Source organism: Ranitomeya imitator, chromosome 10, assembly GCF_032444005.1.
Source record: "Ranitomeya imitator isolate aRanImi1 chromosome 10, aRanImi1.pri, whole genome shotgun sequence".
NCBI lineage: Eukaryota > Metazoa > Chordata > Amphibia > Anura > Dendrobatidae > Ranitomeya > Ranitomeya imitator.
In genome coordinates this window covers 141,596,593-141,657,540 of record NC_091291.1, presented here as the reverse complement: position 1 = coordinate 141,657,540, position 60,948 = coordinate 141,596,593, and the positions used below count along the sequence as shown (strand labels likewise).

The 60,948-nt window shown below is 50.5% G+C and overlaps 2 protein-coding genes across 3 annotated transcripts; both read left to right on the top strand.

Moving 5' to 3' along the window:
• The first annotated feature begins 661 nt into the window (after positions 1-661).
• On the top strand, positions 662-23,196 carry CHEK1 (checkpoint kinase 1). 2 transcript variants are annotated; one of them, XM_069741525.1, is made up of 13 exons: positions 662-896; positions 10,422-10,494; positions 12,767-12,990; positions 13,937-14,001; positions 14,352-14,421; positions 14,869-15,057; positions 19,411-19,515; positions 19,661-19,756; positions 19,871-19,970; positions 21,119-21,302; positions 21,390-21,521; positions 21,602-21,703; positions 22,488-23,196. In XM_069741525.1, the coding sequence occupies exons 2-13, from the start codon at positions 10,430-10,432 to the stop codon at positions 22,581-22,583; spliced, it is 1,428 nt and encodes a 475-aa protein (XP_069597626.1). In that variant the 5' UTR covers positions 662-896; positions 10,422-10,429; the 3' UTR covers positions 22,584-23,196. The 2 variants fall into 2 exon arrangements, with proteins under 2 accessions (XP_069597626.1, XP_069597627.1); XM_069741526.1 differs by having other exon boundaries at positions 820-896; positions 19,871-19,937; positions 22,488-22,729.
• Positions 23,197-26,445: 3,249 nt separating this feature from the next.
• On the top strand, positions 26,446-37,036 carry LOC138651379 (desmoplakin-A-like). Its single transcript, XM_069741528.1, has 8 exons — positions 26,446-26,920; positions 28,438-28,478; positions 31,093-31,219; positions 32,315-32,466; positions 34,967-35,129; positions 35,421-35,504; positions 35,653-35,760; positions 36,085-37,036. Exons 1-8 carry the CDS (start codon positions 26,609-26,611, stop codon positions 36,211-36,213), a joined length of 1,116 nt encoding a protein of 371 aa, XP_069597629.1. The 5' UTR covers positions 26,446-26,608; the 3' UTR covers positions 36,214-37,036.
• Positions 37,037-60,948: the final 23,912 nt, after the last annotated feature.

Genomic DNA, 60,948 nt, shown 5'->3' with positions numbered 1-60,948 from the left:
GAGGGGCTTCACTAGGTATGGCTGATAGCAGATCACAACAGCCAGAGGGGCTCCACTAGCTATGGCTGATGGCAGATCACAACAGCCAGAGGGGCTCTGCTAGGTATGGCTGACGGCGGATCACAACAGCCAGAGGGGCTCCGCTAGGTATGGCTGATGGCTGATCACAACAGCCAGAGGGGCTCCGCTAGGTATGGCTGACGGCGGATCACAACAGCCAGATGGGCTCCGCTAGGTATGGCTGACGGCTGATCACAACAGCCAGAGGGGCTCCGCTAGGTATGGCTGACGGCTGATCACAACAGCCAGAGGGGCTCCGCTAGGTATGGCTGACGGCAGATCACAACAGCCAGAGGGGCTCCGCTAGGTATGGCTGCTGTTTTTGGTTCACTGCAGAAAGTTGTCACATGTAACTAATGAGCCAATTTTACAGTGTGAAGGTGAATAACTGAGACTTTATCCGGAGATATGTTCTACAGTAATGACGTCAGTGCTCTTGGATATACAGTTTGTAGCTATGACGTCAGCAGCCCATCGTTACAGCTGCAGAGCACAGTAGTGACGTCACTGATATAACCGGGCTGCTGACACCTCACCTCATCCCTGCAGCTCCTCCGGTACCGGCAGTGCTGCTGCAGCTCCTCCACGTCATGTACCGCGCACACTCACTGAGACGGAATCACTGACTGAGCTCCTCTGAGTCCAGCGGCCACAGACACGCTGCTTATATAGGGCACGGAGTGTCACGTGGTCTTGCGTGGCGCCTGCGTTGTGACGTACCCTGTTGCCGGGTAGTTTGAAGCCTATTGGGCGGGAAAATTCTAGAGGCGAATGTGTCTGTGAGGTAAAAGTGAGGAGACGGCGGAGAAGCCGCGAGTTATTACCTGCGGGATCAGGTGAGCGGCGGGGACCGGGGGGTGTGACGCTGTGTCACCCGGGGGTGCGGGGACCGGGGAAGCCGCTGTGTCACCCGGGGGTGCGGGGACCGGGGAAGCCGCTGTGTCACCCGGGGGTGCGGGGACCGGGGAAGCCGCTGTGTCACCCGGGGGTGCGGGGACCGGGGAAGCTGCTGTGTCACCCGTGGGTGGGGGGACCGGGGAAGCCGCTGTGTCACCCGTGGGTGCGGGGACCGGGGAAGCCGCTGTGTCACCCGGGGGTGCGGGGACCGGGGAAGCCGCTGTGTCACCCGGGGGTGCGGGAACCGGGGAAGCCGCTGTGTCACCCGGGGGTGCGGGGACCGGGGAAGCCGCTGTGTCACCCGGGGGTGCGGGAACCGGGGAAGCCGCTGTGTCACCCGGGGGTGCGGGGACCGGGGAAGCCGCTGTGTCACCCGTGGGTGGGGGGACCGGGGAAGCCGCTGTGTCACCCGGGGGTGCGGGGACCGGGGAAGCCGCTGTGTCACCCGGGGGTGCGGGGACCGGGGAAGCCGCTGTGTCACCCGGGGGTGCGGGAACCGGGGAAGCCGCTGTGTCACCCGGGGGTGCGGGGACCGGGGAAGCCGCTGTGTCACCCGTGGGTGGGGGGACCGGGGAAGCCGCTGTGTCACCCGGGGGTGCGGGGACCGGGGAAGCCGCTGTGTCACCCGGGGGTGCGGGAACCGGGGAAGCCGCTGTGTCACCCGGGGGTGCTGGGACCGGGGAAGCCGCTGTGTCACCCGTGGGTGCGGGGACCGGGGAAGCCGCTGTGTCACCCGGGGGTGCGGGGACCGGGGAAGCGGCTGTGTCACCCGGGGGTGCTGGGACCGGGGAAGCCGCTGTGTCACCCGGGGGTGCGGGGATCGGGGAAGCCGCTGTGTCACCCGGGGGTGCGTGGACCGGGGAAGCCGCTGTGTCACCTGGGGGTGCTGGGACCGGGGAAGCCGCTGTGTCACCCGGGGGTGCTGGGACCGGGGAAGCCGCTGTGTCACCCGGGGGTGCTGGGACCGGGGAAGCCGCTGTGTCACCCGGGGGTGCGGGGACCGAGGGGTGTGACGCTGTGTCACCCGGGGGTGCGGGGCCCGGGGAAGCCGCTGTGTCACCCGGGGGTGCGGGGACCGGGGAAGCCGCTGTGTCACCCGGGGGTGCGGGGATCGGGGAAGCCGCTGTGTCACCCGGGGGTGCGTGGACCGGGGAAGCCGCTGTGTCACCCGGGGGTGCGGGGACCGGGGAAGCGGCTGTGTCACCCGGGGGTGCTGGGACCGGGGAAGCCGCTGTGTCACCCGGGGGTGCGGGGATCGGGGAAGCCGCTGTGTCACCCGGGGGTGCGTGGACCGGGGAAGCCGCTGTGTCACCCGTGGGTGCGGGGACCGGGGAAGCCGCTGTGTCACCCGGGGGTGGGGGGACCGGGGAAGCCGCTGTGTCACCTGGGGGTGCTGGGACCGGGGAAGCCGCTGTGTCACCCGGGGGTGCTGGGACCGGGGAAGCCGCTGTGTCACCCGGGGGTGCTGGGACCGGGGAAGCCGCTGTGTCACCCGGGGGTGCGGGGACCGGGGAAGCCGCTGTGTCACCCGGGGGTGCTGGGACCGGGGAAGCCGCTGTGTCACCCGGGGGTGCGTGGACCGGGGAAGCCGCTGTGTCACCCGGGGGTGCGGGGCCCGGGGAAGCCGCTGTGTCACCCGGGGGTGCGGGGACCGGGGAAGCCGCTGTGTCACCCGGGGGTGCGGGGATCGGGGAAGCCGCTGTGTCACCCGGGGGTGCGTGGACCGGGGAAGCCGCTGTGTCACCTGGGGGTGCTGGGACCGGGGAAGCCGCTGTGTCACCTGGGGGTGCTGGGACCGGGGAAGCCGCTGTGTCACCCGGGGGTGCTGGGACCGGGGAAGCCGCTGTGTCACCCGGGGGTGCTGGGACCGGGGAAGCCGCTGTGTCACCCGGGGGTGCGGGGACCGGGGAAGCCGCTGTGTCACCCGGGGGTGCGGGGACCGGGGAAGCCGCTGTGTCACCTGGGGGTGCTGGGACCGGGGAAGCCGCTGTGTCACCTGGGGGTGCTAGGACCGGGGAAGCCGCTGTCACCCGGGGGTGCGGGGACCGGGGAAGCCGCTGTGTCACCCGGGGGTGCGTGGACCGGGGAAGCCGCTGTGTCACCCGGGGGTGCGGGGACCGGGGAAGCGGCTGTGTCACCCGGGGGTGCGGGGCCCGGGGAAGCGGCTGTGTCACCCGGGGGTGCGGGGCCCGGGGAAGCCGCTGTGTCACCCGGGGGTGCGGGGCCCGGGGAAGCCGCTGTGTCACCCGGGGGTGCGGGGCCCGGGGAAGCCGCTGTGTCACCCGGGGGTGGGGGGACCGGGGAAGCCGCTGTGTCACCCGGGGGTGCGGGGACCGGGGAAGCCGCTGTGTCACCCAGGGGTGCGGGGAAGCGGCTGTGTCACCCGGGCTAGCTGGGACCGGGGAAGCGGCTGTGTCACCCGGGGGTGCTGGGACCGGGGAAGACGCCGTGTCACCCGGGGGTGCGGGGACCGGGGAAGCCGCCGTGTCACCCGGGGGAGCGGGGACCGGGGAAGCCGCCGTGTCACCCGGGGGAGCGGGGACCGGAGAAGCCGCCGTGTCACCCGGGGGAGCGGGGACCGGGGAAGCCGCCGTGTCACCCGGGGGACCGGGGAAGCCGCCGTGTCACCCGGGGGAGCGGGGACCGGGGAAGCCGCCGTGTCACGCGGGGACCGGGGAAGCCGCCGTGTCACGCGGGGACCGGGGAAGCCGCCGTGTCACCCGGGGGAGCGGGGACCGGGGAAGCCGCCGTGTCACCCGGGGGAGCGGGGACCGGGGAAGCCGCCGTGTCACCCGGGGGAGCGGGGACCGGGGAAGCCGCCGTGTCACCCGGGTTTGCGGGGCCCGGGGAAGCCGCTGTGTCACCCGGGTGTGCGTGGACCGGGGAAGCCGCTGTGTCACCCGGGGGTGCTGGGACCGGGGAAGCCGCTGTGTCACCCGGGGGTGCTGGGACCGGGGAAGCCGCTGTGTCACCCGGGGGTGCGGGGACCGGGGAAGCCGCTGTGTCACCCGGGGGTGCTGGGACCGGGGAAGCCGCTGTGTCACCCGGGGGTGCGGGGACCGGGGAAGCCGCTGTGTCACCCGGGGGTGCGTGGACCGGGGAAGCCGCTGTGTCACCCGGGGGTGCGGGGACCGGGGAAGCCGCTGTGTCACCCGGGGGTGCGGGGCCCGGGGAAGCGGCTGTGTCACCCGGGGGTGCGGGGCCCGGGGAAGCCGCTGTGTCACCCGGGGGTGCGGGGCCCGGGGAAGCCGCTGTGTCACCCGGGGGTGCGGGGCCCGGGGAAGCCGCTGTGTCACCCGGGGGTGGGGGGCCCGGGGAAGCGGCTGTGTCACCCGGGGGTGCGGGGCCCGGGGAAGCCGCTGTGTCACCCGGGGGTGCGGGGCCCGGGGAAGCCGCTGTGTCACCCGGGGGTGGGGGGACCGGGGAAGCCGCTGTGTCACCCGGGGGTGGGGGGACCGGGGAAGCCGCTGTGTCACCCAGGGGTGCGGGGAAGCGGCTGTGTCACCCAGGCTAGCTGGGACCGGGGAAGCGGCTGTGTCACCCGGGGGTGCTGGGACCGGGGAAGACGCTGTGTCACCCGGGGGTGCGGGGACTGGGGAAGCCGCCGTGTCACCCGGGGGAGCGGGGACCGGGGAAGCCGCCGTGTCACCCGGGGGAGCGGGGACCGGGGAAGCCGCCGTGTCACCCGGGGGAGCGGGGACCGGGGAAGCCGCCGTGTCACCCGGGGGAGCGGGGACCGGGGAAGCCGCCGTGTCACCCGGGGGAGCGGGGACCGGGGAAGCCGCCGTGTCACCCGGGGGAGCGGGGACCGGGGAAGCCGCCGTGTCACCCGGGGGAGCGGGGACCGGGGAAGCCGCCGTGTCACCCGGGGGTGCGGGGCCCGGGGAAGCCGCCGTGTCACCCGGGGGTGCGTGGACCGGGGAAGCCGCTGTGTCACCCGGGGGTGCTGGGACCGGGGAAGCCGCTGTGTCACCCGGGGGTGCTGGGACCGGGGAAGCCGCTGTGTCACCCGGGGGTGCGGGGACCGGGGAAGCCGCTGTGTCACCTGGGGGTGCTGGGACCGGGGAAGCCGCTGTGTCACCCGGGGGTGCGGGGACCGGGGAAGCCGCTGTGTCACCCGGGGGTGCGTGGACCGGGGAAGCCGCTGTGTCACCCGGGGGTGCGGGGACCGGGGAAGCGGCTGTGTCACCCGGGGGTGCGGGGCCCGGGGAAGCCGCTGTGTCACCCGGGGGTTCGGGGCCCGGGGAAGCCGCTGTGTCACCCGGGGGTGCGGGGCCCGGGGAAGCCGCTGTGTCACCCGGGGGTGCGGGGCCCGGGGAAGCCGCTGTGTCACCCTGGGGTGCGGGGCCCGGGGAAGCCGCTGTGTCACCCGGGGGTGCGGGGACCGGGGAAGCCGCTGTGTCACCCAGGGGTGCGGGGAAGCGGCTGTGTCACCCGGGCTAGCTGGGACCGGGGAAGCGGCTGTGTCACCCGGGGGTGCTGGGACCGGGGAAGACGCTGTGTCACCCGGGGGTGCGGGGACCGGGGAAGCCGCCGTGTCACCCGGGGAAGCCGCCGTGTCACCCGGGGGAGCGGGGACCGGGGAAGCCGCCGTGTCACCCGGGGGTGCGTGGACCGGGGAAGCCGCCGTGTCACCCGGGGGTGCGGGGACCGGGGAAGCGGCCGTGTCACCCGGGGGTGCTGGGACCGGGGAAGCCGCTGTGTCACCCGGGGGTGCGGGGACCGGGGAAGCCGCTGTGTCACCCGGGGGTGCGGGGACCGGGGAAGCCGCTGTGTCACCCGGGGGTGGGGGACCGGGGAAGCCGCTGTGTCACCCGGGGGTGCGGGGACCGGGGAAGCCGCTGTGTCACCCGGGGGTGCGGGGACCGGGGAAGCCGCTGTGTCACCCGGGGGTGGGGGACCGGGGAAGCCGCTGTGTCACCCGGGGGTGCGTGGACCGGGGAAGCCGCTGTGTCACCCGGGGGTGCGTGGACCGGGGAAGCCGCTGTGTCACCCGGGGGTGCGGGGACCGGGGGAAGCCGCTGTGTCACCCGGGGATGGGGGGACCGGGGAAGCCGCTGTGTCACCCGGGGATGGGGGGACCGGGGAAGCCGCTGTGTCACCCGGGGGTGCGGGGACCGGGGAAGCCGCTGTGTCACCCGGGGGTGCGGGGACCGGGGAAGCCGCTGTGTCACCCGGGGGTGGGGGGACCGGGGAAGCCGCTGTGTCACCTGGGGGTGCTGGGACCGGGGAAGCCGCTGTGTCACCCGGGGGTGCGGGGACCGGGGAAGCCGCTGTGTCACCCGGGGGTGGGGGGACCGGGGAAGCCGCTGTGTCACCTGGGGGTGCTGGGACCGGGGAAGCCGCTGTGTCACCCGGGGGTGCGGGGACCGGGGAAGCCGCTGTGTCACCCGGGGGTGCGGGGAAGCGGCTGTGTCACCCGGGGGTGCTGGGACCGGGGAAGCGGCTGTGTCACCCGGGGGTGCTGGGACCGGGGAAGACGCTGTGTCACCCGGGAATGCGGGGACTGGGGAAGCCGCTGTGTCACCCGGGGGTGCGGGGACCGGGGAAGCCGCTGTGTCACCCGGGGGTGCGGGGACCGGGGAAGCCGCTGTGTCACCCGGGGGAGCGGGGACCGGGGAAGCCGCCGTGTCACCCGGGGGAGCGGGGATCGGGGAAGCCGCCGTGTCACCCGGGGGAGCGGGGACCGGGGAAGCCGCCGTGTCACCCGGGGGATCGGGGAAGCCGCCGTGTCACCCGGGGGAGCGGGGATCGGGGAAGCCGCCGTGTCACCCGTGGGTGCGGGGACCGGGGAAGCGGCTGTGTCACCCGGGGGTGCGGGGACCGGGGAAGCGGCTGTGTCACCCGGGGTGCGGGGACCGGGGAAGCCGCCGTGTCACCCGGGGGAGCGGGGACCGGGGAAGCCGCTGTGTCACCCGGGGGACCGGGGAAGCCGCTGTGTCACCCGGGGGTGGGGGGACCGGGGAAGCCGCTGTGTCACCCGGGGGTGCGGGGCCCGGGGAAGCCGCTGTGTCACCCGTGGGTGCGGGGACCGGGGAAGCCGCTGTGTCACCCGTGGGTGCGGGGACCGGGGAAGCCGCTGTGTCACCCGGGGGTGCTGGGACCGGGGAAGCCGCTGTGTCACCCGGGGGTGCGGGGACCGGGGAAGCCGCTGTGTCACCCGGGGGTGGGGGGACCGGGGAAGCCGCTGTGTCACCCGGGGGTGCGGGGCCCGGGGAAGCCGCTGTGTCACCCGTGGGTGCGGGGACCGGGGAAGCCGCTGTGTCACCCGTGGGTGTGGGGACCGGGGAAGCGGCTGTGTCACCCGGGGGTGCGGGGACCGGGGAAGCGGCTGTGTCACCCGGGGGTGCGGGGACCGGGGAAGCGGCTGTGTCACCCGGGGGTGCGGGGACCGGGGAAGCCGCCGTGTCACCCGGGGGTGCGGGGACCGGGGAAGCTGCCGTGTCACCCGGGGGTGCGGGGACCGGGGAAGCCGCTGTGTCACCCGGGGGTGCGGGGCCCGGGGAAGCCGCTGTGTCACCCGGGGGTGGGGGGACCGGGGAAGCCGCTGTGTCACCCGGGGGTGCGGGGACCGGGGAAGCCGCTGTGTCACCCAGGGGTGCGGGGAAGCGGCTGTGTCACCCGGGCTAGCTGGGACCGGGGAAGCGGCTGTGTCACCCGGGGGTGCTGGGACCGGGGAAGACGCCGTGTCACCCGGGGGTGCGGGGACTGGGGAAGCCGCCGTGTCACCCGGGGGAGCGGGGACCGGGGAAGCCGCCGTGTCACCCGGGGGAGCGGGGACCGGGGAAGCCGCCGTGTCACCCGGGGCAGCGGGGACCGGGGAAGCCGCCGTGTCACCCGGGGGAGCGGGGACCGGGGAAGCCGCCGTGTCACCCGGGGGAGCGGGGAACGGGGAAGCCGCCGTGTCACCCGGGGGAGCGGGGACCGGGGAAGCCGCCGTGTCACCCGGGGGAGCGGGGACCGGGGAAGCCGCCGTGTCACCCGGGGGAGCGGGGACCGGGGAAGCCGCCGTGTCACCCGGGGGAGCGGGGACCGGGGAAGCCGCCGTGTCACCCGGGGGAGCGGGGACCGGGGAAGCCGCCGTGTCACCCGGGGGAGCGGGGATCGGGGAAGCCGCCGTGTCACCCGGGGGAGCGGGGACCGGGGAAGCCGCCGTGTCACCCGGGGGAGCGGGGACCGGGGAAGCCGTCGTGTCACCCGGGGGAGCGGGGACCGGGGAAGCCGCCGTGTCACCCGGGGAAGCCGCCGTGTCACCCGGGGGAGCGGGGACCGGGGAAGCCGCCGTGTCACCCGGGGGAGCGGGGACCGGGGAAGCCGCCGTGTCACCCGGGGGAGCGGGGACCGGGGAAGCCGCCGTGTCACCCGGGGGAGCGGGGACCGGGGAAGCCGCCGTGTCACCCGGGGGAGCGGGGACCGGGGAAGCCGCCGGGGGAGCGGGGACCGGGGAAGCCGCCGTGTCACTCGGGGGAGCGGGGACCGGGGAAGCCGCCGTGTCACCCGGGGGAGCGGGGACCGGGGAAGCCGCCGTGTCACTCGGGGGAGCGGGGACCGGGGAAGCCGCCGTGTCACCCGGGGGAGCGGGGACCGGGGAAGCCGCCGTGTCACCCGGGGAAGCCGCCGTGTCACCCGGGGGACCGGGGAAGCCGCCGTGTCACCCGGGGGTGCGTGGACCGGGGAAGCCGCCGTGTCACCCGGGGGTGCGGGGACCGGGGAAGCGGCCGTGTCACCCGGGGGTGCTGGGACCGGGGAAGCCGCTGTGTCACCCGGGGGTGCGGGGACCGGGGAAGCCGCTGTCACCCGGGGGTGCGGGGACCGGGGAAGCCGCTGTGTCACCCGGGGGTGGGGGACCGGGGAAGCCGCTGTGTCACCCGGGGGTGCGGGGACCGGGGAAGCCGCTGTGTCACCCGGGGGTGCGGGGACCGGGGAAGCCGCTGTGTCACCCGGGGGTGCGGGGACCGGGGAAGCCGCTGTGTCACCCGGGGGTGCGTGGACCGGGGAAGCCGCTGTGTCACCATGGGGTGCGTGGACCGGGGAAGCCGCTGTGTCACCCGGGGGTGCGGGGACCGGGGAAGCCGCTGTGTCACCCGGGGATGGGGGGACCGGGGAAGCCGCTGTGTCACCCGGGGATGGGGGGACCGGGGAAGCCGCTGTGTCACCCGGGGGTGCGGGGACCGGGGAAGCCGCTGTGTCACCCGGGGGTGCGGGGATCGGGGAAGCCGCTGTGTCACCCGGGGGTGCGGGGACCGGGGAAGCCGCTGTGTCACCTGGGGGTGCTGGGACCGGGGAAGCCGCTGTGTCACCCGGGGGTGCGGGGACCGGGGAAGCCGCTGTGTCACCCGGGGGTGCGGGGAAGCGGCTGTGTCACCCGGGGGTGCGGGGAAGCGGCTGTGTCACCCGGGGGTGCTGGGACCGGGGAAGCGGCTGTGTCACCCGGGGGTGCGGGGACTGGGGAAGCCGCTGTGTCACCCGGGGGTGCGGGGACTGGGGAAGCCGCTGTGTCACCCGGGGGTGCGGGGACCGGGGAAGCCGCCGTGTCACCCGGGGGAGCGGGGACCGGGGAAGCCGCCGTGTCACCCGGGGGAGCGGGGATCGGGGAAGCCGCCGTGTCACCCGGGGGAGCGGGGACCGGGGAAGCCGCCGTGTCACCCGGGGGAGCGGGGATCGGGGAAGCCGCCGTGTCACCCGTGGGTGCGGGGACCGGGGAAGCGGCTGTGTCACCCGGGGGTGCGGGGACCGGGGATGCGGCTGTGTCACCCGGGGTGCGGGGACCGGGGAAGCCGCTGTGTCACCCGGGGGTGCGGGGACCGGGGAAGCCGCTGTGTCACCCGGGGGTGGGGGGACCGGGGAAGCCGCTGTGTCACCCGGGGGTGCGGGGCCCGGGGAAGCCGCTGTGTCACCCGTGGGTGCGGGGACCGGGGAAGCCGCTGTGTCACCCGTGGGTGTGGGGACCGGGGAAGCGGCTGTGTCACCCGGGGGTGCGGGGACCGGGGAAGCGGCTGTGTCACCCGGGGGTGCGGGGACCGGGGAAGCGGCTGTGTCACCCGGGGGTGCGGGGACCGGGGAAGCCGCCGTGTCACCCGGGGGTGCGGGGACCGGGGAAGCCGCCGTGTCACCCGGGGGTGCGGGGACCGGGGAAGCCGCCGTGTCACCCGGGGGTGCGGGGACCGGGGAAGCCGCCGTGTCACCCGTGGGTGCGGGGACTGGGGAAGCTGCTGTGTCACCCGGGGGTGCGGGGACCGGGGAAGCCGCTGTGTCACCAGGGGGATCGGGGAAGCCAAGGAGCAGAGAGGGGCTGAGGTTGTCTGTGACCCAGAGGAGCCTCCTGTGTTGCCGGCAGTGTGATATATGGTCACTTTGATAATTTGACACCTTTCCAATGCGTTACTGCTGTTATTACAGGGGTGCGGTTGTCAGTAACTTTGTGGACTATTTCTTGTACTGATTTGCACGTTTCCTTCTGGCAGCGCTGATCATGGCCGTGCCGTTTGTTGAAGACTGGGACTTGGTGCAAACTCTGGGAGAGGGAGCGTACGGAGAGTAAGTGCGGCCGTCACTTGGCTGAAGTCGTTTCTGTTCTGCCTCCTACGCTGATCATATCATATCATCCGGACCCGTGATATAATGTGATCAATGGAGGAGACGCTGTGGAGCATCCACATATACACCGTAGTACTCTGTATGTACTGCACCAGCAGAATAGTGAGTGCAGCTCTGGAGTATAATACAGGATGTAACTCAGGATCAGTAATGTAATGTATGTACACCGTGACTGCACCAGCAGAATAGTGAGCGCAGCTCTGGAGTATAATACAGAATGTAACTCAGGATCAGTAATGTAATGTATGTACACAGTGACTGCAGCAGCAGAATAGTGAGTGCAGCTCTGGAGTATAATACAGGCTGTAACTCAGGATCAGTAATGTATGTACACAGTGACTGCACCAGCAGAATAGTGAGTCCAGTTCTGGAGGATAATACAGGATGTAACTCCGGATCAGTCATGTGTATGTACACAGTGACTGCACCAGCAGAATAGCGAGTGCAGCTCTGGAGTATAATGCAGAAAGTAACTCAGGATCAGTAATGTAATGTATGTACACAGTGACTGCACCAGCAGAATAGTGAGTGCAGCTCTGGGGTATAATACAGGATGTAACTCAGGATCAGTAATGTAATGTATATACACAGTGACTGCACCAGCAGAATAGTGAGTGCAGCTCTGGAGTATAATACAGGAGGTAACTCAGGATCAGTAATGTAATGAATAGGTGGTGAAAATATCGGCTCTTTTAATCTTGTTCTGAGTTAAATCCTGTATTATACCCCAGAGCTGCACTCACTATTCTGCTGGTGCAGTCACTGTGTACATACATTACATTACTGATCCTGAGTTACATCCTGTATTATACTCCAGAGCTGCACTCACTTTTCTGCTGGTGCAGTCACTGTGTACATACATTATATTACTGATTCTGAGTTAAATCCTGTATTATACCCCAGAGCTGCACTCACTATTCTGCTGGTGCAGTCACTGTGTACATACATTACATTACTGATCCTGAGTTACATCCTGTATTATACTCCAGAGCTGTGCTCACTATTCTGGTGGTGCAGTCACTGTGTACATACATTACATTACTGATCCTGAGTTACATCCTGTATTATACTCCAGAGCTGCACTCACTATTCTGCTGGTGCAGTCACTGTGTACATACATTACATTACTGATCCTGAGTTACATCCTGTATTATACTCCAGGGCTGTGCTCACTATTCTGCTGGTGCAGTCACTGTGTACATACATTACATTACTGATCCTGAGTTACATCCTGTATTATACTCCAGAGCTGTGCTCACTATTCTGCTGGTGCAGTCACTGTGTACATTCATTACTGATCCTGAGTTACATCCTGTATTATACTCCAGAGCTGCGCTCACTATTCTGCTGGTGCAGTCACTGTGTACATACATTACATTACTGATCCTGAGTTACATCCTGTATTATACTCCAGAGCTGCACTAACTATTCTGCTGGTGCAGTCACTGTGTACATACATTATATTACTGATCCTGAGTTACATCCTGTATTATACCCCAGAGCTGCACTCACTATTCTGCTGGTGCAGTCACTGTGTACATACATTACATTACTGATCTTGAGTTACATCCTGTATTATACTCCAGAGCTGCGCTCACTATTCTGCTGGTGCAGTCACTGTGTACATACAATTACATTAGTGATCCTGAGTTACATTCTGTATTATACTCCAGAGCTGCACTCACTATTCTGCTGGTGCAGTCACTGTGTACATACATTACATTACTGATCTTGAGTTACCTCCTGTATTATACTCCAGAGCTGCACTAACTATTCTGCTGGTGCAGTCACTATGTACATACATTACATTACTGATCTTGAGTTACATCCTGTATTATACTCCAGAGCTGCGCTCACTATTCTGCTGGTGCAGTCACTGTGTACATACATTACATTACTGATCCTGAGTTACATCCTGTATTATACTCCAGAGCTGCACTAACTATTCTGCTGGTGCAGTCACTATGTACATACATTACATTACTGATCTTGAGTTACATCCTGTATTATACTCCAGAGCTGCGCTCACTATTCTGCTGGTGCAGTCACTGTGTACATACAATTACATTAGTGATCCTGAGTTATGTCCTGTATACTCCAGAGCTGCACTCACTATTCTACTGGTGGAATTGCTATGAACCTGTACATTTCTGGCAGTCTTTTCTACTTTATAATTGTCCTCAACACATTGTTTCTTTTCGCTCCCTGTTAGGGTACAACTGGCTGTGAACCGTAAGACGGAGGAGGCGGTGGCAGTGAAGATTGTAGATATGAAACGCGCGTCCGACTGCCCAGAAAACATAAAGAAAGAAATCTGCATCAATAAGATGCTAAACCATCCAAATATCGTCAAATTCTATGGACAGCGCAAGGAAGGCAGCATTCATTATCTGTTCCTGGAGTATTGCCGGGGCGGTGAGCTCTTTGATAGGATTGGTGAGTGGCTGTATATCTCGTACCTCGTCGTGGTGGGTTTATGCTTTGTGATTGTTTTATTGTGGGGCTGTGGCCCTAAAGGGGTGTAAAACTGCCTCACCCTGTACTCTGCGGAACATACTCACTGGTGTGTAATAGATGTGGGTTACTATGCACAGGAAGTGTTTCTTCTGTGTTCTTACAATCACAGTATCTATATATATATAATTGTCTAAGGGTTTTTCCGTCTGTCTGTCTTTCTGTCCTGGAAATCCCGGCTCTCTAATTGGTCGAGGCCGCCAGGCCTCAACCAATCAGCAACGGGCACAACGACGATTATGTCATAATGGTTGCCATGGCGACGATGATGTCATAAAGGTCGCCTCGACCAATCAGCGACGGGCACAATCTGCCGCGAATTCTGGAATCATCATTGTCCATATACTACTGGGACATGCATATTCTAGAATACCCGATGCGTTAGAATCGGGCCACAATCTAGTGTGTGTGTGTATATATATATATATATATATATAATCTATATCTCTATATATATATATATATATATATATATATATATATATATATATATATATATATATATATAATCTATATCTCTATCTATATATATATATATATATATATATATATATATATATATATATATATATATATATATATATATATATATATATATATATCTCTATCTATCTCTGGAGTTGGTCTGAGTGGTGGGAGTTTGACGCAGTACAAACGTATGACATGGGATAGCCGCACTGGATACTAAAACTATTTGTATTTGGGGCTCAGATCCGCATTTAACCCATCACTTATGATAAGAAAGGCATTGTGTGTGTGTGTATGTATGTATGTATATATAATATAATTTATATTTTCCCCCCCAAGCTTTGGCTCTAGTGATGTACACAATACCGATGCTTAATCATAGTCATCATGTCTCTCCTAGAGCCAGACGTGGGGATGCCCGAGCAGGAGGCACAGAAGTTCTTCCAGCAGCTCATCGCGGGCGTGGTGAGGAATATACAGTACTTCTTCCTGTTTAACTTTTTTGATTCCCTTTATTATTGAGTAATCATATTAGGGGGGCGCTGCAAGTAGATATGTGACCTTTTTATATGATAATTTACTGAATCAGTGGAAAGCATAGGCTTCGTAAGCTCCGGAGCCTGAACCCCCACCATTCTGCAGAAGTGCCTGCTAAATATGAAAAAAAAAATTGTGTAAGTCTTGTTACTCTTTTGACTAGAAACCCAATTTAACAATACATATAGGTTTGGCATTCAAGTTTATAAGACTATACATTTTAAGCCTCTTTCTCTGTGCAGCAATTTGTCACTGGATATTTTTTATTTTATTGTAAGGAATATCTGCACGGTCTGGGGATTACTCACCGAGATATAAAACCAGAGAACTTGCTCCTCGATGACAGAGGTAAGAAGCTTTTGTCTTGTGGAACTATTGTGTACAATGGTAAGTTGGAATTATCTGACTATAAATTTGATTTTATGGCTCATTATATAAACATATGAGCACTAAAATATTACTGCTTCCTTCACAAGCAAATATTAGGCTATGTGCACTTTAACTTATTTTAGACGTGCACGATTCTGCCAAGATTTACAGGGGAAGAGAGGAAAAAGCTCCAATGCAATATATCCTAAATTTCCTTCAGTATGTAGACACTTTAGACTAATGTATATGGGGAGCCTTAAGTGGCCTAAACCCACTGATATCATTCAATCATTCATTCTTATTAGTGGGGGAGATCTGTTGGACAACCTTCCACTTGGGTGACAGGTGCCTATTGTGTATTGGGGGCTTTGGAGTGTTGATGAGCCGAAAATGATTATATATATATATTCTTTTTTTTAAATCCAGATCAGCTGAAGATCTCTGATTTTGGATTAGCCACTGTATTTAGACATAATGGACGGGAGCGCATGTTGAACAAGATGTGTGGGACGCTGCCGTACGTGGCACCTGAACTCATTAAGACGCGGGGGTTTCACGCTGAACCTGTGGATGTCTGGTCCTGTGGAATCGTACTGACAGCCATGTTGGCTGGTGGTAAGTTGTCAGAAATTTTGTGATACTAGACAAATCTTCAAAAAAAAACTAATATATCCAAATAACTTTATTATCTCCAATTAGGATTAAAAACTAACACAACACCCAAACCCAATGACACGGGAGTGGGTAATAAAAAGCCTGGCCCGAATATATCAAGGGTAAAGGGTAGGAGGGAGTGGACTAAAATGCAATACTATATGTCCCTATACTGCTCCCTGCCTGTCTGCGGAGGTTGGCACCCTCTTGGACGCAATATAGCGCCCCCGCTCTCGTCGGCTGACCCTTAAAACCCTGAGGGTCCCTATATCCAGGTGGGGATACTATACTTCTACTGATGTTAACAAATAGCCCACAACCTAGGGCCCAAAATAATAATGCTAATCTACACCAAACCGATGCCAGGTGGTAATTCACCAAAAACAACGCACAACACTCGGTCTGACCGTACAACAGCCCTATACACTTATATACCGCCTACTATTAAGGCTAGGACACCCTATAGAGCCCCTAACCAAACAACCCTGCCTACCAGCGGAGGTTGGCACCCTCTTGAACGCAAATGGCGCCCCCGCTCCTCGGCGGCTGCCCCTAGCTTACCCTCACACAATCCCTGCAAAAACTAGGGATACCGTCCCTGGGTGGTGCCTTAGGGGCTGCACTAGTGGCTTATAGTAACGGTATCCTGTAGCTCGGTCAGACCACTAAAACTATATAGATGACTTGAAAGTACCTAGACCAGCAATGAGCAAACTATACCTGGTTAATAGGACATACACGTTAGAATTATACCACAAATAATAAGGTATTAATATATATTAAGAGATGCGGGTTAGAGTTATATCACAGATAATAAAGCATTCATATAAACCTCAAAGCTGGTCACCGATACACAAATGGTGAAAAACCAAAACCAATTAAAAAACCTGATACACTTATCTGTGTTCAGGTCTTGCCTCTACGCGTTTCCCCCCCATGATGTGGTTCCTCAGGAGGCATATGGGAAAATAAAGTTCCGTGTGCTGGAATCACATCGGAGATCAGGGATACCCGGATGAGGTCTTAGATCCGGCCTTTAGAAATGCTGTGGGTAGAGAGAGACGTACTCTCCTACAGACCAACAGTAAAACAGAGGCTGAAAATATCCCGAGGATCATTGGTACCTATGACAATCAAACCAATCGGGTTTTCAGCATTCTCAAAAAGCATTGGGGTATTCTACGGTCAGATGAGACTCTGGTGGATATCATCCCGAATAGACCCCAGATCACCTTCCGTAGAGGACGGTCTTTGAAAGATCGACTTGTACACAGCCATTATAAAAGACCGAAACAGGAAGGAACCTGGCTTGACAGACGTATTAATGGCACATTTAGGTGTGGAAATTGTTCATTTTGTGACTATGTAACAACATGTAAGAGTTTTACCAGTGCACATAATGGAAAACACTTCTTTTGCAGGGATTTTGCCAACTGTAAAACCACTGGTGTGGTCTATATGGCTACGTGTACATGTCCTAAAAATTATATAGGGAAGACTAAAAGAGAACTGAGAAGGAGGATCGGAGAACATTTGGGAGATATTAAGAATGGTAGAGACACTCCCGTAGCACGTCACATTTGGGAGGTACACCAAGGTGACAATAGGGCTCTCTCTTTCTGTGTTCTGGAGGTGATAAAACAAAATGGGAGGAGAGGTGATTGGGATAGGGTTATTCTACAAAAGGAGACACAGTGGATATTTAGGATGGAGTCAGTGGTCCCAGGAGGACTTAATGAGCGGCTAACTTATGGTTGCTTTGTGTGAACTGTTTTCGTCGGTTTTGCCTTTGCTCCCCTTCTCCCCTGATATGAATGAGACAGCGTTGCAGACTTAATAGATGGTTTGCAGCAAAAGGATAAGGGTATAGGAGTGTGGTGCATCTCAACATACTCTACATTATCAATATATAATTGATTTAGGATAAGATGGCTGTGGGTGCGGTGGTTTCGTTGGCCTATACCACACTTAACATATATTCACAGGTTGGTCCCCTATGTATAGGGCACGGTTTTTAATGTCTTTATCCCATGGTGAAACTACATAACTCTGATAACAGTTTAAGTTGCGGTACCGGTGGGCCCATTATAAAGATATATAGATAGGAACGTGATGACATTAATCTACTTTAATTGCGTATATGATTGCGTTAAGCGACTTACGCTTTGCGTCTGATTAGGGGTTTGGGTGCCGGTACATATATATATATCCAATGGGGCTGAGCAGAGTTTGTGATATTATAATGAGGATACATATGCAGTTGTGAAATTAGCATATAGACCCTTTGGTCTTTTAAGCGGCATCTGTACATTTAAAACAGGACAAAAAATTACGGCTTTATTGTCACCATATTGACTGTACTAAGAATAAGGCTGAGGATGACTGATTGGACGTCAGTGGGCCCCCTGACGGTGTCACGGCGCCTGCGCAATAGCATTTGGTTGTCCATAACAAGATGGCGCCTGAGCACATGCGCAATAGGTTATCGGCAAGCCGGACATCTAGTGTTAGATATCGGCGCATGCGCAGAGGTGAGAAGACGCGGATTGTATTAAGAATGAGGCGGAGCGTGACAGGTCTGACGTCAGTGAGATCTACTATTGGCTTAGCTCCCTACCGGCGTCATGGAACTTGCGCGATAGTATCTGGTTTTCTACAACAAGATGGCGCCCGAACACATGCGCAGTAGGTGATCGGGAAGACGGACCTCTAGTGTTAGGTACTGGCGCATGCGCAGAGGGGAGAAGACGCCGAGAAACAATAATGGCGACTGGAATGTGTAAACAGTGAGCGTGTAGTCCTGTAAGTAATCCAATATCTGGGACACAGGTGCAGCGTTACATATGGGGAAGTTTTAGCCCCTTGATTGTTTATGTCTAAGGTGGGGTCTATTTAAAGGTGGTTTCGCCAGTGTATTCCCTGCTCCTACAACCAGGCACAGCATACATCTCCGATGTGATTCCAGCACACGGAACTTTATTTTCCCATATGCCTCCTGAGGAACCACATCATGGGGGGGAAACGCGTAGAGGCAAGACCTGAACACAGATAAGTGTATCAGGTTTTTTAATTGGTTTTGGTTTTTCACCATTTGTGTATCGGTGACCAGCTTTGAGGTTTTATATGAATGCTTTATTATCTGTGATATAACTCTAACTCGCATCTCTTAATATATATTAATACCTTATTATTTGTGGTATAATTCTAACGTGTATGTCCTATTAACCAGGTATAGTTTGCTCATTGCTGGTCTAGGTACTTTCAAGTCATCTATATAGTTTTAGTGGTCTGACCGAGCTACAGGATACCGTTACTATAAGCCACTAGTGCAGCCCCTAAGGCACCACCCAGGGACGGTATCCCTAGTTTTTGCAGGGATTGTGTGAGGGTAAGCTAGGGGCAGCCGCCGAGGAGCGGGGGCGCCATTTGCGTTCAAGAGGGTGCCAACCTCCGCTGGTAGGCAGGGTTGTTTGGTTAGGGGCTCTATAGGGTGTCCTAGCCTTAATAGTAGGCGGTATATAAGTGTATAGGGCTGTTGTGCGTTGTTTTTGGTGAATTACCACCTGGCATCGGTTTGGTGTAGATTAGCATTATTATTTTGGGCCCTAGGTTGTGGGCTATTTGTTAACATCAGTAGAAGTATAGTATCCCCACCTGGATATAGGGACCCTCAGGGTTTTAAGGGTCAGCCGACGAGAGCGGGGGCGCTATATTGCGTCCAAGAGGGTGCCAACCTCCGCAGACAGGCAGGGAGCAGTATAGGGACATATAGTATTGCATTTTAGTCCACTCCCTCCTACCCTTTACCCTTGATATATTCGGGCCAGGCTTTTTATTACCCACTCCCGTGTCATTGGGTTTGGGTGTTGTGTTAGTTTTTAATCCTAATTGGAGATAATAAAGTTATTTGGATATATTAGTTTTTTTTTTGTTTAATACTAATTTGGATCATCAAACAGTATACTTTTTACTGGACAAATCTTCCTCGTTTGCATAACTTGTATATGTACTTTAAAGTACCCTCAGAGACTTCATTTGTATTTTCATTGCTAATATATGTGGGTGACTTGTGGGGACATTACTAGAGGCATGATGAAAGAACAAGCTTTGTGCATCCATTTCATGTCCACGCTGATCCCATTGCTGAGTTTCCATCCTAATATCACCACCACTGTTAGAGCTTATTAGAGTAAAACTTACATGAACCAAATGATTTCCATTATCCATGAATATGGTGGTTTTGGACAGAATATTTGTCTATTAGACTGACCCATGGAAGAACAGTATGTCATACTTATTAACTTTTATTGGCAGAATTACCATGGGATCAGCCAAATGATGCCTGTCAAGAATACTGTGACTGGAAGGAATCGAAGCATTACCTGACTCCATGGAAGAAGATTGACGCTGCACCTCTGGGTACCTGTTTTCTCTAATTTTTACCCATAAAATTGCCATTAATTTCTCAAGATGTCGATTTTTCTTTTTTGAGCTGCGTAGCTCGAGAACCAGAACCCCGCCACAGACCTGCAGTAACACTGACCTCTCATCCTCTTCTTTCCAGTGTTGCTGTGCAAGATGTTATCTGAAATCCCTGGTTCAAGGCTTACTATTCCAGAAATCAAGAAGGACCGTTGGTTCACTAAGCCACCCAAGAAGGGTATGTTAGGTTGTATTGTGGTAAAGGGAGTAGTTTAAGTTTAAATTTTTTTTTTTTTCCAGTTGTCAAAGGATTTTTTTTTTTAAGTATTTCACTTTTTTTTTCTGCCCAAAGGTATAAAGAGAAGCCTTGTGTCATCAGGAGGATTAGAAACTTCCGGACTTCTCAGCAAACACATTCGGTCTGATATGGATTTGTCTCTGTTCTCTTACAGGTACATCTGTCTTCTCTCGGCAGAAAAATGTGGCATATTAAAATACTCTGGCTTGTAGTGTTTCACATACCTAGGCAGGTTTCGGTATTGGCTAGCTTTAAAATGTTGTGATATTTTATAGCCACTTTTAAATGCACTATTGATCAGAATGGGTCCTGGTTTTTGGACTCCGCCGCACTCCTTGTTCATACCATCGGGCAGGAGCATACAAACCGATGGACACAAGATCAACCTTCCACACCACTGTGTACTTGCTTATGTATCAGCAGAGTGCTTCAGTCCTCAGACCCCCACCAATTAATTGGCTTAGTTTAAGGGTACTGTCACACAGTGGCATTTTGATCGCTACAACGGCACGATTCGTGACGTTCCAGCGATATATCCGTGACGTTCCAGCGATCTCGCTGTGTCTGACACGCTCCTGCGATCAGGGACCCCGCTGTGAATCGTACGTCGTAGCAGATCGTTTGAAACTTTCTTTCGTCGTCTAGTGTCCCGCTGTGGCGGCATGATCGCATGGTGTAACAAAGGTGTGCACGATATTGTATACGATGTGTGCATAGTAACCAACGGCTTCTACATCGCACATACGTCATGAAATTATCGCTCCAGCGTCGTACATTGCAAAGTGTGACAGCAGTCTACGACGCTGGAGCGATATTGTTACGATGCTGGAGCGTCACGGATTGTGCCGTCGTAGCGAGCAAAATGCCACTGTGTGACGGTACCCTAAGGCCATGTTACCACGTGCAAAGTCTCTGCAATTTTCTTCTGTATTTATTTTGCAGATATCTTGCTCTGCACACTGTCTGGATTCTTTGGTATTGTTGGCGAGAGCAGCCGTCATTTGACCGCAAGTATGCCTTTTGCATTTATGTGGTCACATGCCGACATGCTTGACCTCTCTCAATACAAGTCCAAAAGTAAAAAATCAGTCCAAAAATCAGTCACTTGCTCTTGCCGGCAATACTTGAAAATCCTAGCAGTGTGTACACACAATGTGAAGATTCAGAAGTTTGCAGGCACACACAGTGATTGTAGACCGGACAACGCCTTTAACCAAGAAATGGTTGCTTTATACTGGAGTGATTGCTTAATGCAGCAGTATCTGATCATTCGTCTGTAATAAAGCTGTCTTTTTGTCGCAGTGAAGAGAAGGTGATCTATTCCAGTACCCAGCCAGAGCCTCGCACAGCCCTCCCCGCCTGGGACAGCAGTACGTCTCATATAGATAAACTAGTGCAGGGGAAAGGATTCAGTTTCTCACAGCCGGCCTGCCCTGAGAACATGCTGCTGAGCAGCCAGTTACTGGGGACGCCGGGCTCCTCACAGGTAATACAACTCTTGGTAATATTCTCTTTCCGACATCTTGTTTTTTTCTGTAATTCACTCATCAATCATTGCTTCGTCCATTCACAGAACCCATGGCAGCGGTTAGTTAAAAGGATGACTCGCTTCTTTACTAAAGTGGATGCAGAGACTTCGTACAGCAGTCTGAAGGAGACTTGTGAAAAGATGGGTTATGTCTGGAAGAAATGCTGTGTTAACTTGGTGGGTGTACGAACTTCTGCATTGTAAGCCGTTATATAGGCTTAATGCCAATGACTGAATTTTTTTTTTCTTTTTATCAGGTGACAATTTCAACCACTGATCGGAGAAACAGCAAGCTCATATTTAAAGTTAATATAGTTGAGTTGGAGGAGCGCATATTATTGGACTTCCGACTTTCCAAGGTATAATAACATGAAGATGCTTGAGTTACGTGACCTCTAGATCTGAAGATGATGCAGAGAAAAATCGCATTTTGAAGTTGTCTGGAAGTGTGTTGAGGCGTGATGAGATGCACTTCTAGATTCTCAGCCTCAACTGTATTTCCTACCTGCCTGCACCGTCCGCTGGATGATTGACAGGTCAATGGCGGTGTCCCAGAGCAAAAGACCTATTAACAAGCCACATCATCCATGAAACACTTCCAGACACAACTTCAAAACTTACTTTTTCATTGCTGGAGCAGCGTTTTGGGATTATAAAGAATCCACTGGCTTATCTTTTAAAGCGATACACAATCACTAATGGTTCGGGGAGCTAAAATTTTGACAGATTCCCTATTAACGCGTTTCCACCAGACAATCCCTTTATCACCCATATACAGCATTGGTGGTAAGTTACTGATCGGTGGGGTCCAACCGCTGGATTGGCAGAACAAGACGCTTTTATCCCTGTTACAAAATGACGCAGGATTTTGCATCCTCTGAGGCTGCTGGAAAAGCGGAATACAGCACTCGGCATCCCATAGGGAATGAAAGTAGTGTAGGATGGACATGAGCAATGTCGCTCCACCCCAACAGGTGTAAAAGTGACCCTTCTACCTGTTTGTTGGGGGTCTTGACCAACCAATCAATGCGGTAGCACTGATTTTGCGGTTAGGTGATTGTTTTCACCGTATAACCCCTTTAATGTTTGTGAATGTGCTAATCTTTTCCTTGTTCTCTAATCACTATTGTTTTTCTTTTATAGGGTGATGGACTGGAGTTCAAGAGACATTTCCTTAAGATAAAAAAGAAATTGGATGATATAGTTGCTAATCAAAAAGTTGTCATGTCTGTCACATGATCACGTGGAGTCTCGGTTGTGACATTTTTAATGCCTGACCCCAGACTCACGTTGGTGTTAAGTATTAGTTCCCGGTTTCCTTTTATTGCTCTGGCTCAGTTAGGTGAGTAGTTGATGTGGTCAGCGGATGTTGAGCTGCTCTCAAGGACGGTGGGGACCCAGGAATTTCTCTCACGGACTCTACTGAATGGTAACTTTGATATAGAAGGACAGTCAGTGTTCCTTTGTAATTCCTTTTTTTTTTTTTTTGAGAAACCTCTTTCCTGGTTTTCTTAATGCTGTTTCTGAATACAGTCCTGCTCTGAAGAAGAAATATTGTTGTCACTACATCCTAAGGGCTGGGTACTACTACTTGGGTCAATAGTCAGCCCTGAAGGAAACATCTGTTGCTCCTCTCGTGACACTGATTTCAGAAAATATTATCTGCTAAACCCACGGGTGACACATACTTGCTCTCAGAAAACATTTCATAAGACGTAGTGACCATAGATTTAACCCTGCGCCCTAATTGGTTTATCATTGTATTAAAAAATGTGAGTGTTTCCAGTTTATGAAATAAATGTAATAAATGTTTTGCTCTTTTGGTTACACAAAAGTCACTCCTGAAGATAAACCACATGTGTCTTTTCCTACTTCGTGTTTTCACACACCCTGGTATACTATAGCGAGCTGTAGACCCCATGCAAATAACCAGTTTATCGATCCACATCTGACTGGTGTGTAACTCTGCCTATATCTTAGTGTCGACCCGGCCATTGTGTCCCGTTATAAAGCAAGTGCTGTAGAATCGAAGCTTGGCAATATGGCCGCAAACTTTAGATACAGCATCCAACTCGGTCAGTGTGAATCAGATTTTACTTTATCAGTCTTAGAGTAAAGGGGGGCGGGGGGTGCCTCATCATAAATAAGTAATAGTAGAAGGTGCTTGTAAAAATAGGAGGCTATGCCTTGGCAAAAACAGGATAGGAATAGAATTCACCTCAATCATTTGTCTTGTATCCGAAGGAAACAATTTCCCTGATCCAAGCATCCTCCACTGCCGAAAGCCTCACGTCCCGTTAAAGATGGCCGCCCACCTGAAGAAGGTTCTCGGGTGGGAGGACCCCTCTGGTCCTGGAGGGATTATCCAACTGTCTTTGTAGAGGCCAAAGTGGAGCTGTTTTGAAGGATGGTCTTTTCTCATCTTGAGCTGTAGAGAACCTTTCCTGGGGATTCAAAGAGAGTTGATAAACGGGATGAAACTGTTGAGGATTTTGCGTTAGACAAGATAATATCTGACACTAACTTGAGCCGACCATTTGGTCCCCTGAAAAGGCAGATCCGTGAGAGATTTTTTTTTTTTTTAGATGCTCAATCTGTATAGAGCCAAAGCTTGTGGAGGATTATTGTGATGTTGCTTGAAGCCCGGACAGAACAGTTAGTAGCCTTAAGCAAGGCAGAGATACTTGGCCTCACAGCCCATCTGGTCTGCAAGATCTGCCAGTTCAGGAGTCAATGCACATTTCATATTTTATTTATTCATTTTTTTGTAGGGGGTCTGTACTAGCGATGAGCGAATATGCTAGAATAAGGTGTTATCCAGGCATGCTCGGGGGCTAACCGGGTGTCTTCGGTGTGCTCGAATAATATGTTCCGAGTCCCTGCGGCTCTATGTCTCGCAGCTTGTACGACAGCCACAACACATGCAGGGATTGCCTAATCAACAGGACAACACAAAGAAAAGAGGCCGGATGTCTGTTCTGTTTAAATTCCGCACAATAAAGGCTTAATAGTTTAATAAGTTGTATTACCCCAAAATGATAACACGGACAAACTGGAAAACCCTCATGAGTCTCCCAAAAATAGTTGTGGGTCCTGCAATATAATAATAGTTCAAAGAACAAAAAATAATAATTTTTAGTTGTGAAGACTGAAACTGGATGTGACTCCAAGTCAAGGAGGTGTTACAAGGAAATAAGGCTTTTTTTTTTCTTTCCCTCTCAGCAGGGCGTACCCCTTACTATGCATGCAGAGAATGGTGCAGGATGAATGAGCAAACCTCATGCCTGACTTTAGTTTATGCACAATTGGCTCTGCCCTTCTCCTTAGATCATGTATAAATGTTTTATGACTTCTGCATACTGTCCAGAGCCTAGATATCATGAATGAGACATGGAACGTGAAATGATGCCTGGTTAAACCCTTAAGGTTGCAGTCACACACGCAGTTTTTCTTGCAGCCTTTTGAACTAAAACAAGGTTTAATGCTCCTTTCTGTTGGATCCACATCTGTCTTTGGCAGACAGAACACTGCATGTCTGATTCCAGTCGCCTTTTCAATGAAGAAAAAACTTGGAAAAGTTCTATATTCCCTCCTGTTTAGGAAATTAAAAAGGTTCTGCTCCCTGGAGGACTATGTGGACCAGGGGTCCCCAAATCCAGGCCTCGAGGGCCGCCAACAGTGCAGGTTTTCAGGATTTCTTTAGTATTGCATCGGTGGTAATGTGATCATCTGCACAGGTGATGATTCCAACCCCTGTGCAATACTAAGGAAATCCTGAAAACCTGCACTGTTGGCGGCCCTCGAGGCCTGGAGTTGGGGACCACTGATGTGGACTAATCGGATGCAAGTGCAGAAGCGCAGTGTTATCCCTTGCATGTCTAAGGCTATGTGCTCACGTTGCGTTTTTGCCGCGTTTTTCCCCTGCTGAAAGGCTTAAAAAATGCATCCCATTATTTTTAATGGAATTCTGCAATTGTTGTGCCCATGCTGCGTTTTTTTTCCGCAGCGGAAATGCATCATGGAAAAAAACGCAGCATGTTCATTAATTTTGCGGAATCGCCGCTATAGAATTGTATTGGGAAAAATATGTTCAAGTTCCCTAACAAACAGGCAATCCCTGCATGTGTTGCAGCTGTTGAAAACCAAAGAGACATGCAGCCGCTGGGACTCGGAACATATTATCCGAGCATGCCGAAGACACTCAGCATTCGAGCATGCTCAGATAATAATCTTTATTTTTTTTTATATAGCGCTAACATATTCCGCAGCGCTTTACACACATTATCATTGCTGTCCCCATTGGGGCTCACAATCTAAATTCTCTATCAGTATGTCTTTGGAGTGTGGGAGGAAACCGGAGTACCCGGAGGAAACCCACACAAACACGGAGAGAACATACAAACTCTTTGCAGATGTTTGCAGATAACACCTTAACATAACATGTTCGCTCATCACTAATTATTAACAATTTTGATTACTGCTCAGCCACAAAACAATACGTTTGCAAACTTGAGGTCTCTCATATTTTTTTTTTTTTTCTTTGCTGTCAATGCCCTCAAGTCAGTGGATTTCTAACACTTAAACATATTTACTTTGCTATTAGTTTTCACAAGTATGGCTGCCAGGCGTGTGCGCAATAACTGAGGACTGCATCTTCTTACGGTACGCTGTGCCATATGGGGTAACTTGTCCTAATTCAGCCGGCAATCAAAATACACCAAAAAATGCTGCCCACCTGGATGCGCATGTTCAGTAGAAATTTGTTCTTTTTAATGCAGTTGTCAGGAAACGGACTTTCTTGCCTAAATCTTTGCGTCTCATTTTATCTTCTGTTTGACTTAAGTTTGAAACTGCTTGGCAACTTCTTGCGCTTTCTTGCCTTGCATACAAGTGACTTGACTTTCGGCTGAGACCCTCCCTGTTTAGTGATTTCACGCCTTCAGAGCATCGTGTGACTTTTTGACCTGAAATCTTGATTTTCTGGACAAGCCACATTCATGAAATAGATGAAATCTAAAGGACTGGAATCTACAGAGTTATGACGCGAGTATAGAAGATGAAAGTGAGTACAGATGTAGCGCGCATCAGGGAAGACCTGAGCACACCTCCACAGGCGATCTCACAAATCGCTCCAGGTCTGGAGAAAGCAACCGAGGACGTGATGAATTTACCCGACCTGTAGAGGAGTCCGGACCTTCTGTATAGATGGAATTGAATATGATCTGTAACCAAGCGATCTACGTCTGCAGGATTCCGATGAGGACATGAGCGGACTCCTGGCTGTGCCGGCGATCATCGTGAATCTGCGTAACTGGACGCCGCAGTTGCCAGAAAATTATGGGATTCGCTCTGGCATCCTATGTGCCCTACTGGTCGTGTGCTGGACACAAGCGAAGGGACTGGTGGATTACAGAGAGCTTATCTCGCTTATTGCCTCCTTGATAGCATGCGTGGTGATGGTCTGCAGCTTCATAAGCAGCTTCTTCTCTAATTATTTCTCTCTCTTGTTGTTGTGGGTGTTCAGTATTTTTTGCGTTAACAGATTTGTGGAAGCTGAAGAGAGGAAAACTGTAAAAGTAAGTGGAAATGCTGAAGAGTATAATTAATGATCGACATTATGAAAAGGGAAACTGTCATATGAATGGAAGTTGTGTAGAAATACATTTGTGTACATTAGTCATGTAGTGATTGAGTTACATCCTGTATTATACTCCAGAGCTGCACTCACTATTCTGCTGGTGCAATCACTGTGTACATACATTACATTACTGATTCTGAGTTACATCCTGTATTATACCCCAGAGCTGCACTCACTATTCTGCTGGTGCAGTCACTGTGTACATATATTACTGATTCTGATTTACATCCTGTATTATACCCCAGAGCTGCACTCACTATTCTGCTGGTGCAGTCACTGTGTACATATATTACTGATTCTGATTTACATCCTGTATTATACCCCAGAGCTGCACTCACTATTCTGCTGGTGCAGTCACTGTGCACATACATTACTGATCCTGAGTTACATCCTGTATTATACCCCAGAGCTGCTCTCACTATTCTGCTGGTGCAGTCACTGTGTACATACATTACATTACTGATCCTGAGTTACATCCTGTATTATACCCCAGAGCTGCACTCACTATTCTGCTGGTGCAGTCACTGTGTTCATACATTACATTACTGATTCTGAGTTACATCCTGTATTATACTCCAGAGCTGCACTCCATGTTCTGCTTGCTTTACCTGTGTACAAATATCAAAAGCACATCTAAACAGAAGAAAACAGGTGTGGACAACTGCTTGCTACCAGTAGCCATCTCCAAAAATAATCAAATAAAGCAGCACTTTGTAGCACTACAGCATGCAAACATTAAATATATGAAATTTGAAATGCATTGCTGATATTTGTATAATATGTCTTTTTTTTCCTTTTTGCATGCTCAACAGTCTTCATGGGAGACTAGAGGCTGCAGTACTTCAATCGCGTCCGTGTAGCAGAAAGGTTCACTTGCTATGAGCGCCGACCACAGTGTGGCAATCACAATCATAGAGGTCTGCTGCAGACCTCTGGTTGTCATGCTGATCCATCAGTGACCAGCAATCATGTGACGAGGTCAGAGATTGACAGCGGCATTTAGCTAGTTAACAGACTCGGGTGGATTACAATTCCACCTGCGGCTGTTGCGGACACATGTCAGCTGTATAGATCAGCTGTCATGTGCCTGGAATGGTGAGGGCTCAGCGCCAGAGCCTGCACCAAACAGGAAGAGTTACACCCAATGTTGGAAAGGGGTTAATTACAGCAGGATCCTACCTTCTCATATAGGCTTCAGCCCAAAAGCGGATTCACATTAGGCTGGTTCCCAGCAACGAGAATCGCCTTATCGTGGCTGCCGGGTACACATGAATTGGCCAATTTATGCGCTAAGTATTCTCAATTTTCTAGCGCAGTAATGCAATTCACATTTGACACATTTCATGTTTGCATGCTATAGCGATACAGAGTGCAGCTTTGTTTACCTGTATGTCCCGTGGATTGCTGTTACCACAGACTTACCGTTTGTAAATCTCCATTGTCTCTGTATTTCAGGTGGCCGAGAATGCAGTGAAACAAGGTGAAGGCAGCGGAGGGTTGGTGCCCGTCATATTATTCTACAATAGATGGAATTGTCTGCTTTCTTCCAGTTTTGCTCTGACAAAGCTTTGTGTAGTAACAACTTCCTCTGGCAGGTCATCCTTATCTTGATCTGAGTTACTCTGTAGCCCCCCATATCCACAAGGCCGATATCAAGGGATTAAGCTGACAGCTAAATGTGTATGGGGGGCAATGACAGATGTGATATGGAGTCACCATCTCTGATTTGGGCTGCTGATTCTTTCGTTCTCCTGATGTATAAGAGATGAGTGACAACCGAACACAGAGTGCTCTGATGTATGGGGGAGTCAGGCGAGACCATCGGTCAGCTATCTACAGTATATGGGGGCTTCATGGGAATGTGCTGTTATTTACCTGACAGCTATACTCCATAAGCATCCAGATCTAATAATGGCTGAGCCAGGGCTGAGGCTGGATGATTGGATATTCTGGGTGATCAGGCCGTGACAAAGGCACTATACTGCTGATTCCTTGTTCTTTTGGAGGACACCTCAGAGTATATGTGTGCGTGTATATACACTGCTCCAACAAAAATAAAGGGAACACTAAAGTCCCACATCCTAGAGATCCCTGAATGAAATATTCCAGTTGTAAATCTTTATTCATTACATAGTGGAATGTGTTGAGAACAATAAAACGTAAAAATGATCTAAGTAAATCACGACTAATATCCCACGGAGGTCTGGAGTTGGAATGATGCTGAAAATCAAAGTGGAAAATGAAGTTACAGGCTGATCCAACTTCAGTGGAAATGCCTCAAGACAAGGAAATGATGCTCAGTAGTGTGTGTGGCCTCCACGTGCCTGTATGACCTCCCTACAACGCCTGGGCATGCTCCTGATGATGCGGCGGATGGTCTCCTGAGGTATCTCCTCCCAGACCTGGACTAAAGCATCCGCCAACTCCTGGACAGTCTGTGGTGCAACGTGACGTTGGTGGATGGTGCGAGACATGATGTCCCTGATGGGTTCAATCGGATTCAGGTCTGGGGATCGGGCGACCAGTCCATAGCTTCAATGCCTTCATCTTGCAGGAACTGCTGACACACTCCAGCCACATGAGGTCTGGCATTGTCCTGCATTAGGAGGAACCCAGGGCCAACCGCACCAGCATATGGTCTCACAAGGGGTCTGAGGATCTCATCTCGGTACCTAATGGCAGTCAGGCTACCTCTGGCAAGCACATGGAGGGCTGTGCGGCCCTCCAAAGAAATGTCATCCCACACCATTACTGACCCACTGCCAAACCGGTCATGCTGAAGGATGTTGCAGGCAGCCGATCACTCTCCACGGTGTCTCCAGACTCTGTCACATGTGCTCAGTGTGAACCTGCGTTCATCTGTGAAGAGCACAGGGTGCCAGTGGCGAATTTGCTAATCCTGTATTCGTTGGCAAATGCCAAGCGTCCTGCACAGTGTTTGGCTGTGAGCACAACCCCCATCTGTGGACGTTGGGCACTCAGACCATCCTCATGGAGTCGGTTTCTAACAGTTTGTACAGACACATGCACATTTGTGGCCTGCTGGAGGTCATTTTGCAGGGCTCTGGCAGTGCTCCTCCTGTTCCTCCTTGCACAAAAGCTGAGGTAGCGGTCCTGCTGCTGGGTTGTTGCCCTCCTACGGCCCCCTCCACGTCTCCTTGAGTACTGGCCTGTCTCCTGGTAGCACCTCCACTCTCTGAACACTATGCTGACAGACACAACAAACCTTTCCACAACTCGCATTGATGTGCCATCCTGGATGAGCTGCACTACCTGAGCCACTTGTGTGGGTTGTAGAGTCCGTCTCATGCTACCACGAGTGTGAAAGCACAACCAACAATCAAAAGTGACCAATACATCAGCCAGAAAGCATTGGTACTGAGATGTGGTCTGTGGTCCCCACCTGCAGTGTTGCTTCCTAAGTGGACAGTTTGATTTCACAGGAGTTTGATTTATTTGGAGTTATACTCTGTTGTTTAAGTGTCCCCTTTATTTTTTGAGCAGTGTGTGTGTATATATATATATGTGTTTGTATGTGTGTGTGTGTATATATATATATATATATATATATATATAGCCACTGCTTAATTTCTGAGAGTTTAATGTAAAGGCTTCAAGCTGACAGAGGATGGACTGGGACATTACATGTAATTCACTGGGATTACTGCGGAGCCAAAACTTCCTGCACCCTAATTCTTCCTGCTAAATGCGCGTTTCCTTCTGAATATATTTAAGCATTTTATGTGTTCTTTATTATATTTAGTGTTTATGTAGTAGATTAATCAAGATCCGTTAGGATCATGAGCGGAAATTGGGTAGTATTAATCCCCTCAGTACAGTATTGTGGGAGACCTAGCATGGGGTGACGGTGTCCTGTACACCCACACTGCTTCCTCTGCGCGGGTCATAACATGACCTTGGTGTAGGACCTCATTAGCAGAAGGGGCCCAAATCCTCTGTCTACATGGGTCAAGAGAACTAGGATTTGGCTCAATACTGATATTTTGCACCCGTCCTCCACCTAAATGATCGGTTGAGCCAAGTTCAGGAAGCTTTTGTCTCTATATACACTATGTATTGTGTGTGACTGATAATAAGGGTCATCTTCAGGTCCTCCGCTCTGACCAGTCTCGTGAATGCAGAGAAGTTTGTGAAATTATATCAGTCCTGGCTGTGGGAAGAGGAAACTGTGGGAACCGATTCGGAATCGATAGAAGAAAAGATTTGCAAACTGAAGGTAAATAATCGGCTGTGGTGAAGGCCGCAGTTGTGCCGCGTTCACATGTTACTTTTGCAGCATTAGTTTGTTGCATGGGACTGCATCCGACATCTTCATCAAAAGTATCCGCAGCTCCATCCACATTACCTCGATGGGGCAATAACTCTCATCATATCCTCAGGTTTTTTTCTTTCTGTTGTTTGAATCGCTGGGACCGGGCCTACTTCAGGGTTTTTAGCCTATGAACAGAGTTTGTATTTGCTGACTGCAAGCAGAGATCTTGCTTTTGGGATTAGGACAAATTTGGAAAGTTCCTAACCCTTGAAAGGGTTGCCAATGGTGCAGCACACAATATGCACAAACATGTTCATATTTTTACTTTTCTGCTCTGTGGGGGTCTGACAAGTGATGCCCACCACTCATCAACTTTTATATCTGCACTGCACAGCTTATAAGAACTGATTGCGAAGGGTGTCTGACCCCCACCGATACTGAAGACCTAGCCTCGGAATCTTGTGACAGGACATTCCCTTTAATAAACGATGTGCATTCTGCTCCATCATAATTTATATCAAAACTGGAGGATGAAGCCCACTTTTATTAGTTCCCCCAAATGTTTATTATCCTGGACAACAACAGTCGCACTCAAAAAAAGAAGTCTTGAAATTTCTTTTGCCAAACAAACGTGGTTTTTTATTGTGAGCAAACACCAATTTAAGAGATATCACCGCAGTATTACAAAGTATTTCAAAGTTTCAGGGTAACGTTTCGACCCGCCGGGTCTTTCTCAAACCCCACTTTTAACAAGTAGAAACCAAGAAGGGCACAGATCCCTGGAGAGAAGCAGGAGTCCCATTAGGGGCTGGAATATGGTTGTAGCAGGTGTCTGACACCATATTCCAGCCCCTGGAATTATAAATAAGCCCCTGTATCTCCCCACCTCATTGTAGATTGTAAGCTCTTACGGGCAGGGTCGTCATTATTATGCTTTAATTATTGTATTACTTTGAATGTTACTTATGACTTGTATATGACCTGTTGAAATGTAAAGCGCTGCGGAATATGATGGCTCTATATAAACGAAGATTATTATTATTATTTATCTTTCCCCAGATTGCCTGTAAAGAGCTGAGGAAGGTCCAGATCAGCATCGACTCTCTGAAGACCCAGGTTTCATACAACTTCCATCCTCCCATGAATGATTCCAGGAGAGTTCAGGGTCTGATTGACAAGTTTGAGCACACAAAGGCCTACATGGAGCTGCGGTCAGTACCAGTGCCTGAAATAAATGTCACACGTCATTATAGGGGCCGGAGCGCTGTTGTGATGCCGGAGCGCCACATTCACCTTTCCGGTTACAAAACACAACCCCATTATTACATCTGCCATCAGCACCACTAGAGGGAGCTCTCCTTAGAATTACAGCTGCTGGCAGCACCACTAGAGGGAGCTCTGTACGAGCATAATTATAGCTGCCATCAGCACCACTAGAGGGAGCTCTCCTTATAATTACAGCTGCTGGCAGCACCACTAGAGGGAGCTCTCTGCATTATTACAGCTGCTGGCAGCACCACTAGAGGGAGCTCTCCTTATAATTACAGCTGCTGGCAGCACCACTAGAGGGAGCTCTCTGCATTATTACAGCTGCTGGCAGCACCACTAGAGGGAGCTCTCTGCATTATTACAGCTGCTGGCAACACCACTAGAGGGAGCTCTCCTTATAATTACAGCTGCTGGCAGCACCACTAGAGGGAGCTCTCTGCATTATTACAGCTGCTGGCAGCACCACTAGAGGGAGCTCTCTGCATTATTACAGCTGCTGGCAGCACCACTAGAGGGAGTTCTCTGCATTATTACAGCTGCTGGCAGCACCACTAGAGGGAGCTCTCCTTATATTTACAGCTGCTGGCAGCACCACTAGAGGGAGCTCTCCTTATAATTACAGCTGCTGGCAGCACCACTAGAGGGAGCCCTCCGCATTATTACAGCTGCTGGCAGCATCACTAGAGGGAGCTCTCCTTATAATTACAGCTGCTGGCAGCACCACTAGAGGGAGCTCTCTGCATTATTACAGCTGCTGGCAGCACCACTAGAGGGAGCTCTCTGCATTATTACAGCTGCTGGCAGCACCACTAGAGGGAGCTCTCTGCATTATTACAGCTGCTGGCAGCACCACTAGAGGGAGCTCTCCTTATATTTACAGCTGCTGGCAGCACCACTAGAGGGAGCTCTCCTTATAATTACAGCTGCTGGCAGCACCACTAGAGGGAGCTCTCTGCATTATTACAGCTGCTGGCAGCACCACTAGAGGGAGCTCTCCTTATAATTACAGCTGCTGGCAGCACCACTAGAGGGAGCTCTCTGCATTATTACAGCTGCTGGCAGCACCACTAGAGGGAGCTCTCTGCATTATTACAGCTGCTGGCAGCACCACTAGAGGGAGCTCTCCTTATAATTACAGCTGCTGGCAGCACCACTAGAGGGAGCCCTCCGCATTATTGCAGCTGCTGGCAACACCACTAGAGGGAGCTCTCCTTATAATTACAGCTGCTGGCAGCACCACTAGAGGGAGCTCTCTGCATTATTACAGCTGCTGGCAGCACCACTAGAGGGAGCTCTCTGCATTATTACAGCTGCTGGCAACACCACTAGAGGGAGCTCTCCTTATAATTACAGCTGCTGGCAGCACCACTAGAGGGAGCTCTCTGCATTATTACAGCTGCTGGCAACACCACTAGAGGGAGCTCTCCTTATAATTACAGCTGCTGGCAGCACCACTAGAGGGAGCCCTCCGCATTATTACAGCTGCTGGCAGCATCACTAGAGGGAGCTCTCCTTATAATTACAGCTGCTGGCAGCACCACTAGAGGGAGCTCTCTGCATTATTACAGCTGCTGGCAGCACCACTAGAGGGAGCTCTCTGCATTATTACAGCTGCTGGCAGCACCACTAGAGGGAGCTCTCTGCATTATTACAGCTGCTGGCAGCACCACTAGAGGGAGCTCTCCTTATATTTACAGCTGCTGGCAGCACCACTAGAGGGAGCTCTCTGCATTATTACAGCTGCTGGCAGCACCACTAGAGGGAGCTCTCCTTATATTTACAGCTGCTGGCAGCACCACTAGAGGGAGCTCTCCTTATAATTACAGCTGCTGGCAGCATCACTAGAGGGAGCTCTCTGCATTATTACAGCTGCTGGCAACACCACTAGAGGGAGCTCTCTGCATTATTACAGCTGCTGGCAGCACCACTAGAGGGAGCTCTCCTTATAATTACAGCTGCTGGCAGCACCACTAGAGGGAGCTCTCTGCATTATTACAGCTGCTGGCAGCATCACTAGAGGGAGCTCTCTGCATTATTACAGCTGCTGGCAGCACCACTAGAGGGAGCTCTCTGCATTATTACAGCTGCTGGCAGCACCACTAGAGGGAGTTCTCTGCATTATTACAGCTGCTGGCAGCACCACTAGAGGGAGTTCTCTGCATTATTACAGCTGCTGGCAGCACCACTAGAGGGAGCTCTCCTTATAATTACAGCTGCTGGCAGCACCACTAGAGGGAGCTCTCCTTATATTTACAGCTGCTGGCAGCACCACTAGAGGGAGCTCTCCTACAGCTGCTGGCAGCATCACTAGAGGGAGCTCTCCTTATAATTACAGCTGCTGGCGTCAATGTTACACTTTGTATTTTTGCATAACACATTACTACTTGCTTTGCTATTATATGCCTTACAATTTTTTATTGTTTTTCCATATTCTGTTTCCAGGAGGTACTTGCTCACCACGGCTCAGAGGCAGCTATCGTCGTTCACTGAGAAGGGGATGACGCTGAAGGTTTGGCTGTCTGAAGCGCTGGAGTTTCATGAGAATCTCCACAGTGCGGCCTGTCGCAGCCGCGTGGATATCCGGCAGCTTTCCTCATTGCTAATGGTAATATTACAGGCGGTGTTTCATCGGTGCAACGACCCCAATCCTTGCATCGTGTTGAGAATCATATGAGCTTTTCACCATTTCTCAGTTTGTCTACTACTAGGAAAGCAGAGTGACATCTATATTGCCATTATCACTGTACATGACAAGCTATAATGGAAGCCTAGTAGCGGATGATGTTTTCTGTAACATCTTTAAGTTTTGTCTGTTAACAATAATGCACATAAAAGCAAAAAAAAGTCACTTTTATCATGCTGAATGGGCCGGTCTTCTTCTACCTGATATTTGCAGAGCATCAGAAAAGACAGTGAAGTGATCTCCAGGAAGCTGGCGGAATATGTGCAGGAGGCGCAGACCCTGAGGGCATCGCTGCAGGTGAGGTCCGTCATCACGGCACAGGGTGGTCACTGATCAGCCCCCAGACATCGATAACTTCCATCAATAAGACTGAAAAGAGCATCGTTATTGAGGATTACATCGCCCATCAGCTCGCTGCGTCTCTAATACACCCCATTATTTCCAGGAGATCAGTGCATGTTCCGGAATCTTTCACAAAGCCTTGGAAGGAGCAAGAAGTCAGAAGGGAAAAAAAACATGGCATGACATACTGACTGTTTCCATAACAGAGGAGGTGAGTGTCATATCTAATAGAATTTGTATTAGTCTCTGCCTGATGAAGAGACCTGAGTAGTCCTGAAAGCTGCAATTTGTTACCATCTTTTCAGTTCGCCATTAAAAGGTATCAACCACTGAGGACTCTCAATTCTAAATATTTTTCTATCTACTGGCTAACACGGTACCGAGATATATATCTTTCCTGTATCAGTCATATCTGTAATAAGGGGGGAACAAATCCAGAAAAAAAACTGTGAACTAAACTTCATATTTTACCACCACCTTTATTTAACAGACATTCCTCTTGCAATGTAATAACAGGTACAATTTTTCCTGGTAGGCGACACAAGTGGCCCAGCGATTCTCCAGATTAACAAAGCTGAATGCGTGTTACCAGGCTCATCTCAATGGGCTCCTCCAATTCACTGCTCACCGTGTCGGAGACTCCGGATCAGCGGCCGAGTCCTGAGATTTTCTGAATCTTATCCTGAGAGTTGTACATGCCGGGACTAATGCCGCATCCTTCCCCGTGTCTTCTCATCTAACACCTTTGGTGTCTTCCATTCCCTGGTTTATCCTCCTCTGCCGGCCCTTTCCCTGGCTTCCCACTGCCCAGCGCATACGGTCCCTAATATTACCAATGGCCTGCAACACTGTCCGCAACCCGTCCCCTCATACATCTCTGCCCCAATTTCCTCCTACCTCTCTACACTCCTCTTTTGGTCTCCGATCTCCAAGTTTTCTCCGCTACTTCCGCATTCTCTTGAACTTTATTTCCCACCTTTTGAAACTTTCAAAACTAACCTGAAAAAGCCAATAAACTGCAATAACTTCGCGGCCAGTAGCACATGAGCGGCTTCTCTCGGCACCTACTTTCACTGTCTGTTTTGTTTTTTATTTTTTCGTTACAGAAAATCAGGTGCGTTTATAAATTACAGCTGCTGTGCGTTTAAAGCTGCTGTGGAACAACATTTTTTTATGCATTATTTGTTTCTCATAAGTTTCTATGGGGAGCCTGAAAAAAATACATGTTAAAAAACTAAATTAAAAATGTATAGAAAAACATACTGCATCAAGAGGAAAATTATGTATAAAAACACGCAGCAAAAAAAAAGCAATAATCCGAAGAGATTTTGGTGCAGAAAAAAAATGCAGTAATTTCAAATGTGACTGTGGCCTTATTATACTTGCTTTTTGTGTATTACATACTGTATATATGAACAGCATCTGGGAATTAGACACTTTATGAACAATAACAAAATTAAAATATAAAAATTTACTTTCTCTTATGCAATTGTGGGTCATAATGAGTTATTTAGCTTTTAACTTGATCACTGCAGTCATCCATGCCGCACTCCTCAGTGTGGACACCAGGTGGCAGCAGAGTCCTCTATATCCATGCCGCACTCCTCAGTGTGGACACAAAGTGACAGCAGAGTCCTCTATATCCATGCTGCACTCCTCAGTGTGGACACCAGGTGGCAGCAGAGTCCTCTACATCCATACCGCACTCCTCAGTGTAGACACCGGGTGGCAGCAGAGTCCTCTATATCCATGTTGCACTCCTCAGTGTGGACACCAGGTGGCAGCAGTCTTCTATATCCATGTTGCACTCTTCAGTGTGGACACCAGGTGGCAGCAGAGTCTTCTATATCCATGTTGCACTCCTCAGTGTGGACACCAGGTGGCAGCAGAGTCCTCTATATCCATACCGCACTCCTCAGTGTGGACACCAGGTGGCAGCAGAGTCCTCTATATCCATGCCGCACTCCTCAGTGTGGACTCAAGGTGACAGCAGAGTCCTCTATATCCATGCCGCACTCCTCAGTGTGGACACCAGGTGGCAGCAGAGTCCTCTATATCCATACCGCACTCCTCAGTGTGGACACCAGGTGGCAGCAGAGTCCTCTACATCCATGCCGCACTCCTCAGTGTGGACACCAGGTGGCAGCAGAGTCCTCTACATCCATGCCGCACTCCTCAGTGTGGACACCAGGTGGCAGCAGAGTCCTCTATATCCATGCCGCACTCCTCAGTGTGGACACCAGGTGGCAGCAGAGTCTTCTATATCCATGCCACACTCCTCAGTGTGGACACCAGGTGACAGCAGAGTCTTCTATAGATCCATGCCGCACTCCTCAGTGTGGACACCAGGTGGCAGCAGAGTCCTCTATATCCATGCCGCACTCCTCAGTGTGGACACCAGGTGGCAGCAGAATCCTCTATATCCATGCCGCACTCCTCAGTGTGGACACCAGGTGGCAGCAGAGTCCTCTATATCCATGCCGCACTCCTCAGTGTGGACACCAGGTGGCAGCAGAGTCTTCTATATCCATGCCACACTCCTCAGTGTGGACACCAGGTGACAGCAGAGTCTTCTATAGATCCATGCCGCACTCCTCAGTGTGGACACCAGGTGGCAGCAGAGTCCTCTATATCCATGCCGCACTCCTCAGTGTGGACACCAGGTGGCAGCAGAATCCTCTATATCCATGCCGCACTCCTCAGTGTGGACACCAGGTGGCAGCAGAGTCCTCTATATCCATGCCGCACTCCTCAGTGTGGACACCAGGTGGCAGCAGAGTCCTCTATATCCATGTTGCACTCCTCAGTGTGGACACCAGGTGGCAGCAGAGTCTTCTATATCCATGCCGCACTCCTCAGTGTGGACACCGGGTGGCAGCAGAATCCTCTATATCCATGCCGCACTCCTCAGTGTGGACACCAGGTGGCAGCAGAGTCCTCTATATCCATGCCGCACTCCTCAGTGTGGACACAAAGTGACAGCAGAGTCCTCTATATCCATGCCGCACTCCTCAGTGTGGACACCAGGTGGCAGCAGAATCCTCTATATCCATGCCGCACTCCTCAGTGTGGACACCAGGTGGCAGCAGAGTCCTCTCTATCCATGCCGCACTCCTCAGTGTGGACACAAAGTGACAGCAGAGTCCTCTATATCCATGCCGCACTCCTCAGTGTGGACACCAGGTGGCAGCAGAATCCTCTATATCCATGCCGCACTCCTCAGTGTGGACACCAGGTGGCAGCAGAGTCCTCTATATCCATGCCGCACTCCTCAGTGTGGACACCAGGTGGCAGCAGAGTCCTCTATATCCATGCCGCACTCCTCAGTGTGGACACCAGGTGGCAGCAGAGTCCTCTATATCCATATCGCACTCCTCAGTGTGGACACCAGGTGGCAGCAGAGTCTTCTATATCCATGTTGCACTCCTCAGTGTGGACACCAGGTGGCAGCAGAGTCCTTTTAAAACTTTTTTTTTTTTCCTCTACATCGAACTTGAATTAACCAAAATGTCAACATCCAATAAAAACACTGAACTTATTGATGTATTAATGAGTCCGGCCCAGACTCGCATCTACAGTAACTTCTACAAGACCTGAGATGTATTGCATTACAGAGCGCTGGACACAGAGCTCAGTCTGAAGACTCCTCTCTGTAATTACCTGGGAGTAATGATGGATAATTGCACTCGATCATCTCTTTCACCATTAAAATGACCTCTTTCTTCTCCGCACAGTGCGTTATTTTGTACGAAGCTTTCAGCGGACTATATTTAGTGAGTGAAATGTTGGTCTGAGATTCAGGAGGTTGGCTGGACGGGGATAACGCACCTCCACCTCTCTCTTAAGGATGATTGCTCGGTGATTTTAATTGGGAAATTGCTTGGTGTCGTCTCTTCAGATTTCTGCCTTCGGCCAGGAGAAGTTTCCTTATTGCGTGTGTTGTGGACCGGTGTATGCAGTGATATCCGCGTCCCCTCTGATGGCTTCTGCCCTACAATCCATGTGATCCCTGATAAAACCTGCACTTGTCAGCTCGCTATACTTTGTCAGCTCGCTATACTTTGTCAGCTCGCTATACTTTGTCATCGGAGACCCCTGTGTTTGTCACTGGGACCTTTGTTGTTTTTGTTTTCTTTTTTTTTTAGAGGTTTAGGACAGATGATCTTTTTTTTTTTTTTTTTTAAAGCATAAATTAGTGATTCAAGTGATTCATGGTGGATTCGTTGTGGGATTAGTAACTTATTGAACCAGAAGGCTGACATTACAATCCCACAACGATCTTGGCTTTGCAGGGCTTCCTGCTCTGCGTCTGTGACCATTAATAAGCGGCCGCTCGGATGCACATCTCTGGCCTCGATTCTGAGCTGTTTATGATTAAGCAAACAAGCAGAAACAACTTAATCATGAGAACTGCCCCGCAAGCACTCTGCCTTTACCTCTGCATGGAACAATTACATGTCTGAGCCTCGGCTCCATCCTCCGGGACGTCTGCCCTGTCCTCCTGTCATTAGGGATGTGACTTTCAGTGGTAGTTGGCAAGAAAATCACAGGCCTGCTGGGATTAATGGTGGATTAGTGTCTGTTAAAGGGGCGGTCGTAAAGTGACCGTTATTTTCCATAGTCATTAGCAAAATATTTTTGTCCAACAACTGCTCCTCCTGACTCCCATATTGATATGCAAGTGTTCTCAGGAGGAGGAAAATAAGACTCAGCCAAACTCCCGCTCCTCCTACATACTGTTGTCCCCCTTCCAGACTCCTATTTTGTCCTCCCTCCTCTAGAACTCTGTCCTCCCTCCTCCTCCAGACCCTTCTGTCCTCCAGACTCCTCTGTTCTCCCTCCTCCTCCAGACCCTTCTGTCGTCCCTCCTCCTCCAGACCCCTCTGTCCTCCCTCCTCCAGACCCCTCTGTCCTCCCTCCTCCAGACCCCTCTGTCCTCCCTCCTCCAGACCCCTCTGTCCTCCCTCCTCCAGACCCCTCTGTCCTCCCTCCAGACTCCTCTGTCCTCCCTCCTCCTCCAGACTCCTCTGTCCTCCCTCCTCCTCCAGACTCCTCTGTCCTCCCTCCTCCTCCAGACTCCTCTGTCCTCCCTCCTCCAGACCCCTCTGTCCTCCCTCCTCCAGACCCCTCTGTCCTCCTCTAGACCCCTCTGTCCTCCCTCCGCCAGACTCCTCTGTCCTCCCTCCTCCTCCAGACTCCTCTGTCCTCCTCCCTCCAGACCCCTCTGTCCTCCCTCCTCCAGACTCCTCTGTCCTCCCTCCTCCTCCAGACCCCTCTGTCCTCCCTCCTCCAGACCCCTCTGTCCTCCTCTAGACCCCTCTGTCCTCCCTCCGCCAGACTCCTCTGTCCTCCAGACTCCTCTGTCCTCCCTCCTCCTCCAGACTCCTGTCCTCCCTCCTCCAGACTCCTCTGTCCTCCCTCCTCCTCCAGACTCCTGTCCTCCCTCCTCCTCCAGACTCCTGTCCTCCCTCCTCCTCCAGACTCCTCTGTCCTTCCTCCTCCTCCAGACTCCTCTGTCCTCCCTCCTCCTCCAGACTCCTGTCCTCCCTCCTCCTCCAGACCCCTCTGTCCTCCTCTAGACCCCTCTGTCCTCCCTCCGCCAGACCCCTCTGTCCTCCCTCCTCCTCTAGTCTCCTCTGTCGTCCTGCAGACTCCTCTGTCCTCCCTCCTCCTCCAGACTCCTCTGTCCTCCCTCCTCCTCCAGACTCCTGTCCTCCCTCCTCCAGACTCCTCTGTCCTCCCTCCTCCTCCAGACTCCTGTCCTCCCTCCTCCTCCAGACTCCTCTGTCCTTCCTCCTCCTCCAGACTCCTCTGTCCTCCCTCCTCCTCCAGACTCCTGTCCTCCCTCCTCCTCCAGACCCCTCTGTCCTCCTCTAGACCCCTCTGTCCTCCCTCCGCCAGACCCCTCTGTCCTCCCTCCTCCTCTAGTCTCCTCTGTCGTCCTGCAGACTCCTCTGTCCTCCTCCAGACCCCACTGTCCTCCTGCAGACCCCTCTGTCCTCCTGCAGACTCCACCGTCCTCCAGACTCCTGTCCTCCTCCAGACTCCTCTGTCCTCCTGCAGACCCCTCTGTCCTGCAGACTCCTCTGTCCTCCTGCAGACCCCTCTGTCCTGCAGTCTCCTCTGTCCTCCTCCAGACTCCTCTGTCCTCCTGCAGACCCCTCTGTCCTGCAGACTCCTGTCCTCCTCCAGACCCCTCTGTCCTCCTCCAGACCCCTCTGTCCTCCTCCAGACCCCTCTGTCCTCCTCCAGACTCCTCTGTCCTCCTGCAGACCCCTCTGTCCTGCAGACTTCTGTCCTCCCCCAGACTCCTCTGTCCTCCCCCAGACTCCTCTGTCCTCCTTTAGACTCCTCTGTCCTCCTTTAGACTCCTCTGTCCTCCTGCAGACCCCTCTGTCCTGCAGACCCCTCTGTCCTCCTGCAGACTCCTCTGTCCTCCCTCAGACTCCTCTGTCCTCCTGCAGACCCCTCTGTCCTGCAGACCCCTCTGTCCTCCTGCAGACCCCTCTGTCCTCCTGCACACCCCTCTGTCCTCCTGCAGACCTTTCTGTCCTGCAGACCCCTCTGTCCTCCTGCAGACCCCTCTGTCCTCCTGCAGACCCCTCTGTCCTCCTGCAGACCCCTCTGTCCTCCTGCAGACCCCTCTGTCCTCCTGCAGACCCCTCTGTCCTCCTGCAGACTCCTCTGTCCTCCTGCAGACCCCTCTGTCCTACTGCAGACTCCTCTGTCCTCCTGCAGACCTTTCTGTCCTGCAGACCCCTCTGTCCTCCTGCAGACTCCTCTGTCCTCCTGCAGACCCCTCTGTCCTCCTGCAGACCCATGTGCCGCTGATCACATCTGAGCTTGGAATCATTTTCTGCACATTGATTGCCAGGCTGGTATCTGACCTCCAATTCTCCAGAAGCTCAGATGTGTCCAGAGTCGCAGGCAGACCTGTGCTGTGTTACACAGCCAAAAACTGGTGCGATTGGTTTCCTCCTTTTCCCCCCAAACGTGATTGTGAAATATAAGTGATAAAAAATTATCATATTTGGTCCCAACTTGTGTAATCGTCCAAACAAAGAAAATATCACAATATTTTTGCTAATACGGGAAACACAGACATAACTTCACTGAACCTCTCCTTCCCACTGAAAATGCAGTAAGAAAATCTGGGTTTTTTTGTTTTGTTTTTTTTCATTTTTCAGTAGATTATAAATTAATCACTGTGACCAGTCCACAAAGAAACAAGTAATAACTAAGAAGAGGAGGAAAAACAGAAAATTGCCCGATCCTTAAGTTATAAAGTTCCCTCCCCACTTCTTCGCCCAGTCAGGCCTCTACAGCTGGCCGAGAACTTGTGGGAACGGTTATTGTGGACATATTTTGTTGTCACATTCACTGCCGCAGAGACTGGGACATCAGAGATCCGTGGCCCTGCCTGTTCTGCTCCGGTTCCTGCCTTTAATCATCGCCCGGAGACGTCTCGTCCTCTTGTAATGCACAAGAGACCTGAAAGCCAACAATGAGGAATAATACAGGCCATTAATCCATCATCAGCAGGGACAGAAGTCCAGATAATCCGCGGCTCTACCTCGTGACGTGGGAAAGGAGGATAAGAATGTCTGCCCCAATGGCTGTACGTCTGGGGTCTCTGCCCCAATGGCTGTACGTCTGGGGTCTCTGCCCCGATGGCTGTACGTCTGGGGTCTCTGCCCCGATGGCTGTACGTCTGGGGTCTCTGCCCCGATGGCTGTACGTCTGGGGTCTCTGCCCCGATGGCAGTACGTCTGGGGTCTCTGCCCCGATGGCTGTACGTCTGGGGTCTCTGCCCCGATGGCTGTATGTCTGGGGTCTCTGCCCCGATGGCAGTGAATCGCCCCTGTAGGGCAGTGGGGTACTCGGATCCGGGCCCTTCTTCTGTACTCAGTGGGGATGTCACGGTGGCTGACCCGGTCCATGGCCCTCGGGAGGTCCGTTGATGAAATTGGTGGGGGAAAGGTCTTTAAAGGGATAATGTTCGTGACGCCACCTGTGGTATTCGGTCAGGGTGACCGACGCTGCTTAGGGGTCCGATGGGGTGATGTTATGGCAGCTAGATGGTATACCTTCCCACAAGTGAAGTGTATCCCCAGGGCTTCCCAGAGTGTAGATGGGGGATGATGGATAATGTAAGGCACAGTGAATAACGAGGACACTAGGTTGCAGTCTCTTTACCTTTACTGAAGGCTTCAGTATCCACAGTCCAGGGTAGGGATCACAGGGCAGGCAGAGTCCGGCCGGTCTGAAGGCAAATCCAGAGTCTCCTTATCCAGGTGGAATTCAATAGCCTTCCTCTAGCGCCTGGGCATTGTAGCACCTCCCTGCTGAGCAACTCGGTAAGGTCCTCACAACTATTGTAGATGTTAAGTCTCTTCTCTCTGTCCCCCTGACGGATAGGACAAACCCGTATGATGGGTGGCCTGAGGCTTTTTATAGGGACCCTAGTGACGCCCCGGCCCCCACAAGTTGCCACACTGCCTCCTGGGTAAATGGTCGGGCAGCTAACATAGAATTAAATGTCCTGCCAGTCTCTGAAGTAATGGCATAGAGCTCTTTACTCCCTCGGTGTTCTGGCTACCGGTCCTGCGCTTCAGAAAGCGGCAGCCTGCTTCTAGCTGGTCTCCCTCTGATGTTTCACTCCTGTTGCTATGACTTTGTTGCTCACTCACTGCAACTCATATCCTTTTGTGTCCTTTCTTAGGATGCTGCCACACGTGGGGCAGGCGCAGCTCCGTGTACCTTCCCTCCGTAGGCCGCAGTCTGGAGCTGGTTGGAACCCAACCCAGCCAGCCTCTGCCAAACTCGGTCAGGACCCACTGACTATCTCCGTCTCCCTCCAGTCAGCTTCTGTCCCTGTCTGACTAACTTCCTCCCCAACCCACCAGTTTTACCCAAGTGTGAGGAGTGCCCTAATAGATAAAAGCATGGCTCCCCCTGGTGGACTGGAGTGTGAAGTGTGTGTAGTGGTTGTGATACCTGGACAGAAGATCTCCTTCATTGCCTTCAGACGTAACATCACTCCCCCTGGTGGAAGAATAACATTAATGCAACGAACCAGGACTCTGGGGCGCTGCAGCAGCACATCTGGGGTCTCTGCCCCGATGACTGTATGTCTGGGGTCTCTGCCCCGATGGCTGTATGTCTGGGGTCTCTGCCCCAATGGCTGTACGTCTGGGGTCTCTGCCCCGATGGCTGTACGTCTGGGGTCTCTGCCCCGATGGCTGTACGTCTGGGGTCTCTGCCCCGATGGCTGTACGTCTGGGGTCTCTGCCCCGATGGCAGCACGTCTGGGGTCTCTGGCCCGATGGGGAAACCCCTCCGTCTTCTCTTCTGGGGTCTGCTGTGCTCCCTGAGGAGGCTTTTTTAACGGCGTCATTCAAAACTACATCTCGTTCAACAAAATAAAATCCTTATACATCTCTGTGGCTCTTGGAAGAAGGGGAGATAAAAGCAGAAGAACAAATAATTGTGTCCAGGAGGCAAACATTCCTGTTCTACAGCTGCTCGCATCTGTCCCCTGGTCTCACTAACCTACTACATGTTCGTGAGTGAGAATTCTGGGCCTCCCGACCTCCACCAGGCCTTCTCCCGGCCTCCTCCAGCTCTGCTCAGTGATTGACACTTGATCCTGGGCGGCGGCACATTCTGCGCCAAGGACAATTTCCAGTTGCTTCCCGGCCCTGAGGATTAAGTGACCAGAAAGCTTATACCTTAAATTAATGTCCTTATAATGTGAAAACGATCTGCGGTGCAGCGGGGATCCCGAATCATGTGTAATGTGTCCACAAGACGTAAATTATAAAACTGCAGAATAATCAGCAAATTATATACTGGGGGTAAAACATAACGAGCTTAGAAATCGATAAAGGGAGCGTGGCAGAATCTGCATGCGGCAATATGACACGTCCCGGCAATCGTGCGATAAAGGTCACGATTTATAATGGAAGTTGGATGTGCGTGGTGGTCGGGCTGATGCGTTTCTAGCACCAGCCGTAAGTGTTACACTGACATGTCATCATGGCTTGTGCTCGGCGCGTATACAGTGCAAAGTCTGCGCTGCTGGGCTACACAGGAGGAGGCTGCGCGAGCAGAGGAGCCAGCCTCAGTGCCCCAGCGCTAACCACAGTGCCGTAGCACCAGCCACAATGCCCCAGCAACAGCCTCAGTGCCCCAGCAACAGCCACTGTGCCCCAGCGCCATCCACAGTGCCCCAGCGCCATCCACAGTGCCCCAGCACCAGCCACAGTGCCCCAGCGCCAGCCTCAGTGCCCCAGCGCCATCCACAGTGCCCCAGCGCCAGCCACAGTGCCCCAGCGCCAGCCTCAGTGCCCCAGCGACAGCATCAGTGCCCCAGCGCCAACCACAGTGCCCCAGCACCAGCCACAATGCCCCAGCAACAGCCACAGTGCCCCAGCGCCAACCACAATGCCCAAGCGCCAACCAGAGTGCCCCAGCGACAGTTCCCCAGCCACAATGCCCCAGCGCCAACCACAATGCCCAAGCGCCACAGTGCCCCAGCGCCAACCACAATGCCTCAGCGCCAACCACAATGCCCAAGCGCCACAGTGCCTCAGCGCCAGCCACAATTCCCCAGCGCCGCGCACATGAGGCACTTTTTTTCTTGCCTTGAAGACTCCACACTTTAATGGTCTTATAATATTGCTGAAGGTGAGGGGTTTGGTTATGAAAGGGGTTACGTGGGCACGATTTTACGTCTAGTTAATTGTAGGGTGGTCTGCAAGTCAGACCCTCAGGGATATTGGATGGCTGCCAGATACGAGGATGCTCCAGAGCAATGATGGACAGAGACAGACATAATCTGTTTCAGATGCCATAAAGTTTACTGGTTACATACAGTTATATACCGTTTTGGGTCGGCGTATACATTATGGTTGTGCGCGAATCAGCTGTTTATTACATATGAGACCATTATTGATTTACTATTAATTCATCGGGTGACTCCTTATAAGGAGAGAACTGTGGAGGACAGGTATCTGGTGTGAGCGGTCCTAAGTCTCATCTGATCAGCCTCTCCTGTGTCAGCAATTCTAATTGATAATCAATAGTCAGCAGAATGACATGTCTGGGCGTATTCTGATAGACTAAGAAATATATATATGTGAATTATAGGAATATATCAAGGTGGTCCCTGATTTCCCCATCAAGCACGTCTGATAGTCGGCGGTGGTCACATGAGATGGTTTTATCTGACATTCCAGCCTGCTCGTCACGCAGCCGCCTCATCTGCTGATCATTGGTGTTTGTCACCAGTGGGGGGCGTCCCGTCACTGCCGTGGTGCTGACCCATGACAGCTGATTGATACCTTGAATATCTGCTCTTGGCCAGACTTGCTGTCTACCCCATGTTATAAACGAGCCGTCACACGAGGCTCCTCCCCGGCCGTCCATCGCAAAGCGCAGCGGCGTCTGGATAAACTTAATTCTTCCGCTATCGTCCAAAATTTACATACCGTAGTCGATCCCAATAGAAGCATCTTATTCTGATGAAGATACTGGAGAGATAATATTTTGTGTTGTTTGGACGGATCCGCGTGATATGACGAAGAACAGCGCAGCTCAAGAGCGGGAGACTAAACTGGTGCTGTACCCATGGGGGCTCGCGCATCAATCATCGCACGCCAGAAAACGTGTCCTACTCCATAACGCTTCGTACCGGCCTTCCATCATCTGCACCGGCGCTGCCGATCAGTCACAATGGTACTACATATGTAGCATCGAGGTACGTGCCAGTAAAGAAATGGAGGACGCGGGTTCTCACATGTTTGGGGCTCTTTAGTCTGTTTAGCCAGTAAGGGTAAGTTCACACCTTCAGTATTTGGCACAGATTTTTCTCCAGAAAAAAAAAAGATTTTGTGCAGTTTTTTTGTTTGTTTTTTTTCTTGAAAAATAAAATAATAAAAAATTGCTTAAAATTTGCTTGACTCTTTCTATTCATTCCTATAGTAAAACAATATATGTTCTGTTTTTTGAGCACTTTTTTTGGAATAAAAAAAATAAATCTGTGAATCGTCTCCCAAACTAGGCCCTGTCCAATCAGAAGCCTGCAAAAAGCGCTCCAGGAAAAAAAAAGTCTCCTAAAACTCTTTAAAGCTTTTCAAAACTACTTCAGGAAATGAAAAAAAAAAAAAAAAACCTCTCCAAAAACGCAGAGCATTCCCTGAAGCTATTTCCAAAAGAAAACTTGTCATTTTTTTTGTGGATTTTCTGCAGATTTTGCCCTTTCTTTTGAGTTTGGTTTATGCTTTTTTTTATAGTGGAGTTTTTAAGGCTAAAAAAAAATCAAGGTTAAAAAATGTTCTTGGTTGCAGATTTCTTTATTTTTTCGTTTACATAATTTTTTTTCCGCTTCTTTGCTTTCAGTGGTGAGATTTTCAGACATAAACACATCAAGAATTTACATGTTGATGCTTTTTCCACAAAAATAAGATGAAAAACAAAAACAAAATTGTACCCTGTGATGTGCACTATAGATGTGTTTCCATTGATATCAGTAGAAAGCTTTTTAGGGAATGTGCGCACGCTGCGGATTTTGCTGCGGATCTGCAGCGTTTCCACAGCAATTTGCACAAGAGATTTGTTAAATGTATTTGGCTTCACTTTTTCTGCACTTTTTCTTTGTTGTCCGTATACAGACACTGGGCTCATGTGAGCAGCCATGTTCATGTCACTGGAGGGAGGTGAAAGACACCAAATACTTCACAATGGGAGGAATTTGGGAAATCTGTTTTGCTTGAGGCGACGTTACGGTTATTTACACCAAATTTATCAAAGTGTCCATTGATGTGTTCTGAGAAAAACAGATATATCAAACAATATTTACAAAAAATTTGACATTTTACACTTTTCACACCAAATACTAAGACTTTTTTTGAAAAAAAATATTTATATTATACACAGTGAACAGTCATCTAATCAGCGTGTGTAAATGTCATTGTACAGGAGGAAGGGGTGAGCTGTGACATCACCTATTGTGAATGATGGATCCTGTGTTCTCTACTGTATATAGAGGTGTTATCAGTCATTGTACAGGAGGAGGAGGTGAGCTGTGACATCATGTATTGTGAATGGTGGATCCTGTGTTATCTACTGTATATAGAGGTGTTATCAGTCATTGTACAGGAGGAGGAGGTGAGCTGTGACATCACCTATTGTGAATGGTGGATCCTGTGTTATCTAGTGTATATAGAGGTGTTATCAGGCATTGTACAGGAGGAGGAGGTGAGCTGTGACATCACCTATTGTGAATGATGGATCCTGTGTTCTCTACTGTATATAGAGGTGTTATCAGTCATTGTACAGGAGGAGGAGGAGGTGAGCTGTGATATCACCTACCGTGAATGGTGGATCCTGTGTCATCTACTGTATATAGAGGTGTTATCAGTCATTGTACAGGAGGAGGAGGTGAGCTGTGACATCATGTATTGTGAATGGTGGATCCTGTGTTATCTACTGTATATAGAGGTGTTATCAGGCATTGTACAGGAGGAGGAGGTGAGCTGTGACATCACCTATTGTGAATGGTGGATCCTGTGTTATCTACTGTATATAGAGGTGTTATCAGTCATTGTACAGGAGGAGGAGGTGAACTGTGACGTCTCAATGGATTTATTTATTTTAAAACTGTGATAAAAAATCGTTTTATCTTGTGAAAAAGCCAGTGATCGATTCCCCTGAAAGTATCTGACGTGCTAAAAAGTCCTATGACTGAGTAATCTTTTCCCATGATGTCCGCATTCGGAGGAGAGAGGCCGGGGCCAAGGTCGGCAGGATTTACCGATGATGAATGTGTACGGTCGTCTGATCTGGTTGTGACCGGGATTTAAATACTGAAACAGAAGTTTTTTCAATAAACCTCCAGGACCCAGAGAGCGAATGTGGCCTCCGGTACGAGTTTTCTCGTTGACCTTCCTGGAAATGAACAGGATTATTATGTAGCTTTCTTCTGTGCTTATTCCATTATATCGGATGCTGCGGACTGACGCCTTCCGAATCCCACAGAATCAAATCAAACGTCTCTTGATTCTGTGTCATATAATGTGTGAATTGGACGGACGCTGCGGACAATACCAGGGTCCTCCGTATCTGGCCATACATATACGTATTTCTTTTCTCTCACCTCCAGTCCCTGCCGCTCACGTGGTCCCCGCTCTCGTTCTTGCCAGTCTCCACAATATTTATTCACGTCAGACGCTAATCAGAACCAAATGTAACTTCAACGTCTGCTTGAAACAATTTTCAGCGCCGACTGTTCTCTAGTAATTGAATTATATTGGGAAAAATACCTTTACAGAGAATGAATTTCACATGTAACCTGTGGCACCGTCCTATTCTGAAGCGTTCCTGCGCTGCCATCCTGCATACATAATCCCATTGTTTATTCATCCATGCTGGGAAACCTTCATAAAGGAATTACTGACGCGTTTCTATACTGAAAAGCAACAGGAGGCTAAAGGGAAACTTCACCCAAAATACTAAGTATATTTGTGGGGCGACTCATTAGATAGGGTATATAAATAAATAATAAGGTAGGGATTACTTACCCCAATCTGGAGTCAATATTTTGCTTTATGCTGATTTCTTTTTTTTTTTTGTCAGGTTAGACTTTATATTCTGATTTTGAATGCTGCTCCTATGTACAAGAATATACTATAATACTGCTCCTATGTACAAGAATATAACTACTATAATACTGCCCCTATGTACAAGAATATAACTACTATAATACTGCTCCTATGTACAAGAATATAACTACTATAATACTGCTCCTATGTACAAGAATATAACTACTATAATACTGCTCCTATGTACAAGAATATAACTACTATAGTACTGCTCCTATGTACAAGAATATAACTACTATAATACTGCTCCTATGTACAAGAATATAACTACTATAATACTGCTCCTATGTACAAGAATATAACTACTATAATACTGCTCCTATGTACAAGAATATAACTACTATAATACTGCCCCTATGTACAAGAATATAACTACTATAATGCTGCTCCTATGTACAAGAATATAACTACTATAATACTGCTCCTATGTACAAGAATATAACTACTATAATACTGCTCCTATGTACAAGAATATAACTACTATAATACTGCTCCTATGTACAAGAATATAACTACTATAATACTGCCCCTGTGTACAAGAATATAACTACTATAATACTGCTCCTATGTACAAGAATATAACTACTATAATACTGCCCCTATGTATAAGAATATAACTACTATAATACTGCTCCTATGTACAAGAATATAACTACTATAATACTGCTCCTATGTACAAGAATAATATAACTACTATAATACTGTCCTTATGTATCAGAATATAACTACTATAATACTGTCCTTATGTATCAGAATATAACTACTATAATACTGCTCCTATGTACAAGAATATAACTACTATAATACTGCTCCTATGTACAAGAATATACTATAATACTGCTCCTATGTACAAGAATATAACTACTATAATACTGCTCCTATGTACAAGAATATAACTACTATAATACTGCTCCTATGTACAAGAATATAACTACTATAATACTGCTCCTATGTACAAGAATATAACTACTATAATACTGCCCCTATGTATCAGAATATAACTACTATAATACTGCCCCTATATACAAGAATATAACTGCTATAATACTGCTCCTATGTACAAGAATATAACTAGTATAGTACTGCCCTTATCTACAAGAATATAACTACTATAATACTGCTCCTATGTACAAGAATATAACTGCTATAATACTGCTCCTATGTACAAGAATATAACTAGTATAGTACTGCCCTTATGTACAAGAATATAGCTACTATAATACTGCTCCTATGTACAAGAATATAACTACTATAATACTGCTCCTATGTACAAGAATATAATACTGCTCCTATGTACAAGAATATAACTACTATAATACTGCCCCTATGTACAAGAATATAACTACTATAATACTGCCCCTATGTACAAGAATATAACTACTATAATACTGCCCCTATGTACAAGAATATAACTACTATAATACTGCTCCTATGTACAGGAATATAACTACTATAATACTGCTCCTATGTACAAGAATATAACTACTATAATACTGCCCCTATGTACAAGAATATAACTACTATAATACTGCTCCTATGTACAAGAATATATTATAATACTGCTCCTATGTACAAGAATATATTATAATACTGCTCCTATGTACAAGAATATAACTACTATAATACTGCCCCTATGTACAAGAATATAACTACTATAATACTGCCCCTATGTACAAGAATATAACTACTATAATACTGCCCCTATGTACAAGAATATAACTACTATAATGCTGCCCCTATGTACAAGAATATAACTACTATAATACTGCTCCTATGTACAAGAATATAACTACTATAATACTGCTCCTATGTACAAGAACATAACTACTATAATACTGCTGTTATGTACATGAATATAACTACTATAATACTGCTCCTATGTACATGAATATAACTGCTATAATATTGCCAAGACAGATTTACTAAATCTATCTTTTGGATTTTGTAAAGTTGTAATAGATCGTTGACATTTTGGTGGCAGTGGCTCGTGTGGGTTGATTAGTTTTTGGCATCGTTACACCATCCTGGGTCACACTTTAGGCTTTGCCTTTCATTTCTGAAGTTGGTTAAGGACCACGGTTTTTTGTTCCACAGTATGTTGCGATCTCTGGTGTCTTTTGCTTGTGGATCTTCCCCATCATCTAATAAATGTGGTTTGTGGACAGAACGCCATCTTTCTTATGATCATGTCATGTGGATGTCCTGACTTCTCCCGGGATCTGGACACTGTCTGGGGTGAGGGCCGGGCGCGCACTGGAGGGTTCTGGATCTTGGTTTTTTAATTTTTTAATGACTTTCCTAGAGTGAATGATTCTGGGAGTGAACATGAAATGTAAAACACATTTTCTGGCACAGACTCCACTTTACCTCATTTTCCTACAGAGAACAAACCGTCAAGAAACGTGACGCTGACTCTCCGCTGTGCGTTCCCAGGTTTCTTTCACAATAGCCTCATCTGAGCCCTAAAATTCTGTCTGTAAAGCTGCTCTCCCCTCCTGTGCATGCACACGACAGAAGCCGAACCAGCACAGGACTCTAAGGACAAACTGGTTCCAGTATGAACTCAGAATATTACCCTCCTGATTAGGTCAGGAGTCTGATGGTTTCCACTAGTGCTGCAGTGGCCAAGATAAGCAGCTGCTGCTCCCAAATGCTACACATTTACAAATGCATTATGTTATTACTATTCCTTCCCTTTCTTCTGCGATAAGACACAGGATATCTCAATCTTTTCTGTGGCAAAATGTTCTCTAAATGTGATTTCATTAGACTTTAAGCCCCAAATTACACTCCAGAGCTACATTGACAGTTCTGCTGGTTGCCATTAGAAACAGCAAGATTGTTTTTAGAAACATTCTGTCAATTTAGGGTCATCCTGACTGTCCCCCAGTGGGTCCATGTTTGCATAAAGGACGATTAGGCATGTTGGATTTCCATATGGCCAATCCTTTGTAGCTGTAGAAGCTGTGTGGCAGCGGCTCACTCCTCTCTGCCTTCTATAAACCTGCCAGTTCCTCTGCCTTCTATAAACCTGCCAGTTCCTCTGCCTTCTATAAACCTGCCAGTTCCTCTGCCTTCTATAAACCTGCCAGTTCCTCTGCCTTCTATAAACCTGCCAGTTCCTCTGCCTTCTATAAACCTGCCAGTTCCTCTGCCTTCTACAAACCTGCCAGTTCCTCTGCATTCTAGAAACCCGCCAGCTCCTCTGCCTTCTATCAACCTGCCAGCACCTCTGCATTCTATAAACCTGCCAGTTCCTCTGCCTTCTACAAACCTGCCAGTTCCTCTGCATTCTAGAAACCTGCCAGTTCCTCTGCCTTCTATAAACCTGCCAGCTCCTCTGCATTCTAGAAACCTGCCAGTTCATCTGCCTTCTACAAACCTGCCAGTTCCTCTGCCTTCTGTAAACCCGCCAGTTCCTCTGCCTTCTATCAACCTGCCAGCTCCTCTGCATTCTATCAACCTGCCAGCTCCTCTGCATTCTATAAACCTGCCAGTTCCTCTGCCTTCTATAAACCTGCCAGTTCCTCTGCCTTCTAAAAACCTGCCAGTTCCTCTGCCTTCTATCAACCTGCCAGCTCCTCTGCATTCTATCAACCTGCCAGCTCCTCTGCATTCTAGAAACCTGCCAGTTCCTCTGCCTTCTAAAAACCTGCCAGTTCCTCTGCCTTCTATCAACCTGCCAGCTCCTCTGCATTCTATCAACCTGCCAGTTCCTCTGCATTCTAGAAACCTGCCAGTTCCTCTGCATTCTATAAACCTGCCAGTTCCTCTGCCTTCTAGAAACCTGCCAGTTCCTCTGCCTTCTATAAAACTGCCAGTTCATCTGCCTTCTAGAAACCTGCCAGTTCCTCTGCCTTCTAGAAACCTGCCAGTTCCTCTGCCTTCTAGAAACCTGCCAGTTCCTCTGCCTTCTATAAACCTGCCAGTTCCTCTGCCTTCAATAAACCTGCCAGTTCCTCTGCCTTCTAGAAACCTGCCAGTTCCTCTGCCTTCTAGAAACCTGCCAGTTCCTCTGCCTTCTAGAAACCTGCCAGTTCCTCTGCCTTCTAGAAACCTGCCAGTTCCTCTGCCTTCTAGAAACCTGCCAGTTCCTCTGCCTTCTAGAAACCTGCCAGTTCCTCTGCCTTCTAGAAACCTGCCAGTTCCTCTGCCTTCAATAAACCTGCCAGTTCCTCTGCCTTCTAGAAACCTGCCAGTTCCTCTGCCTTCTAGAAACCTGCCAGGTCCTCTGCCTTCAATAAACCTGCCAGCTCCTCTGCATTCTATCAACCTGCCAGCTCCTCTGCATTCTATAAACCTGCCAGTTCCTCTGCCTTCTATAAACCTGCCAGTTCCTCTGCCTTCTAAAAACCTGCCAGTTCCTCTGCCTTCTATCAACCTGCCAGCTCCTCTGCATTCTATCAACCTGCCAGCTCCTCTGCATTCTAGAAACCTGCCAGTTCCTCTGCCTTCTAAAAACCTGCCAGTTCCTCTGCCTTCTATCAACCTGCCAGCTCCTCTGCATTCTATCAACCTGCCAGTTCCTCTGCATTCTAGAAACCTGCCAGTTCCTCTGCATTCTATAAACCTGCCAGTTCCTCTGCCTTCTAGAAACCTGCCAGTTCCTCTGCCTTCTATAAAACTGCCAGTTCATCTGCCTTCTAGAAACCTGCCAGTTCCTCTGCCTTCTAGAAACCTGCCAGTTCCTCTGCCTTCTAGAAACCTGCCAGTTCCTCTGCCTTCTATAAACCTGCCAGTTCCTCTGCCTTCAATAAACCTGCCAGTTCCTCTGCCTTCTAGAAACCTGCCAGTTCCTCTGCCTTCTAGAAACCTGCCAGTTCCTCTGCCTTCTAGAAACCTGCCAGTTCCTCTGCCTTCTAGAAACCTGCCAGTTCCTCTGCCTTCTAGAAACCTGCCAGTTCCTCTGCCTTCTAGAAACCTGCCAGTTCCTCTGCCTTCTAGAAACCTGCCAGTTCCTCTGCCTTCAATAAACCTGCCAGTTCCTCTGCCTTCTAGAAACCTGCCAGTTCCTCTGCCTTCTAGAAACCTGCCAGTTCCTCTGCCTTCTAGAAACCTGCCAGTTCCTCTGCCTTCTATAAACTTGCTAGGTCGGGTCGTATGGAGGATGGAAGAAATAGCGGTCATTTATCCTAGGAGTACATTCACACTGAAGTTTTTTTTTTTTTATTAATTTTGAAGCGGATCCACTTAAAAGTCCACATGATGGAGTGTTCATAGCTTCAAAATCCTTGACAAAAAAACTCCATGTGACCATATCCTATGGGTGAGCCCATGTGGGTCGCATCTGCCGTGGATTTTACTGCTAAAGTCACACAGGTAAAATCCGCATCAGGAAACCATTGTCATCCACATTGTACATCACAAAACATGAGCGTTCACAACAGATGTCACCACCTCCATTGTCGCAGATATGAAATCTGCAAGTAGGGCATGAAAGGTTGTTTGAAGGCAGAGTTCTCCTTTACATCTCTACCATAACACATCTTGCAGTGCCCAGTAATGTCCAGCAGAGGGTGCCACCATCCTGGAGGCGGTGTGACTGCTGTCCTGCCATTTGTAGTCCTCCAGCACATGGCCGGACACTACAGGACGCGGCGGCGCTCACTCTCAGCTGCGGTGTGACTGCGGCTCTGTGGAAATTCTTGGTCAGGGTTGTGTTTTGGCTGCGCGTGTAGCCAGGTCTGTGAACATCGCCTCGTCGCCTCCGCCGCTCAGTGGACTTAATTACTGACATTATGAGCAAATAGAAAATACTGAACATCTGGAAACGTTTTGTCCAATTATTACGTTACTTCTGTTCCAACGCTTTCAGGGCAACTCGGCTCTTTTTTTTAATTATTTATTAAATTCCTTCTTATATTCTTGTCGTCTGTTCATCATCAGTAATAGGACCCGTAAGGTACTGTGGATACTATGAGTGGCCCCGTCATGGAGGAATTGTAGATGTCACTGTTATGCTGGGCCACAGAGCCCCTATAACAGAAATAGGTCCTATAATGGGGACCGCCTCAGTGCCCCCATAACAGAGACTGGCACATGGGTCCTATAACAGCGACAGTCTCAGGGCCCCCATAACAGTAGCATCAGCAGCCACAGGGCCCCCATTAATAATAATCTTTATTTATATAGCGCCAACATATTCTGCAGCACTTTACAGTTTAACAGTTTCAAACACAACAGTCATAAGTAACAACGTTAACAATACAATAATTAAAGGGACTCTGTCACCTGAATTTGGCGGGACTGGTTTTGGGTCATATGGGCGGAGTTTTCAGGTGTTTGATTCACCCTTTCCTTACCCGCTGGCTGCATGCTGGCCGCAATATTGGATTGAAGTTCATTCTCTGTCCTCCATAGTACACGCCTGTGCAAAGCAATCTTGCCTTGTGCAGGCATGTACGATGGAGGACAGAGAATGAACTTCAATCCAATATTGCGGCCAGCATGCAGCCAGCGGGTAAGGAAAGGGTAAATCAAACACCTGAAAACTCCGCCCATATGACCCAAAACCAGTCCCGCCAAATTCAGGTGACAGGTTCCCTTTAAAGCACAATAAGCCGCCCCTGCTCGTGAGAGCTTACAATCTACAATGAGGTGGGGGAGATACAAAGTACAGGTGTGTATTTACAGTGATGTATTTACAATGAGGGTCCGGCCATCTTCAGGGATGGGGGATAGATGGTGAATGGGCTACACACACACAAACATAAAATGACTTATTAGTGAATGTGATAGGCCAATCTGAACAAATGTGTTTTGAGCGAGCGCCTAAAACTATGCAAATTGTGGATGGTCCTAATATCTTGGGGTAGAGCATTCCAGGGGATTGGCGCAGCACGGGAGAAGTCTTGGAGTCGGGAGTGGGAGGTACGGATTAGTGCAGAGGTTAGTCGAAAGTCATTTGCAGAGCGCAGTGGTCGGTTAGGCCGATAGACAGAAATGAGGGAGGAGATGTAAGGGGGGCCGCACTGTGGAGAGCTTTGTGGGTGAGAACAAGTACTATGAATTGTATCCTGTAATGAATGGGCAGCCAGTGTAATGACTGGCGAAGAGCGGACACGTCCGAGTAACGATTAGCCAGATGGACGACCCTGGCTGCTGCATTATGGACTGGAGAGGGGAAAGTCGAGTGAGGGGGAGGCCAATTAATAGAGCGTTGCAGTAATCCAGGCGGGAGTGGATCAGGGCGACAGTGAGGGTTTTACTGGCAACCTCAGTGCCCCCCATAACAGAAGCATCTGCACCCACAGTGCCCCCATAACTGACAGTCACAATGTCACATAACAGAAGCATCTGCATCCACTGTGCCCCCATAACAGCAGCCACAGTGCCACATAACTGAGGGCCACAGTGCCCCCATAACAGTAGCAGCAGCCACATAAGTGATGGCCACAGCGCCCCCATAACAGCAGCAGCAGCAGCCATAGTGCCCCATACCAGTAGCATTCCAGGCACGGTGCCCCATAACAGTATCAGCTGCAGGTACACGGCGCTGTTTTGGGGGCTCTGTGGCTGCTTTGCCATTGTCTGTCGTCACTTGTCTCGCACATACTGATGGTCTGAGTAGTGGGGGACATTAGATCATTCCCGGGGTCTGCGGCCTGGATTGGCTGTTTTGCTCTGGGAGGGGACACAGAGTGGATGGGGGGATACCCCGCTGCTTGCCCCCTGACCCCGTCGCTGCTGCCCCTGCTCTGGAGTGCTGATATGATTAGCCATTTCACCCCCCTATGTACATAAAGGCTCGGCGTGAGTCCTCGCCACCATATTATGTGCGCGCTCTATAGGCCGAGCGCCTCCAATCTGCATGATAAAGGCAGCGGCTCGGCCTTTCAGTCCCCCTGACCTGAGACAAGGAGGCCTCTTTGGATGTTCATGGCGCTGGCGCTTGCTCTGCCATCACTATTGTGTCCCCCACGTCATCCTTTAGGGATTATGGACGAGCGGTGACAGCGCCTGGGGGGACATCACCATCGGGGCGTCATCTGGTATCTGCACCGCGACAGACCCCGCTCCCTGTAATCACTATGTCCCTCAGCAGCCACAAAAAACGTGCCGGATATTCCTGACATTTGGGAATCTCAGAGACAGTGAATTTTACCACTTTTTTTCAGTCTACGAACGGAACTTAAAGGGATATTCAACTTCTATATGACGTTATATACTAAAAAATATATAAAAATATTGTCCTGTGACCTCTGTGTATAGCTGCCGTGCTCTCAGGTACCCGGCTGTGCAGTGAAGTGGGGCACGGCCATGTTTATTTGCATGGGGCTGCATTGCATGACGAGGGGTGAGGGGGTTGCACCCTAATTATTAGGATTGTCCGGACCCCAGAAGATTCAACTATTATAATGTATCCTAGCAACAAAACAAACAAACATTAATACATATTACAGGGACAGTTCTGACTTTTTTCTGGCATGGTTTCCTTTTAAGGTGCAGTTTTTGGTGCAGTTTTGATGCATTTTTTGGTGCGGTTTTTGATGCAGTTTTTGGTGCGGTTTTTGATGCAGTTTTGGTGCAGTTTAATTGTTTGTAAAATCTGCTAGTTGCATTGCCACTTTTTGTCCTGTAGGAGGCAGCAACGCTCACTCTCAAGGTGAAGCAGACCATCTTTATTCCTAAACCGTCTCATCTCATCAAAACAGAATCATCATCGCACCAGGAGAAGCTTTACGACTTTCTAATAAACTTTGGGGTCAATTTAATAGTTTGCTTTTTTTCAGACTTTTTTTTTTTTTCTTTTGCGCAGCACGATTTTGCTCTTTTGCCGTGCGATATTTAATGAATTAATGCAAATTCTAAGATGCTTTTTTTTTTTTTTTTTTTTGCGATCCTTTACAATGTTGGAAGTGCAAATAAAATAATTGCACAAATTGTAAACTTTACTACGATCCCGGAGCACCATTGCCCGAAAAAGTGTCACCAATTTGTGAAAAGTTGTAAATGGTGAATTCAACTAAACATCTGGATAACCAAAAATGTGCCGAACAATAATAATAAAAAAAAAAAAAAAACACCACGAAACCAAGTAAAATCAACATGAAAAAAGGGCAAATTAAATAATGCATAAAATAAATACTATTAGAAACATTTTTACCCCAGAAAAAGAGCAAAATCGATGATGAATCGCCCCCTTTGGGCTTAGATTCTAAACTTTTCCAAACCTCTGCTTGCTGTCAATGAATAGTAACGATAATAATAATTTTTATTTCTATAGCGTCAACGTATTCCGCAGCGCTTTACGTTTTAGAGGGGAAATGTGCAGACATTTGAGGCTGAAAACCCGTCCAAGTCCAGTTCTTATTATGGTCCCGTGATGGCCTGTAATATTGATCATGTCCCGGATTGGGAATATTAGATGGGGGGGCTCACGGCATGATTTTTTTTTAGCACGTGGGGTGTTTGTTGTGTATTTTCTGACACGTCCCGGTCACCGGGGCCCAGGAATAGCAGCAAAGGGCTTATCTGAAGGACACAATCCATTTTTGCTGGTGAATGGTTCTCCCCCTCCTGGTTTGTGGGCTCCCTATCATCACCCACAGTGGCAGAGGCATAATGTGCATTGGAGGCCCTTGTGTTTAATGAGGTTACTGCTGTTGTCAGTGCAATAGAAGGCGGAGTGGATTGGGTGACCCGTGGCCCCTGCTGCCTGTCTTTGCTTTCATCTTAAGATTTTATGAGCTGACTAAACAGCTTCTGAGCAGGGACCCACCACAGTAACTGGGCCTATGGCTGCAGAGCGAAGGTGCGGACCCCCATGGGGTACAGGGCTGGGGCCTCCCCACATTACAGCTGTGAACGTCTACTACATCAGCGCCCAGAACTGTCATCTCACACTGCGATTCTTTATTTTTTTTCCCCGCAGCACAATCCATGCACTTTGCTGCGATTTTTTTCGTGCAGATTTCACTTTTTTTTTTTTTGTAAATGGTAAAATTGGCACCAATTCTGCAAAAAAAAAAGATTTGATGGAAAAAAAAAAAATTAAGCATGGATTCAGCATAAAAAAAAAAAAAACCTGAGCGACATGATGATGAGATGAACAGGTATTAAAAAAATGGGACCAAAGTCAGCACCAAAAATGCGATTTGTGAAGCCACTCTGAGGGTACTTGCAAGAGAAAGTTTTCCGCCTGTGGACTCTGGTGCAAAAATCAAATACAATTTTGAGTTTTTCTTTGCATAAATGCAAAATTTGCAGCAACACCCTGTACATTACGAAAAGGTTAAAACTGTAAAGGGAAAGAATGTCATTAAAAAAACTCCATAAAATTCATGACAATATTTAAAAGCTTTTACAAGAAAAATCCTCCAGGAAAAGTCAAACTTTTTAAAAGTTTTGAAAATGTACTAATATTTTTCAGTAATATAAAATTGTAAAATATAATTTGAAAAAAAACAAAAAAAAAACCTCAATTGTGGTTGTGTGATGATCGTGGGACGGTCTGTTCTATAGGAGATTGGACTAGGACGGTTTTCTAGAGCTCTAACACTTTTGGGTTTCTTTTACTCATCAAAGTCAGCGAGAAAGGTAAAAAAAAAAAAAAAAAGCCGCCTGGTGTGAACTTTGCCGTAATTTAGCTAAGGCGACATTTGTAGGCGATTTCTGCCCCCTCCGGGCACAAGGGGATATTGAGACTCGGCGGCAGCAGCCGGTGCTGGAGAAGAGGCCGTTGTTTGGCGGCTCCCTTCACTCTATCTGTCACTTCATAATGAGCTAAGTCACTT

Bases quoted from the DNA above. Each gene is read 5' to 3' on its own strand.
- LOC138651379 (XM_069741528.1), top strand. From the start codon at position 26,609: ATGAGCGGACTCCTGGCTGTGCCGGCGATCATCGTGAATCTGCGTAAC. The intron at 28,479-31,092 runs GTTGGTGCCCGT...GGTCATCTTCAG, and splicing joins CAAGGTGAAGGCAGCGGAGG to GTCCTCCGCTCTGACCAGTC. The intron at 31,220-32,314 runs GTAAATAATCGG...ATCTTTCCCCAG, and splicing joins AAAAGATTTGCAAACTGAAG to ATTGCCTGTAAAGAGCTGAG.
- CHEK1 (XM_069741525.1), top strand. From the start codon at position 10,430: ATGGCCGTGCCGTTTGTTGAAGACTGGGACTTGGTGCAAACTCTGGGA. The intron at 10,495-12,766 runs GTAAGTGCGGCC...GCTCCCTGTTAG, and splicing joins GGAGAGGGAGCGTACGGAGA to GGTACAACTGGCTGTGAACC. The intron at 19,971-21,118 runs GTACATCTGTCT...TTTTTGTCGCAG, and splicing joins TTGTCTCTGTTCTCTTACAG to TGAAGAGAAGGTGATCTATT.